This window comes from Euleptes europaea, chromosome 8, assembly GCF_029931775.1.
Source record: "Euleptes europaea isolate rEulEur1 chromosome 8, rEulEur1.hap1, whole genome shotgun sequence".
Classification (NCBI taxonomy): domain Eukaryota; kingdom Metazoa; phylum Chordata; class Lepidosauria; order Squamata; family Sphaerodactylidae; genus Euleptes; species Euleptes europaea.
The window spans coordinates 32,836,204-32,908,292 of record NC_079319.1 but is presented as its reverse complement, the minus strand read 5'-3'; the positions used below and the strand labels follow the sequence as shown (position 1 = coordinate 32,908,292).

General features: G+C 42.3%; 1 protein-coding gene across 1 annotated transcript; it reads left to right on the top strand.

Annotated features, from left to right (window-relative positions):
* The first annotated feature begins 24,486 nt into the window (after positions 1–24,486).
* Positions 24,487–56,916, top strand: ZBTB10 (zinc finger and BTB domain containing 10). The gene is made up of 5 exons (XM_056854842.1): positions 24,487–25,476; positions 36,133–37,003; positions 45,833–45,970; positions 47,385–47,557; positions 54,345–56,916. Exons 1-5 carry the CDS (start codon positions 24,514–24,516, stop codon positions 54,648–54,650), a joined length of 2,451 nt encoding a protein of 816 aa, XP_056710820.1. The 5' UTR covers positions 24,487–24,513; the 3' UTR covers positions 54,651–56,916.
* The last annotated feature ends 15,173 nt before the right edge of the window (positions 56,917–72,089 follow it).

Sequence of the window (72,089 nt, the reverse complement as noted above, 5' to 3'; positions counted from 1 at the left end):
GCTATCAAACAGTAAGCTCGTAACTTCTTTTTTAAGGGTGTTGCCAACTGTCATGACCCCCTCCGACCAGCCCAGCGAATCTGACTCAGAGTCCTCGGGGAGGAGCCTGAGCAGCCAAGGTTCATTGGCCAAAGAGGACCCTAAGGACCAGGGAGGGCCCAGCATGGCACAGGTGCCTGACAAATATACCAGCACCCGCCAGGAATGTACTAGCTGCACCAGAAGCCATACGGCCAGATCCTGCAAGGGAAGCCTTGCCACCAGCCCAAGTCAGCTGCTAGGTCTCGCCAGAGAGGCTAGGGTCAAGGCTGAGAGGGTGTGATTGGCCCAAGGTCACACAGGAAGTTTCCATGGCAGAGTGGGGACTTGAACTAGTCCAACACCTTAACCACCACACCACGCTGGCTCTCTAAGCCTGACCATATAGGTGAACCAGGCAATCTCCAAGAGCTTCCATCTTTAGGGGGCACCAAATCAGACAGAATATTTTTTTTTACCTCCTTTTAGGTGGATGGCAAGCCACTCTCCAGGCAGTCTAGAATCCTGTTACCTTCTTCCCTTCAGCAGCAACATCCCGCCCCATATCCTCCCTCATCCTCTCCGCTAGGAAGGGGCCTGACTTGGCATCCTGGAAGCTGAGTAGGTTAGAGAGTGCAGACAAAGGGGATGGGCACCCAGGAATTGTCGGGAGGAGGCCCCAGCAGGATGTGATCTGTGACTGAAAGCATTGGGAAGTCAGGGTGAGGCAAGCTGCAGCAACCGAGTGACATTTATGTCATATCCGGCCCTCGTAACAAATGAGTTTGACACCTGACACTCGACTAATTCTCTGGATCTGCCTATTGGACAAGCTGTCCCTATTCCAAAGATAGACCAGTTTATTGTGGAATATTCCTTCAGGTTTAGTACTGGTATGGGAGAATATACAATTATAAAATTTTAAAACTGCAAAACATTTTTTGAGTTGTGGTCTCTGAATCTTGCCAAGGAAAAGGCAGTGCTAAGGCATCTTGTGTGGCAACTGTAACATTTCTTATTTTTAAGTGTATATGGAAAGACTGCATTTTTTTCACATGGGAGGGAAAAGACATTGTAAAAAAAATTCCCCATAATGATTATACTTTACCAGTTTCTTTAAAGAAGGGTTGTGGACAAAACTGAGAGAGCCATTGTGGAATGGGTGTGATTAAAGTAGGGGGATGGTTATAGCCTGTGAGACATCTTTTCTACTTTTGCTGATGTCTCAGTCTTAAAACATCATCAGTAGGAGATCAGGCTTTTCTGATATCTTTCAAATGGTCTTGTTGCCTGTCCTTTACTCCCACTCAACTTGATTTTACCTTCCGTGCCCCAGAATGTCCCAATTGTTTGAACATTGTCTTGAAGCCATCAAAAAGCGGATGTAAATTTCCTTGACTAAATTCTGGGCTGCTGACTCTTTAAGCTATTTGCTGCCCCTTACTGGTTAATCTTGTATCTTGCTTCACTAGAGTTTGTGAATGTCTTGAAATTGAATTCACAGCAGAGATCTGTTCAGAGAACATCACAACAAATGTCAAGGGAAACAGGCTTCTTTAAACTCCACCACTCATTGGGGGACAAGGCCCATGTTAATATGTTACCATTGTAAAGTAACTTGTAAAGTGACTTCACACACACACACACACACACACACACACACACTGTAAAGTACTACAAAATAAACAGCCCTGTTTTCCTTCTACATACCTGTTTGTTTGTATTTATTTTTGCTGTCAAGTCACAGCTGACTCATGGTGATTCCATAGGGTTTTCAAGGCAAGAGATGTTCGGAGGTGGCTTGCCATTTACTGCCTTTGCATCACCCTGGTATTTCTTGGAGGTCTCCCATCCAAATACTAGCCAGGGTCAGGGCTGAGAGTGTGTGACTGGCCCAGGGTCACCTAGCAAGCTTCCTTGGCGTGAGTGGGAATCTGAGCCTGGTTTTCCCAGGTCCTAGTTCAACACCTTAACCACTATACCACGCTGGCTCTCAATGTACCTCTTTATCTGCTGCCACTGGATCAGATAAAAAAGAATTGAGCAAGAAGGCATGGCTGCTCCCTTTGGAACATGCATAGTCTGAGGCTGTGTTTCTGAGGGGAGGTCTTTTTGGCAAAACCCTGGCTTTCTGAATTGGCACAAAACCCATCAATGTGGTGCCCAAAGACCATAAAGAAGTCACTGCATTTCCTAGTGTCTCTGGCACCATGTACATTGGTGTGTTCACAGTCAAGATACCAAGGAGGAAGAGAGATCTTGTGGAGAGTTTCCCTGTCACCACAGTCAGCAAGTGAATTTTAAAAGGACAGAAAAGGGTTGCTGGAGTGGAAAGGACTCGTGATGATGTCAGCAAACCCATTATGAACTGAGTATGAAACTGGTTAGAGTGTAGTTTGGCAGATTCTTAAGTTTGCTGTTACAAATGCACCGCCATCCTGAATTTCTTTCCCTAATGACTTGTTATGGCATGCAAGAAGTTAATCCACACTGGCTTCTGTATGTAGCATTAATAGTTACCTAACTATTAATGCTACATTAATACACCCAGGCTACCCAGATCATTGTGTAGCAGCAGAGCTAAGGGTCAAAGTAGCTATGAAGGTGGCAGATGAGCTGTGTGTAAGGGTTGGCTTTTTGCCAAATTTATATAAAGTGTCTGCATGTGTGGGGATCAGGAGTCAGGCCATTTAAGTTGTAGGCTCAGGAGGAGGAGGAGACTGAACCCTTCTTTTTTGCTATGCTCTTCTCTAGAAACTGTTTCACCCTAGTGGATTTTGTACCAGAGAGGCTCCAAGATCAGAACAACTACCACTGGGAGAAGAACTGATGGGAGGAAATGGTTTCAGGGGTAACAAGGAAGATCCAGCACTGTCCTCCTGCCTTTCATTGCAGCTCTTTTACTTGTCCAACCCTTGTATTATGTGAATCCAGCACAAATTGAAGCAGGTCTTGCCACTGCAGTCTATTTTGTTAATGAAAGTCAGCAAACAAGGATAAAAAATTGTGCTGGTGGTGCTCAGAATAGGTCTAAAGAATGAAGAAAGACTGCTATTGTTCACTGTGTTTTGAGTCCTCCTATGATCACATAAATAATGGAAAGACACACAAAGGCAAAACATGCCTCTATTAGTGCTATGTTTGTTTTTTGCAAGATCTTACAATAGGCAGCCAGAAAGGGTAGCTCCCATAATTCTCCTTCAAGTGTACATCTTGTACACTTAGGCAGAAGAAGTCTTCATAGATTTCCAGTGCCATCCTAAGCAGAATCACACTCTAACTGAAGTGAAGTCAATGGACTTACAAAGATGCAACTCTGTTTAGGCCTGCACTATTAGTTAAAGAAAATTCCTAACTGGGCATTTCTTCTTCAGTACATGAGAGAAGTCTGAGACAAGGAAGGAGAAGGAAGGAAGGAAGGAAGGAAGGAAGGAAGGAAGGAAGGAAGGAAGGAAGGAAGGAAGGAAGGAAGGAAGGAAGGAAGGAAGGAAGGAAGGATCCTTTTAACTGGAGATGCCAGGGATTGAACCTGGGACCTTCTGCAGGCCAAGTAGATGCTCTACCACTGAACCATGGCCCCTCCCCAAATGAGATGGGCTGATTTGGAATGCATCACTGAAAACCAGGAGAAGTTTGCATAGCTCTGTCCAGCTGATGTAATATATAGCGTTACTTTGCACAAGACCTTTTTTTTTTTGCTGTCAAGTTGTAGCTAACTTATGGCAACCCCAAGGCAAGAGACGTTCAGAGGTGATTTGCCATTGCCTGCTTCTTTGTAGTGACCCTGGACTTCCTTGGTTCTCTCCCATCCAAGTACTCCCATCCAAGCCAACCCTGCTTAACTTCTGAGATCTGGCAAGATTGGGCTAGCATGGGCTACCCAGGCCAGACCTCACAAGACTTTGCTTACCATTTAATCTATCTGTCAGAGTCCAGTTCTCAGTGCATCTACTTGGACCATTGGAATCAGTGTGTTTTTCTGCCATCAAAAGTGTTTAGAAATGAGATGTGAAATAAGGAGACCGAAAATACCTGTAAACCCCAGATCTTGGTTTTATGACCAACCTATAGCTCTTCCACAGGTTCACTGAACTTGGTTTTCTGCAGTTCTCATCTTTGGCTAGTGTCACTATCTGTATGTGCGTCCAAACAGCTGTCGCTTTTCATTCAGAGAAGACTGCATCTCAGTGAGTTCTGATAAGTGTTTATATAGCTACTTCAAGTGGCTAAGATAATTTCAGACCTTTCAAGAACAAGATAATACTTGGAAGTGCAAGATTGCAATATAATTGCTAATACAGCTTGGGAGCCCCAGTTCTTTGATGTCTATCAGTGCTAGAAGGACAAGTGAAACATTGCCAAACAGTTAACAATTGCGCAGCAGCAACCAGCACAGCCTCTAGCTTTGAATATTTTACTAAAACCCGTTTGGCTACTTAGTATTTCAACTCAGACTCTGAGTTCATGGAGCTTTCTAAGGCTCTTTCACTACTGGACTTTAACTCTTAAGTTCTGGCCAAGTATATTATTAAGTAACAAAAAAAGGCGGGGGAACGATGCACACCTCTTCTGTACCCCATTCCCTTTGTCTTACTGTTGCTGCTTGCATATCAGGAGTAGAATGCTTCACGTAATGACGGGAGAGCCTAGACAGGGCACAGCACTACATGCAACAATTGTGTTGCTCATCTGTTACTGATTCACACACTCATATTCAAGTTACAGAGAGAGCAGTGATCTTCATGTATGAATCATATGAAAGGAAGCAGCTTGGGTGAAATCATCATGCCTCCTTGTATAATCTCAAAGATAGTAGAGTCTCTTCAACACACTCAGTTTGAGCATTCAGCCACTGGTCATTAAGTGTAGGCTATCATACTTGGCCCAGGCTAGCCTGATCTCGTCAGATCTCAGAAGCTAAGCAGGGTCAGCCCTGGTTAGTATTTGGAAGGATGGGAGACCACCAAGGAATACCAGGGTTGCTGTGCAGAGGAAGGCACTGGCAAACCACCTCTGTTAGTCTCTTGCCATGAAAACCCCAAAAGGGGTCGCCATAAGTCGGCTGCGACTTGACAGCACTTTACACACACACACACACACACACACACACCATACTTTAGTCACAATATGAGAAGAAAAGAGTCACTGGAAAAGACAATCATGCTTGGAAAAGTTGAAGGCAGCAGGAAAAGAGGAAAACCCAACAAGAGATGGATTGACTCTATAAAGAAAGCCACGGCTCTTAATTTGCAAGCTCTGAGCTGTTACTGATAGGACGTTTTGGAGGACATTGGTTCATAAGGTCGCCATGAGTCGGAAGCGACTTGACGGCCCTTAACACGTACACAGTGAAGTGTAGAGATCTCATGTGATGAGTATGCATGTGTGAAGCAGCCTGATACTTTTTCATAAGTAGTAGTGTATTGCAATCAAGGTAAGGGAGAATGGAAGCCTCCTGAGCCTATATCCACTCTGCAGTCCATTATCTAAGCTACCAATGGATAAGGAAGAAAAAGGGCCAGGCTTTGATAAGTGGCCCACCTCTATCTATCACTCTCCTTATCATGTGGGGCTGGACTATGCTGGAGAAAGACACCAGATTTCCCAAGTGTGGCATGCACCACACAAAGCAAACCTTCTTTTTCTCCTCTTCCCACAGAATCTCAACCGTCACCCAATTGCATTGGCTATTTGTGTTGCACATGCCCCCTCGAAAAGGAGAGATTGAGCATCACTAAATAATGTGGATGTACAGAACTAGGTCTAGTAATAAAATATGCTTAATGTGGCTTCCACATTTACAAAATATGCAAAATGAATGAAAAGGTACTAAACAAAATGTATGTTGGATTTAAATTTTTAAAAATCGCATTCCAGCTAAAAGGCATTCTTATCACTGATGATAATGATATGAGACTCTGGATGGGTTCTTCTGGTGCACAGGAGCAGCAGTAGCTCTGCTTGTTCCCTTCTAGGGCTGCCAGGTCCTTCTTCATCACTGGTGGGAGGTTTTGGGGTGGAGCCTTAGGAGGATGGGGTTTGGGGAGGGGAGGGACTTCAGTGCCACAGAGTCCAATTGCCAAAGTGGCCATTTTCTCCAGGTGAACTTATCTCTATTGGCTGGAGATCAGTTGTAATAGCAGATCTCCAGCTAGTACCTGGAGGTTGGCAACCCTATTCCTTCTCACACTTCCAGGTCTCAAGAGAAATCCAGACCATGCAGGTGGAGTCTGTCTGTACTGCAGGTCCTCCTCATCCAAGTATTTGCCAGAGAAGAAACTGCAACCTGGGCTGCCCCTGCGTGCTCTGGGGATTCTCAGGTTACTGAAGCAGTGTGGGAAGCAGCAACATAGCAACAGCTCCCATACCATTGGAGTAATGTCCGAGCCCATCCTCTAAAGAGCTGCTTCCTGTCAGAGTCGATTAGTGCAAGACTATACAATGTGAGGTGACATCATCCCATGGGTCAGTAATTACCCGGTGCTTGCACAGGGGACTACCGCTCCCTTTACCTTTACACAATGTGACTCAGCTGTGAGGTTAAAATGCTGCATTTAATTATACAGTATCTGTACCTTCCACTCGGTGCTGTGTTGCTCTGGTACATTTCTTTACCTCAAAAAAGCAGCACACAAATGAACCCAGTTTTCTGGTCTTATGTTCTCAAAAGAATAAAAGACTGGGGTATACCACCTTGCTTTTTACTATTTGCTTGTTTGTATTTTCTGTGCATGCAGGCAAGACCATAAAAATCGGAAAGCTAGGGCTGAAATTGCTTTCAAGGATGCCAAGCAGAAATGTAATCAGTAAAACTAAGAATGGACAGATGGCAGATTGTAAGGAAGATGTTCGTAAAATTAAAACTGACCTTGAAGAATACGTTCATGAACAACTCGGTGTAATAAAATGTAGATATTGCACAGCAATATGTTCGCCTCTGCCAAAGAACCCATTTGTATAATTTACACATTGAGCATGAAATTTTATCTCTTATAATGAAATAGATTTTCACCTTTCTGTCATTAACTCTTTGTCTACAACTACTGAGGAGCAGCTCAGAATGAAGATTCTGTAACATTTAATGTTGAATTGTATTCCCTCACTTCTTGTGTTTTTACCAATACAACAGGTCCAGTTCTCCTTCATGTAGACTGTTGCTTGTAATGACTGGTCTATATTTTTTCTGATTACGAAAAGATGAAATCACCACACTTATACTCTCATCAGCATTCAAGGCAGACGGCATGCAAGACAGTCATTCAATTGATTAATTTTGTGAGCACCTCCAAGCTATTCAGACTATTCTCAGCACAGTTTAGACCACTGTGTTACAGGGAGACTAGGCATACATTCACATAATAAAATTCATGTAATAATAAGATTTTTGAATATGCAATGAAATTTTATGATCTCTAAATATTTTATCTCTGTGGTTCTAATCAAATGTGCACATTCTTCAAAATTGTATGTGCATCTTTAAAAAAATGAATCTAAATAAATCAGGGAGATTTTCCTACTCTCTTGTTAATATAGTGTTTGCTTTCCTTCTCACAGAGGCATAGCCCTAATTGCAATGAGGAAGGAGCTAAACATTATCTTCCCAGCCTCCTTCCCATCATAATCCAGTGTGACAAACATATCTTTGTTATATCTATATTTGGTCCTTTGCTATTGCCCACTGACCTGACATTTCTTAATCTGAGCTTGTTTTCCAGGTCACTAATTTGTTTTCCTGGCCCTTTATATACTCAGCTGGAATAGGGTGAAGTCATCATCAATCATTATCATCCTGTCTCCATTTTACCCTCTCAGATACTTGGCTGGTGAACAACATAAAGATTTCAAAGCTCTTAACAAACACAGGCTCAGAGGTTTATCTTGTTTGAGATCTGTACTTTATATCACTTTTTTATAAAACCAATCAGGCTTCCTATCTTGTTAATAGCTACATCATACCAAAACAGAAGCTATAAACACACAAGCAAACAAATGCAACACTTAAAAAAATTCTAAAAGAAACAAATGAACAAAGGAGGATCCCAAAATTATTTGAGCAATTAACTGCCTCCCTGAGCAGAGTTATTATACCCTTTAAAGCCTATTGACAGAAACCTTAAGGTAAATACTGATCTGTAAAAAGAGAATCTGCTCACAAGGCTGCTTCTAAAAATCTGAATATTACCTATTCTGTACACATGCAGCTAGAAATGGAATGGCAGCTTAAATTTGCTTTTCAAGAAACATTTTATGCTATTGTTAGCTAGCACCCCAATGTTGATTCACATTCCAGCTGTTAGAATGGGGGCATTTGCTATTCTGACTTGTGATGGTCCTCAGTTTATGAATCTTCCTCCTCTGTTGACCACAACTGGCCAAAACTGAAGGTGGAGACACCAGCCTGCTCTTCAATGGGTCAAGCAAAAACAAAGCAAAATACACCCTTTGAGGTTTTATCGGCATTATCTAGTCATGTTGATAAATTTATATGTTAACATAATCCAAAAAGAAGGTGTTTCTTTCCCAAGGAGACAGCAATTTTAAATATATCTGCTGGGGAGAAATAAAATTTAAAAAAAATTAATCACGAAATGAAAGACAAAAGCAGCAATGAATGCAAACACAGTTACAGTTGATATTCGGCTCAACCTTGTACATATTCACTCAGAATTAAACCTCTTGGTGTTTAATGGGGCAACCTCCAGATTTGCATACAATTACAACTTTAAGGATCAGGACTTGGTGGTCCCCCCCCCCCCAGTACCCCTTATATTCCTGGAGCCTATCAGCCAAAGGTATAGGCATTAGAGAATTATAGAGTTGGAAGGGGGCATACATGCACTGAGCAGGCGGTTGGACTAGATGACCTGTATGGCCCCTTCCAACTCTATGATTCTATGACTACATCTTGGATCAAAGGAGAGAATCCTTATTGAATTAAGTGCAACAAAACGCCATTTCATGATGAGATAGTCAGGTCTCCCCACACCCAGACTAAATTAAGTTATCAGGACTTGTGAGACAATAACCTGACATTCCACTCCACTGAAGGAGCCTCCCAAAGAATACAGCACTGCCCAGTAAATTAATCAACTCCTCAATCAGCACAATAACTTAATCTCTTACCCCATTAACATGTCTTGCAAAGTAGCTCAATTTACAGTGGGTAGCCGTGTTAGTCTGTTTGCAGTAGTCAAAAAGGGCAAGAGTCCAGTAGCACCTTAAAGACTAACAAAAATATTTTCTGGTAGGGTATGAGCTTTCGTGAGCCACAGCTCACTTCTTCACGAAAGCTCATACCCTACCAGAAAATATTTTTGTTAGTCTTTAAGGTGCTACTGGACTCTTGCCCTTTTTGACTAAAGTAGCTTAAGTAAGGAGAAAACTGTGTTCTCACAACTGGCAGGAAAGGTTGCAAACTGTTGCCAATATTACTTTGTCAATGCCAAAAGTTACCCTGTACTAAGCTGCAACTGGGCAACCAGTTAAGGAAGAAATAGTGCACAGGGAAGGAGTCTAGCCAGGACAGGCATTTCTCATGGTCACAAAAATACATCACAAATACCTTTTTTGTTTTTGCTCAATAAAGAGTGAAAAAGAAGCAGATTTACAGTACAGACCTAAACAGGGTCATACCCTTCTAAACCCATTGACTCCAGTGGACTAATAATGGTGTAATTCTGCTTAGGTTTACACTGTTACAGTTCAATCCTATGCATGTTTTCTTAGAGATAACTTCCTCAAAGTGTATAGAATTACAGTCTGGCATTCATTTGATGCATATTTTGACTGGCTCCTACTGGTCTTCCTTGGGAAATCGTAATACCATCTTCATTAACAAGCTTTTACTGAATTGTCTTTCTATGGAGTATTTCTGCTGCTGTTGCTTGGAAAACCCTTCTGAGAGACTGATCATTTTTAACATAATCAAGAAAATTCAGTTATTTTGGAATTTGTCTACTGCCTGACTGTTCTTGCTCACAAAACCCTTTTAGTGAACTGAATAGATAAAATTGGACAATTTAAAGTGTAAAGAACAAACTTCTATATCACAGTCTTAGTATGTGTCCCTATACCCAGCCTGCAAATGCCCCATTAGAGAACTTATTGGTGTCCGAAGCTGCTTCCGTAGGGCAATAATTTTCCATGTTTCTTCACTGCAACAGAGTGTACACACACATTAGTTTTTTCTCTAGGGAAGCTGAAAATTTTGTAACAACTGTGTTCATGTTCATAGGCATTGGTCAGATGTGAGCTGATCACCCAGTCCGTTTGGTTTGTACTGAACTGCTGTTAAATAGGTTTACACTGGGTTTTTGCAAGACTGGTCATGTGCAAAGATGCTACCTGTTCAAACCAGTCAGGAGACATGAGCATCACTAGAAGCTACTTAGATGAACACTGAAGGTTTATATTGTATTAAAACACAGGATTTGTTTATGACTGATTTGTACAATTTGTACCGGATTTAATTGCATATTTAAACAATTGCCTACTGAAAGGAGCAGACATGCTCCAATGAGGATGGGGATGAAGGTAGTCTGTGTGAGAACATACAAGCACAAAAAGTCAATTGCGCTGTACTGCATGGTTAGGAGAGGATAAAGTAAAGCAGCCTTCGCAATAGCCACAAATGGGTCAACGAAAAGTTGAACCAATCATCAGAAATCAGTTCCCTGTTCAAGATCGGTGAACAGGATGCAAGGCAAACTGGTGAGTGTTCAAGCATCCCTGGTTTTCCTCGCCCTTTCCTTGCCTCAGTCCCCTGCAGCCATCATTCTTCCTGCTGCCACCAGAGGGCCTTAAAAATCAGTAATTGACATATGATAACCTTTTTAATATTATAGTGATGTGTCAATTACAATTTGTTTAAAGTCTGAAAAAGCCCTCCTGTGATGCATGTGTGGGTGTGGGGGGGGGGGAGGAATGGAAACTGTGAGGGACTGAGGCAAGAGAAATGGGGCTGATGTGGGCAGAAGTTGCAATAATACACACTTTACCCTTTCTCATGGGACTGTGACCTTTCCCAAAGGGGTGCATCATACTGGGTTTGAGAAAGATGAGAACAAAGCTAAAGATGACAAAAAGAGGATGAAAAGAGGATGGTGTTGTGTGGATGGTCCTGAAAACAGCGCTGCAGTAAGAAGGTGAGATGGAGCAAAACATCTGTGTGGAAGCAATCCCTAGATGGGAACTTCTGTTCTTTCTGGAAAGTAGTGCTTATATTGTGGGGGTAGGGGAGGGAGGTGTATATACCGTGGAATACTTTCCTATCCAAGTGATTAGCTTACAATGGCTTTGTTAGCTGACAGAGCACTGTTATGATCTTAGAAATGTAAATGAGTGCCAATTAAGAAAAGGAAATATCAGGGGAGAGTAGAGTGACAGGCAACTGCAGTGCCAAGGGAAAGTATAAAGGATAAAAGGAGCTTGTAGAAAATGAAGGCTGGCATTTTAGAAAACACACAATGAAGACAATGACTATTTTGTGCAATGAACCTGGGTAAAGAGGAAGTTGACTAGACTGGTCTTAGCAATGGGGATTGGCTCAGAGACCTTTGCTTTATGTCAATACAGGGAAATAGAATAAATATAATTTTAAAAATCTTAAGCAAATGGCAGAGGTTAGTTTTGCCACAGACATACCAGGTCAAAGTTTGGGACCTTAATGAAACCCACAAACCTCAGCCCTGACTCCCTCCCACAGATCCCCTGAAGCCACACAACCAAGTCTGATCCTGTAGAAGCTGTGCAGATTATTCATAGAGGATACATTCAGTTGTGGAGAAAAACAGGGAGGCATCTCCTTGCAGCAATAAGTGTCTTCCCTTGGGTCTCACGATGATGGTAGTAGATTGGAAATACCACTCAATTTTAGATGAACCCAATAGATACTCCTCAGGGAAGGGATAGCAATTGAAATACTAGGTGGGTGGCAGTGATGCACAGTGGATATTCCTTCCACTAATCCAGCTTCCTTTAGCCAGTGAAATCTCTGCACCAGCTTGTTTCCTCTCCACACAGTGACAAAATAACATTCACAGGGGCATAATCTCATTCAGGACTGGGAGCTATCTTTATGTCATTCTCTTAATACCAGAAGGATATTTTAAAAGATGTGTTCATTACTTTTCTTTCCTCATTCCTCACCAAGACTCCATATTTCTTCTGGGACAGCAGAAATTCTGTCCCTCCCTCCTGCAGCAGGGTTTCCAAGCCAAACAAGCAGAATCCTATTGTGTGGTTCCTGATGACCATTTGGGCTGGATTAGCCCAACCCTCTCCTACTAGTTCCTCTTCTGGACTGTGAACTGCTCCCCTTGGGGCCAGCCACTGTTCCTTTGGGTCTTGACATTGCCCCCAAGTAGAAGGTGCTATTAAAGCTGTTAGGGAAGTACTCCCCACTTGGTTGGGAAGTTTCTTCAGAATAATAATGCAATAGATAGACTTTAAGACAGATGAAGTCTTGCCAGATGGGAAGAGATTCAGTTACAGGAAAGAGTATTTGACCAAGAGTCTGGCAGGAGAGGGGCAGGCAGGCAGCCAGCTGACTTAAAAGAGATCCAGTCTAGAGTTATAAAATGGGTGACTCTGGATAGAATAAACAAAACAATGTAGAGCTGAAGACCAGATCGCTGTCCTTAGCCATGGACATAAACCACAAAGAGCTGGGGGGGGGATCACAAGAGGCAGGGAGCTGGAGAGCCCTGGTCTCTCTTAAACTCTGAGCATGATAAACCATAGAAGATCAATTTAGATAATTGCTAACTGACTTTATTTGAACTCCTAAATGTGTATGTGGCAAACTGGTCATGTGAACTGACTGGTTCAGCCACAAATTACCAGCATGTGTTCTGTGCTGTATGTGGAGGGGTGGTATACGCAGTGTGTCACACTGAAACATGGTGATGATATGTGCTCATTTACCACACACACATTCAATCCAAGCAGGAGGTTGTTACTACAACCTATCACAAGTATTCATATGTTAAATTTGAAAAAGTGATTTATCAGACCAACACTGAGCTCAAAAACTGGAATATTTTTATACTATCCCCCTCCGTCAGGCAAACCTTGAGGCTATGGCCGCAAAGTTGTTTACATTTCTAATAAAGGCTTTCTCTGTAAAGCAATTCACATGTGCATAGCCTTACCGGTGTTGAATTTTTAACTTTTGACAGTTTTCAAAATGTTGTTGTTAGACTTAAACTCCCACAGTTGGCTATGGTCTACATTAGACATGCATGGCATAAACAAACTGTAAAATAGAAATTAGCCACAAATAAGATGGATTTCAATGGGAAAATTAAGTAAATGCTTAACTCTCTTCCATAAAAATCTACAAGGGTTAGCCTTGATTAGTTTGCACTAATTCAAACCCTGATGTCCACTGAAAGATAATTTAACACAGGGGTGTCGAACTCATTTGTTATGAGGGCTGGATATGACATAAATGTCACTTGGTTGGGCCAGGCCATGCCTCACCAGCTCAGATTGGGACTGGAGGGGGTGGCTGCTTCGGCTGGCTTGTGGGCTGGATAAGAGCTCTCAAGGGGCCGGATCTGGCCCAAGGGCCTTATGTTTGACACCCCTGGTTTAACAGTTCTTTACAAAAGATTCAGTCTTGATTTTTATATTGTCTAATGATGAGCCTTATCTTATAAACCATATTCTTTTAAAATAATTTAATAGAAATATGATGAGAGTAAACAGGTGACAGGGGGTGTTAAATAAGAAAGACCTTTAAACATGCATTTTGCTAAAAGGAAATTCTTTCCCCAATGTGTAATCAGGCTGCATGAATCAGAGCTGCACGATTGCTGTTCCACATGATTTGCCATGTTTTGGTTCTCTGCAGTTAGATTGAGAAGACATTTTTGACAGTATCTCACAGAGAAATTTTAGCTACTTAAACACAATCCTGTTGGAAGGGAGGTATAGTCATTGTAGTGCCTCAAAATGTACCTTATTGGACACATGCCAGCTGCAGAGATCAAAACAGTATGGGTAAATGGGGGGAGCCAGAGTCTTTGCTGCCCCACTTGCCAGGACGAAAGGCTGTCCTACAAACTCTTGCATAAGGTTTCCAAATCTAAGCCAAGCCTTGGATTTATGATTTAGAAGAAATTTAGAAAAGTTAAATGCTACTTTCCATATGGATACTTAATTTGCTTCTAAACTTGTTGCAAAACCCTTTTTCTGATCTGTGATGTGTCTCAGAAGGGGTTATAATTATTATTTTTTGCCGTCAAGTCACAGCTGACTTATGGCAACCTCATAGGGTTTTCAAGGCAAGAGACCTTCAGAGGTGGTTTGCCATTGCCTGCCTCCGCGTCTCACCCTGGTATTCCTTGGAGGTCTCCCATTCAAATACTAGCCAGGGTCAGGGCTGAGAGTGTGTGACTGGCCCAAGGTCACCCAGCAAGTTTTCATGGCAGAGTGGGGATTCAAACTTGAGTTTCCCAGATCCTAGTTCGGCACTAACCACTACACCACACTGGCTCTCCATTATTTGTTTGTTTACCCTTGCAAAAAAAAAAAAAGGATGTAGAAAGTGTTGCTCACATAGCAAAGCTACCTTGCATCTACTCCACAAGGATAGGATATAACATTATTGCTGGCTGGATCAGGGCTAGGGAAAGTACAGAACAGCACTAAAGGGGAAACCCAGCATTTCATTATCTGGTAAAGCAGTAGTTCTGTGGCCTTTCCATTGTTCTCTATCACGTTTCTCTGCTAATTAGGTACATCTGGTCAGCCACTCCCTATCACATTAGAACCCAGCCTATTGTGAAGTACTTGTTAGGAGATCCCTTTACCAACATAAAATGTCAACATTCCATACTCATTTACAAGACTCAGCGGCAATCCTATATATACATTACTGGGAGCCGTTGAATAAAATAGGACTTACTTATAAGTAAATATATGGTAAACCGGGCTTAGAAGGGTGTAATCATTTAGGATGGTATTGTATGTCTCTCCTGAGCTGTTCAGCTACCCAAAAGAAAAGCACCAGGGAAACTGTGGCAAGTAAAAGGAAATCTAAAAGGTAAATTTAGCAAAAACAAACAAACTAGAGAAAAATGGGTCTGATTTGTCTGGTTCTGAGATAGGGGTGGCTGCTGTCTTATTTTGACAAAAACAAACAAAACCTTCTTAATCTACACATGCAAAAAGTGAAATATACAATCAATGTTTTTATTTTAACAAAACTCAGGATTATCATTTTACAAAACCAACATTTTCTTCGTGTTTTATTATGACCTAGCAGATATGTTGACACCCATGTCATTGTTGTAAAATTATAAACAGGAAGTAACTGCTGTGGGTGTATATATACTAATGTAGGATGAACACATGTACATTATCTATATTGGTGACAGATACTATGAAAGACTCCACAGTTTACAATTCAATGGGCTTCACCTGAATATGTTCTTTTTAAAATAGGTACTTTTCTTTGGGGTACAGATAAAGCCAAAAATGTTCCCAACGAGGAAAAAAAAACAAAGTCTGTGAGGAAAACTGAAGGATACAAGAAGGGGGAAATCGGGTGAATCAATATTTATATGAGCTTCTCATTTGCATCTAATCCTGAATTTGGAATTGAGTATTTGGCTGAATATGTGCTGAAAGGAAGGCTCTCCTAACACAATATAGTATTCCTGTATATGGAGTGCATCTAAGAAGCCAATGTAAACAGTGCTGTAACACAGATTAATGTATTGTGTTATACTGACCAAAATGTGTGGTTAATCCTTTTCCAGATAGCTAGCCCATCCTTACGAAAGGGTGCACAAGGTATTTTCCTCACATAGAGTGTGTTCATAGAGAAAAACAGGGAAAGGAAGAATCCTTTCAGCACTTGGTGGGCACCAGTGCTTGGGGACCCATGTTATAGACTTAGAATGTTTTGCAAGTGTTGGACATGCCATGAAGGGACAGTGGCACACACAAATGCAATTCCTGCTAATCTGAATAACTCCATGCCAGGTTAAACAATCAGCAAAATCATAGTAAAGCTTTCTCTGGATCATACCACTTTGCGCTGTAGATTAGGAATGGAATGGTAAAATAGCCCACTACAGCAACGGAGGGGGACGGACGGACCTGTATTTACAAGAAAAGTAGCATACCCAGGACATGGACTAGCCTTCCTTCTAACCTGCTGTTTCTTCTGTATGTGGGATTTCCCCTTCATGCTGGAACACTGAAAAAATATATCCTACACTTAGGGTTGCCAACCTCCAGGTACTAGCTGGAGATCTCCTGCTATGACAACAGATCTCCAGCCGATAGAGATCAGTTCACCTGGAGACAATGGCTTCTTTGGCAATTGGACTCTATGGCCTTGAAGTCCCTGCCCTCCCCAAACCCCGCCCTCCTCAGGCTCTGCCCTAAAAACCTCCCGCCAGTGGCAAAGAGGGACTTGGCAACCCTACCTACACTACTACCACTTGCAGTTTGAAATGGTACAGTTCTGGGGAAAAATGGTTTTACTACTACATTCTGCTGATTGTATTAACTAACCTTAGCAGATGCCAGCCCAATAGAGCAATGAGTAAGGAAGGAATAATTATAGGGCTTGATCCCTTTTTTCCATGCTAGTATTTAAATATCTATAGTCTATTTATACCATGCTTTTCCTACTGTCAGTATCACCTTTTTGGTCACTGAAGAACTACTATCTGAAAGTACAAAAGGAAAACTGTTGTTGAGTAAACCATGTCAAGAAGCAGTAAATGAATCAGCATTCTTTTAGAAGATTGAGATCACATCTCGATAAATGAAAGTACAAAACAGATAGAGATGAACACATGCTGAATGGAAAAGGATTTTTTATCAAGTCTAGAACCTGGGGTGGGGGGAAAGAGCTTTAAACTGTGCTTGTGAATCTGTTTGGAAAAGGAAAAATGTTTCATCATAACTATTTTTTTTTGGCCATCAAGTCACAGCTGACTTATGGTGATCCCATAGTGTTTTCAAGGCAAGAGCGATTCAGAGGTGGTTTGCCATTGCCTGCCTCCACATCATGCCCCTGGTATTCCTTAGAGGTCTCCCATCCAAATATTTGCCAGTGTGAGGCTGAGAGTGTGCAACTGGCCCAAGGTCACCTAGCAAGTTTCCATGGCAGAGTTCAAACCTGGATTTCCCAGATCCTAGTCCGATACTTTAACCACTACATCATGCTTGCTAGATATTAATTACTACATTGGATTAGTCTGATAATTACATTAGAGAAGAGGAAAATGAATATCTATGTTGTTTTGGTACCTAAACATTTAGAGAAGGTGACCTTTATAATAAGGTGAAATTGGAAACATATCATGAACCAGGCAACAGTTAAATGTTATATTTGTTGCCTGACCTCCACAATGCAAATCATTTTGATGAGCATGATCAGTTAGAAATGGATTTACATTTACTGTGCAATCCTAAACAGAGTTGTGTGTGTGTTAAGTGCCGTCAAGTCACTTCCGACTCATGGCGACCCTATGAATGAAAGTCCTCCAAAATGTCCTATCTTTGACAGCCTTGCTCAGGTCTTGCAAATTGAAGGCTGTGGCTTCCTTTATTGAGTCAACCCATCTCTTGTTGGGTCTTCCTCTTTTCCTGCTGCCCTCAACTTTTCCTAGCATGACTGTCTTTTCCAGTGACTCTTGTCATCTCATGACGAGACCAAAATATGATAGCCTCAGTTTAGTCATTTTAGCTTCCAGGGTCAGTAACAGAGTTACACCCTTCTAAATTCAGTGAAGTCATTGGGTTTAGAAAATGTACATTTGCTTAGGATTGCATTGTTATTGCATATCTATAGTGTTGTTATAGTGTATCCCAAGTTCAGAAAAACTTGACTCCTGGGGAAAAAACTAGGCATGTGAATAAAAAAAGAGCAGAGTTTATTTTAGGTGATACCAGGGTTATGAATTTTATGCACATTAAGTGAAATGGCTTTGAAATATTTCCATCAGAACATGCTTTTTTGCAAGGCAAAGTACTAAATAGTTATTAGATAAGGGAGAGACACATATAGTGTCTAAACATCTAATAGATGAAAAAATGAGTGATCTTGTTTAATGTATGTGTATGTGACAATGGACGGAACATTTAGGTTCTAGCTGAATATATGGAAGTTTATATTGTTCCCATTACCTTCATTTCCCTCTTTTTCCTTTCCACTATTACCTCACACTGTGGGAGAATTTTAGATTCTAACAGTACAGTCCTAAACAGAGTTACACTTCTCTAAGTTCGCTGACTTCCGCAAGGGAGGGATTGCCTTATTGTTTATTACCCCTTTAAAAGCATTACACACAATGATGATGATGTAGGAAATGCATAATAGGCTTTTGTGAACTATACTTACCAGATCTACATTTTTTATATAAGAAAAAATATATTTCATTGTAACCCATTTCATATGATGCTGCTCCCAAAAAAGGTTATGATGATCTGCCATTTACAGAAATCTTGAAGTACAAGTAGACAAAAAATACTCTATATGATAGTGTGGACATATATTCAATATTTTTTATTTTATATGTTCCCCTTATGAAAGTGGTATTATTCTTTTTCATAGAAGGAATCCTAAATCTGCTTGCCTGGCTATACCACTGGAATGAGCTAAAACACTGTGCCTAGCACTGGAATGTGCTACAAAGTAAATGTGTTAAAACTCATTGCCAACTTTCTGAAATAGCTGGAAGCAGGAATTCTAGAACACAGGTGAGACTTCTAACATCTGGAAAATGATATGAGAAATTTTGAAGAAAGTGCATGAAATGCATATTTCTATTTGAAATTGCCAGTAAATAAAATAAATTCCAGAGGGGCAGTCCTAAAAGCTGCTGCAACCAAAACAGTACAGAGCATTATAGCTCTTTAAAAACTTAACATTTTTGTGCGGCAGGGTTCACTTCTTTAGATGCATTAAGAGTTACACTGTTTCATAAAAACTGAGTAAAACCATAAGAAAGGGTGAGAATTGTGGTATTAAAAAAGGGGAAGTCCAGTAATCCAAGACATAGATGTGTTCCATTATGATGCAAATGAAAACAAGACACCACCAAAAGATAATTCCAGATAGGTAGCAATATTAGTTTGTAGCAACAAATTAAAACAGGAGACCAGTAGCATGGGCAGTCCATTCCTGGGGGGCGTTCAGTGGTGGCCCAAGGGGGTGCAGCAGTGACAGTGGCCCGAGGTAGTGCAACTGCGCCACCTCCAGAGAGGCTTGCTGCCAGCACAGCAAGCCAAAGATAGAATAAAAAAGCATTTTTCATTAAAAAAAAAAAACACCCATGGAACTCCCCATAGAGTTCCATGGGGCTGTGCCACAATTTGGCAGGCATATTTTGACACCTGCAAAATGGTATGTTTCTGGCAGCTCCAGCTAAAGGCAGCTCCGCCCCCGGCAACACCCCCCCAGGATGCCGGCACGAACAATCGCCCTGCACATACGCCACCGGAAAGGCAGTGCCAGCACAGGAGGCTTGCACTACTGCATGGCTCCCCATGGCCAACATAGGTCACCCTGCAGCTGCACCAGCATGAGTGCCACTTTGCATGGCACAAGTGGCACGAATGCCGGCATAGGGGTCACACTGGCTTCTATGTGGCTCCATTGCACGGTTAGAGACTAACAGAATTATTCTGTCATAAACTTTCATGACCTCTGATGAAAGCTTAAAGTGGAATAAATTGTTAGTCTCTAAAGTGCCATTGGATTCCATTCGAAAGGGTAATGTATCCCATTAGAATTGAAGTGGACCACTTCCAAGAGATGATGAACTGGCAAAACACGATGAATAATGTACATAAACCTGTAATGAGGGCATTACTTCCTGTAGTGAGCTAACCAAGCCCCATCTCTACTGAGCCCACACCCGATCATCTTGAATTTGCATATGAATACACATGCAGCACTGGAGTCTTCTATTTGCAGCTTTTTTGCTGAACGATGGCATCTTTTAATTTTGTTCCTGAATGCCTGAAGAGGTTGAAATTCTTTCCTGCTGGTTTCTGAATGGTTCAGTTTTGATGTCCAATTTGTATCCATTGATTCTTTTGCTTGAGACAGTTTAGTTCAGCCACTATTAATGACAGAAAAACATTGGTGACATGATAGCATATCTCATGTTAGAAGACATACAGATGAATGAGCCTTGGATTGTATGGTTGCTCTTACTGGATCTAGTAGTAGTGTTGCTTGAACAGATATGGAGACATAGTGGGCTCTGGGGTGTGCCAAAGGGATTAGCCAGTGTGGTGTAGTGATTAAGAGTGGCACTCTTATCTGGAGAACCAGGTTGGATTCTCCACTCCTCCACATGCAGCCTGCTGGGTGACCTTGGGCTAGTCATAGTTCTCTCAGAACTCTCAGCCTCACCTACCTCATAAGGTGCCTGTTGCGAGAGAGGAAGGGAAGGTGATTATAAGCCGCTTTGAGTCACCTTGTGGTAGAGAACCAACTCTTCTTCTTCTTGTTTTTGGGACAACTGTTGCTAATAAGTAGTTGATTCAGTTTGGGGGTATCAGTAAACAATGTCAGGAATATTTACATATGAATGCCCACTGTGTAGGATACCTAACATTCCATTAAAATGAATGGGCCAGCTGCTATCCTAGGCTACAGATAAGAGTTCAGAGAATCAGCTGACTTTTTAGCCCATTTATTCATGATTGTAGTGAACATCGGAAGCATGAAACAAAAGTTTAAATTCTGTTGTGATAAATGACCTTCATTCCTGTGTACTCAGCAGAACTATAATCGGATTTACATTAACAACCCCTTTTCCCAAATTTTCAAATAATTTACCATAGATAGTTTCAGTCTGGGTGCTACAAAGCCTCCTAGGATATTTACAGTGGGGATATTTACAACAAATTATATTCCATGTAGCTGTTGCCTGCTAAAGCTTATGCAACATAAATCTGTGGTTTTGAAGGATGGATATGCAACCCATCCATAAATAATCTCTCAAGCCTGCACACAGGTCTTTGTATCCTTTCCACCTCTGTCAGGCCACACTACAAGCAACAGCTACTGTAGTCTCAGTTAAGACAACCATGTGAGCCCATACTTTGTGCCCATAAAAACAGTACATTCACCCCCAATTTGCCTGCTGCTTGTTTAGTATATCTATGTTCCCCATTTTGGACTTGGTAGGCCTCCAAGATGGCTAACACTTTAGAAATGTTGAAACCAAAAAGTCAAAAGCCTATTTACACACAATAAAATTAATGAATATCAAATTAAAACAACCAGTACCCATATCTTGTACAACTTATTTGCATAGAATTTATCATTTGGTTGTGCTCTTAAGGCATTTTTTTTAATGAACAAAGAACTAAACTCATATAAAATCCCATGTACCCTTATCTGGGAGCAAACATTATTGAATTCAATGGGACATACTTCCAAGTAAAAATGTATTAAATCAGGTTGCACTTGTGAGTCCATGTGCACTTATATGGCAATAAATCCTATTGAACAAAATGGAACACCCATAGGACTAGTCTGTACGACTGTGTCTAGGCTATTTATAACGGGATATGCCAGGGTGGGAGTGTGGGGGGGCTTTTCATCTGGAACGCAACATTTAATCAATTCACTGGTCAGATTAATTGATTAAAAACCATTTGGTTAATGAACAAATATCTGTATTAGGCTGGGGTTTTTTAAAAAAAAATTACAATATTTGCAAAAATTGTAGGTGTAGGACACCATCTCAGAAAAGGAATTCTCCTTTCTGAAGCACGAGCCATGTCTGAAGCGAAAGAGGTGAACCTGCTGCAGCACGGTGCAATGCCTAGAAACAAAAGTACATTTTTTGCTTCGGAAGCATGATTAATAATCAACCAAATACATACAATTAATTTATTCCTCTTTCTTTAATTAGATAAAAGTTCTAGGAATAAGTCATTTCAGTAAAATTGATGAAGTGGTATGAAAAATTACATTTAATGCACATTCTATTCATTTTAAAAATGAGTCCCTGGTTTAGTCAGAGTAGCCTTTGCATTGCATTTGGAAATTTTTCAAGGGGGGGGGGGAGATTTATTGCATAATTTCCTATGTTACCTAACAGTAACCATGTTTGTTACTATGCAAAGTGGTACCCGTCCACAGTACCTGCCAGATCTGCATTTTTGGGTCGTGTATTATTTTACTGAGAAAATAATAGAAAAAGAGCGATGAAAAGGGATGATTTACAGTCCTAGGGCAAGCACAAAGCAAAGGTCCGGAGGAATTACAACGCCATGTAAACTGTGCTTTGTCGCTTTTTTTGGAGCGCTTGTCATAACGACAGAAGGCTCGGGGGTGGGAGGGAGAGCAAAGTTGTGTGTGTAAAGTGCCTTCAAGTCGCAGCCGACTTATGGCGACCCCTTTTGGGGTTTTCATGACAAGAGACTATCAGAGGTGGTTTGCCAGGGCCTTCCTCTGCACAGCAACCCTGGCCTTCCTTGGTGGTCTCCCATCCAAATACTAACCAGGGCCGACCCTGCTTAGCAGCTGAGATCTGACGAGATCAGGCTAGCCTGGGCCACCCAGGTCAGGACAAGAGCAAAGTTAGCCAAACTTTATTGGTACGGAAACACGCAGTTCAACCGCGGGGCTTAAGCTCGCCCGATTTAGCGCAGGCGCTGGGCCGCCCCCCCCGCCCGATTTCCCTCCGTTTGCCTTCTCCTCCGCCGTCCCCCACCCCACCCCACCCCACGCGCTTAGCAACCTTTTCAGGTAAACCGCGCGGCGAGTGCAGGTAGCAACACGTCCGGAGCGGCGGAAGAGCCGGCCGCGCCCGGGGAGTGCCGCAAGGGCCGTGTCAGCAACGCGAGCCGAGCTCGGCGCAGCACGTGCCGTAGCCTTTCTGTTTAAATTTCCCCCGTTGCACAACGAGAGAGTAATAAAGGCACTCGGGGCAGTGCATTTCCAGAGTCATTACTGGGGCCTGGCGCAGCTCTTCGCGCGGAGGCGGCGAGCGCGACGCCAGGAGAGCCCCGCGGGCGGCGGCTGCTTCTCCTCCTCCTATTAAACCCCTGAATTAATCCGCGCCGAGGGGGGCAACTTGAGGAAGGGAGGGGGGGACAGAGAAGAACTCCCCCGCCGCGGGCAGCGGCGGCTCAAGGACACACTTCCGGGCGCTGGAAGGAGCCGGTGGTGTGCTCAGAAATTAGTCGGATGGGAGGCGTGGAGAATTTATTGTGAAAATCAATTTTTGATGGGACCATTCAAAGGATAATCTTTGATTTAATCTCTCACATATATATATTGTGTCACGGTTACATTAGGGTATTGAATGAATAATATTAGATAAGATAAATATATATTCATTAAATAATACGGGGATTAGTTCAGTCGGCGAAAGTATATACAATTTATTTTCAGATGGAAGAGAGTGGGGGGAAGTCACTATGTGCTTACTATAGATTTCTTATTATTCTTATTAACTTTTAGTGTTAAATGTTGATTTGTGCATGGATGTATTCAATGAAGGAAAAAACAATAAAAAAAATTTATTAAAAGAAAAATTTGTACAGTCGGCTCGTCCCCTCGTGTGTTTGCGAGGCAAAAGGGGGAGGGGGGGTGTTTTGTTATCAGGAGTCTACAGGGGCGGCGGTGGGAGGTTTTGAGCGATCTGTTTATGTTCCAGGGCGAGGCGTTTGGAAAGGGTTTCGGTATCCGGGAAGCGGGGGCTGTGGGCGTGGCCAGAAAGGGGGCAGGCGCCCTCCTTTAAGACGTCCGCTTTCCAGGGCGATGATGTCAAAGAGGGGGGGGGAGGGAATGACTTCGTGCGCCTGAGAGGCTCCTTAATGAGGGGCGGGGACAGCGTGTTGTGCTTTCTGGGTCTGAAGGGGAGAGGAGTGGCGTGCGCGCGCCCCCGAGAGAGTGGCGGCGGCGGGGGGGGGATCGCGCACAGAAAGTCCTGCCAAGTCGTGGCGAGGCGGTGTCGTCCAATGGGCGCTCTCTGCCGTGAGCGCGCACTAAAACCTGACACTCGCCGGCTGTTCGGACTCCTCCTCGGCCCCCCTTCCCTTCCCTCACTCGCTCTCTCTTTCCCCCCTCCCTCCTCCCCCGCGGCGTCGGCTGCTGCTGCTGCTGCCCTGGTGCATTGTGGGTGCAGTCCGTTGTTCATTTGCCATTCGACCTGGGCCCGGGGCCTGTTGGGGCGGAAGGGCTGCTGCTGTTGCCTGAGCCGGATCCATTGTAGGGGAGGAGGGGGGGAACAGCCGGAGGCAGCAGCGACGTACGAGCTCGAAACCAGAAGACAGGGTTTGCCCCCCCCTCCCCCAAGACTTGGCGGCTGACTAGAGCTGCCTACCTGGTCGGGTGGGTCTGGTCGGCTCTCTTTGCCTCCGCACCTTTACCCGTCACACAGCGGACGGTTGGGAGGAGAGCGGGAGGGGGAGGGGGAGGGGGAGGGGACCGTTGGGCGCGAGGCAGGAAGGGGGGGGCGAGGGGAGCCGGGCGGGGGGCGCGCGCGCTTGCCCGCCATGTTCGCCGAGATGAACCGCAGGACCTTGGCGTTCCGGGGGGGCGGCCTGGTCAGCGCCACCGCCGCAGGGGGGGGAGGAGGCGGCGGCCAGACAGCTAACGGCAGCGGCGACCCGGGCGAGGCCTGGGTCCGCCAGGAGGCAGAACAGCTGAACGGGCAGGGGGTGGAGGAGGAAGTGGAGCTGGGGACGGTGGAGCTGGAGGTGGCCGCGCTGGAGGCCCCGGACGCCGCCGGGAAGGAGCTCTTGCTCTTGCCCGCCGCTCCCGCCGACTCGGTGGCCGCCGCCGCCGCCGCCGCCCCGGTGGGGCCCATGTTCGCCGAGAGGAACCGCCGGACCTTGGCGTTCCGCGGCGGCGGGGGCTCGTCGTCGGCGAACAATGGCTGCGAGGTGGCGGGGGCGGCCTGGCCGCGGCGGCCGCTGAACGGGCGGGGGGGCGGCGGCGGCGGCTGCGGGGCCGAGGAGGAGGAGCTGGAGCTGGAGGGCTTGCTGGAGGGGAAGGAGCTGGTGCAGGACGGGGGGTCGCTGAGCGACAGCACCGAGGACGAGGAGGACGGCGAGGGGGGCAGCCTGGGCGATGGCAGCGGCGCCGAGGGCGGCAGCTGCAGCAGCAGCAGGCGATCCGGGGGGGACGAGGCGGAGGTCAGCAGCGTGGGCGCGGGGGAGGGGGAGAGCCTCCCGCACTTCCCGCTGGCCGCCCGGCCCAAGTCCCTGCTGCAGAAGCTGCACGTCTCCTTCCAGGGCGCCTGGCTCAGACAGTTCCCCTGGCTGCAATACTGCCAGCAGACGGGGCTTATGTCCTGCGCCTGGTGCGCCTCCGCGGACGGCGGCAGCAGCAACAGCAGCAATGGCGGGGGCCACGACGAGCTTTGCAAGGGCACCCGCAACTACAAACGAACCCTCCTTCTCAGGCATCACGTTTCGGAGGAGCACCGGCTCAAAGAACCTGTCAGCGCCGAGCAGGTAAGTGGAGGGGGGCCAGCGCTGGTAGAAGGGGAGCAGACCGGGAGGAGGGGGATGCTTTGCTTCCCGGGGGGAGAGTCTTGTCAGGCAGCGTGCCCACCTATCTGAGCTGCTTTAAATGGATTCTTCTCTCTCTCTCTCCCACCGCTGGGTTTGAGGCCACGGTATGCTCCCGGTTCACCTCCTGTCTCCAATAAGCAGATTACTCTGCCTTCTGTTTCAGGCTGAGTTGTCCTACAGTTTTGTCTGGAAAGCTTTAGGTGGCTACATTACCTTTCAACGGTTTTTGCTTCCATAATGGTTCCATTGTAGTATCACTACTTCCTTTATGGTAATTATTACTTTCACTGCTCTGTTTCTTTGGAGGGAGCAAGTGAAACTTTCCAGGTGTACAATAGCTACTGTGGCTGATAATTGTGACTGTACATTTGTCTGATACTCTTTTTTTGTACCAAACTGTAATATTCTGGTTGTGGAAACCTATAACAGTGTGTGGTAGTGAGATGACTTGCATGCATGACACCTTCAGTCATTAGATCCTATGCCTTGAAAGCATATGAATATGCAGAGAAGAACTTAACATTCTTCAAAGTCAGGAAAAGTGAAATCTCTAGAAACTTTCTCTTCTCCCGTGATAGTATAGCTGGTCAATACATGTGGAAGTAACTTAATTTAGGATTTTTGAAGCTGTTGCAGTGCCTTCGGTAGGGCTGTTTATGTGGGATAGCACTGAAACCAGAGTAACTGCATTTGGAAACCTTTGGACATGGCATTTTATGTTGTACACAAAGTTTGATTTAGGAAAAAGTTTTTAATCCTTGGTGCTTTCAAGTTGTCAAAAATTCCTTCTGTGAGTTATCAAGATTTGCCTGTTATGCTGGCTTTTGTTTATCTAATTCCATAAACTTAAGCACCATGGTTTCAATATAGAAATGATATTGAAGCTAGTCACACGTGACACTTCCACATTTGAAAATTGTAAGTAGATGATTAACTTTCTACATAATGTTTTTATTCTTCACTGATTATAGTAGTATGGTTAAGGTTCTTAAATTCCAAGGGCTGCATATGTAGCTCACAAGATTTTGAGGTAGGCTAGGTTAAAACATGAGTGAACCTTGCCTAGCAACTGACATGTGAGTTAAATTGGTACAGATAAGCATTTGCATCTCAGTGCCCTTATGGTCTCATTGAATGTAATGATTATATCTGTGGATGGAGATGCATAATTTCAACTGTGGTCACATTCAATACTGAGATGGTTTATAGTCAGTGACATGTTCATAAATTTAAACTATGAACATGAAAGGACAAATTATACCATACTGCCCCTGCGTCTTGCAACTGTAGCTCAAGTCCAGTGTATGAAAAGTGCTACTCTGATGCATACTATAGTACATTTACACACTTCCATACAAACTTTTTCTGCCAGCCCATTCCAAAGTATACCGTTGTATCTAATCTCCTGAATTAGGCAGCACTAGAAAGACTGAATGTATAGGTCATACTCTCTGCCATAGACACTGGCTCTTTTGACCTTGTGCCACAAACATCCACTATTTTGTACTACAGTTGGCCACCCAATCACTAGACATAGCAAGGCATGTTAATAATAGGGTTTCTATTCTGTAGTGTTGGCTTTCCTGGTTAAAATATATTGCCCTTTTAGTGAAGACAATTTCATAGAGTTTATGCTGGTTAAGCTTGCTTTATCTCGTGCGTACATTTTTAAAGCCCTTCTGTGTAAAACTCCTTCCTGATTCACTAGTTGCTTCCCTCCCCATGACCTTGTTGAAAGAATGAACTAAAAACCTGCTTGTCTGACCTATAGCAATACCAAGCGTAACAGTTTAGGTACTACAGATTAATAAAAGCAGTGTATCATGCAGACTATCCCCAGGCATTAACATTTAGATAGGTGGAGTTGGTGTTTTATTTTATGTTCTAATTTCCTTGTAATGTTTTATGGTTGCTACATTTCAGTGCAGAGGTAGCCACATGGGGGAGGACCGGTAGAGGACAGATGTTTTCAAGTTACTTGGTGAAGATATTGCAGATGATATGAAACGTCATTTTGTATTATGCTCTTCACTGTGCTTTACTCTGATTTGTTTTTAAACAAGTTTTTTGTTTCCCTGAGGGTGATGTCCTTATTTAAATTGATATTCTATGTGCATATAGCACATATTGTGTTTTTTGAGATTATCTTGCAGATTGCCTGCTTAAATACTTTTCCCCTCAGGCTGAGAAAGTGGTTGCTATTAATTTTAGATACTATTGTTCTCGGCCATGCTAAGTAGTGAAAATATTGCTGGTGTTTAAATGTCTATAGCAGGGGTCGGCAAACCGCGGCTTTTTGGCCCGTTGAGTGTGGCTCTCCAAACTTGGTTCAGAGCCCCTGCTCTCGCGCCCGCTCGCGCCGGCAGCCGGGTTGCGGAGCCGGCGCGCCTGAGAGAGAGCAAGCGAGCGCGAGAGAGCAGGCGAGCGGGCGTGCTGTCTCTCCCCCCCCCCCCCGCCGTGGAGAATGGCCGGGTCCCCCTTTCCCTTGCCCTCAATGGTTGGGAGGCTAAAGCCTCCCCTCCCGCCGCACGATTGCTGGACGGGCGGCTCGGCGGTTCCTGGCCCGCCCCACCCGCCTATCAGCTGTTGGGCGGGGTGGGCTTCCTTTGGCAGTGCGTCCCCGGTAGTGGCACTGGGCCGCGGCGCCCCGTCTTCTGCGGCGCCGACTCCGTTCCCCCGTCATCTTCTGGGCCTGCGGGTCCCTGTAGGGAAGAGGCACACTTTGGAGCCAGCAGAGGCTTGCTTAGTAAGTGGAGGGTGGCGGGAAAGCCCCAGGGCGCGGGGTGGGGCCCCCGACCCTGGACACACGTAATGGTACAACTCGGGGTTGTACCTCCTCAGAGGCCATGTCTACCCACTGGCTTTCTTGGTGGTAGACTTGGACTCCGAGGAGGGGAAAAAGTCCCCCTTCAGAGGCCAGGTCTACCAATTGGCTTCTATGGGCCTCCGGAGGCCAGGTCTACTATCAAGGAAGCCAGTGGGTAGACCTGGCCTCCCAATGGGACTCAGCCGGAGGCCAGGTCTACCAATAGGCTTTTATGGCGATAGACCAGGCCTCCAGACGGGGAGGGGGAAATGGCAGGGACTTACAATTTAATTTTTATCAATAAATAAGATCACTATTAAGTATGATATCAAGTTTTATTCAGTGTACCTATGTACCTACCTATATAGTTTAAGAAATTTGGCTCTCAAAAGAAATCTCAATCGTTGTACTGTTGATATTTGGCTCTTTTGACTAATGAGTTTGCCGACCCCTAGTCTATAGTATCTTAGTGTTGTTTGGGTTCATGGAGGTAAGCATATGAAATATAATATTTTGAACCGATACAAGAGGTTGATCTTGAGTTTCTGTTTAAGGATCCCTAAAATAGATGGAAGGGTTTAGTCTCCAGTTTTACAGGCTTTTGTTTGAAGATTGTTTTGTGGATTAGGTTATTGAGCTCATTAATAGCCCAGTTTTCACATTGGTATTTTGGTACTTTAGGAGTCAATCTGCTTTTTTACAGAATGGATGGCTTCTGTGTATTTTGTTCTTTTATGCCATATATGAACGTGTAGAAACCTAGAAGGGCAGCATACTGACAGCCAATGTGGTATAGTGGTTAGAGTGCCATATAATGAAAGATACTGCATCGGCAGTTGATGAAGATAGATCTGTGGCTCTGAGATTTCCCTCTGTTTATGTTGTTTTGGTTGATGAGCTCTTTGTAGTCATCTAATTTTGCCAATAATTTTGTTGGTTATAAATTAGCTTGGGGGTCTTGGTTTTATTTAAACTTTTTATTTTTTGTATAGACCTCTGTCCAGACTAAAAACCTTATATAGATATACCTGCTTATAAATGGAAATGAAGAGTGTTGGGCTAGGATCTGGTAGACCCAGGTTTGAAGCCCCACTCTACCACAGAAGCCTTCTGAGTGACTTTGGCTGTTACCTCACTAGGTATTCCCAGCGATGTATTAAGAGTTTGAAACGTTATAAAAAATACTGTTCGCACTTTCTATGTATTCCCACCGATCTATTAAGAGTTTGAAACTGTTAAAAATACTGTTCACACTTTGTTTGGCCCTTTTGGCTATGAACACATCTTCCAACCATTTTTTAGCCGTAGTATCCAAAAACCCTTTTAAAGCGATGTTTTTTATAACATTTCCAAACTCTTGCTACATCGCTGGGAATACCTAGTGTGGTAACAGCCTTTGTTAGGATTGGTAGGGTATAATGAAGGAGAGAATGATATAAGCTATTTTTGGTACCCCTTGCAGAGAAAGATGGGCTACAATTGAAGTAAATAAATACCTTTCTGGAAAGGAAGGGCATTGATAGTGCACAAAGTTTATTTCATTACACCAAGTTAAACCAATAGTAGTACTGATTATGATAACTTAACTAGGCAAGGGGGGTAATGTAGCAGGTGAAAAAGAACATTTGGCACATCTGTGTCTGAATATGTAGCTTTGAACCATACTTGGAGCTAGTGACAGCCAAACAAGTAAATGATGCCTGCATCAAAGAATTGGAATTATGTGTATGCATGTAGGGTTTAAATTAGTTGTGTAAGGGTAGGAAAGTTCTCTAGCTAGGTAAAACTTTGCTGGCATCTGCACACTTTAGCACCTTTAAAATAAATGGCTTTTGTATTTTGCTACCTGCGGTTCAAGTAACCGAAGAGCAGGGTTTTTTGGGCATAGTTTTATAGCTTCTTAAGGACAAAGATTATGTCCTACAAACACTTATTTTGCAGGGAACCCTATTGAACACTTATATTTTCTTCTAGATAAATATGCAACAGATTGGGCTAAACAGCTGCAATCCACAAAGCTACTTCATGTATGCCCAACAGCTTGAGCATGCCCAGTGGGATTAGTGACTTTGAATAGCAAACCCCTCCATGCCATATTGTAAAGCACTTCTGAAAGTCCCTTCAGCTCAGATGCTATGTCCTATGTAGCAAGGATAGCGCTGTTTTGGAAACATAAGCATGAAGTATACCCTTTGGTGTACAAAAATAGTTTGGCTCACTGAATCCAGTCCTAACTAGTTTATTTTTTAAAAAGGAAATAGCCTATTTCAGCCAACTCCACCCATCTGTGTGGGGTGAAGTTGAAAAGAAGGGTACTGCTTGAAAGGTATGAAGTCAGTGAGATATGGAGACGTTCAAATAACAGTGAATCTGTCTTTAAAATGACTACTTGTACATCTGCAGACAAGCAGTGCACTGTGGTCAACTCAGTGTGTATTAGTTCAGCAAAAAATACAAATAATACTCAGATAAACCCAACAAATTGGCAAACTATCTCATTGAGAGTTAAGATTACACAAATTTTAACGATGCAACTCTGAGAAACCAAAAGTACAAGAAAGGTGTAGAAGTATTTGTGAAATTATCGTAGTCATTGGGCATTGCTTCTATTTAGAAAAAGAGTTGGTTTTTATAAGTTGATTTTCTCCTTCCCTTCCTCTCCCCACAACAGACATCTTGTGAGTTAGGTGAGGCTAAGAGCTCTAAGAGACCTGTGACTAGCCCCAGGTCACCCAGCTGGTGTCATTTGTAGGAGTGGTGAAACCAACCCAGTTCACCAGATTAGAATCCGCCACTCATGTGGAGGAGTGGGGAATCAAACTTGGTTCTCCAGATTAGAGTCCATCACTCTTAACCACTACACCAGTGTTATAATGCAGTGTTGTAATGCACACATCCATGTTTAAGGCCTAGACTAGATAAAAGACATATGATCTGTGACTTGAATCTGAATTTTTTTATTGACTTGGTAGTTCCAGTCAACTTTGATCAGGGAAGGTTTGTGGGGGTGGGGACAGAGAAGATTCCATGCTGTGACTTGAATAGCTCCTCTAAAACAGCAGTTAGCACTGAGTTATTGGAAAAGATGTATTCCATGTGTCATTGGGATGGCTATAGTTAATGCTGGACTTGAACAAAACAACTACAAATCCCTGCTTGCCATGAACCTTGATGGGTGTTGGCCTAACCTAGTTAACAGGATAGTTGTGTGGATAAACTGGAGAATAGGAGCAATGTGAATGCTGCCCTGACCTCTTTAGAGCAAGGGCAGGGTTAAAATGTGATCAATATCCCATGGAAGAGCCTAATCACAGAACTTCTGCATGTGATTTTTGGTCCCATCTTTCTTTGCATAACCCCCTAGAGAGTGTACCATGTTTTATAATGAATATGTTTGAACAGTGCTGTGTAGAAGATTGAATTTGTATGAAAGCTAATAAGAATGGTTCCATGATTGTGTGGAGAGATTAGTTCAAGAGACTGATGTGAAAAGATTTGTGTGAACTTAATATTTTATATAGTTACTTACAGCTGGGTCTAGAAAAAAATTAAAATATCTACTTCCAGAATTTTAAGTGTTAAGGCTAGTGAGTTAAAAATGAGTAAAATTTAGGTGGTTGACTAAAAAAGATGTACATATCCTAATTGTTTGATAATTCTGGATTAAAGGGGCATTTTGCCCCCTTGAATTTTAGTTTAGCCCTTCATAGAATCATGGAATCATAGAGGTGGAAGGGATCACCTGGGTCATCTAGACCAACCCCCTGCACAATGCAGGAAATTCACAACTACCTTCCCCCCACACCCCCAGTGACCCCTTCTAATATTCTGGTTTTCATACCTTGGGATATTCCTAATTATAGTTATATACTCCATTATACATTTTTTTTTGTTTATATATTGTTATCAGTTGAAAATTGCTTAAACAGTGAACAGATTTAAGCTTTGCTAGATCTCTCTCCTGTACAGGTTGTGTTGCTTGTTCATTTCCCTGACCATCCTCAGCTATGACAAATGTTAGATTTGCTCTGGCACAACCATAGTTATCTAACTATAACTAATCTCAGTGCAGTTAGATTTTAACTCAGAGGCTTGGTTCAAACATAATAGGAAACTTTGGTTTATTTTAACTATGGATAGTTTGTAAAACCAGAGTTGGCTTGCAGATAGTGATCCAGGTACTGAATGGCTTGATAAATACTGGTTTCATCACATTTGCTGTTTTCCCTGCAGACACCCAGCTGGTATCCTGGCCTGCATTGCAATGTACTGCACTGAGGCTCCAGCCAGGATGTCTGTTACTAGAAGCCATAGTTAAGAATTGCAATTAAGAAACCAACTTCCAACGATGGTTTCGGATTATGGTTTGTCATCCTTAACCAGCCGTGTGTGTGTGTTAAGTGCCGTTAAGTCGCTTCCGACTCATGGCGACCCTATGAATGAAAGTCCTCCAAAATGTCCTGTCTTTGACAGCCTTTTAACTGGCCATAGTCAATGGAATGTTTTGAGTTTCAATAACCACATTATAGTTTCACAACGTATCTAAACCAAGCAATGACTTAAGCATCTTCTGATCCATGGTTAACAGTTGGGCAGTGCTGCATCTGACCTGGGCCTCTGCTACTGAAGAAAATAGTTTGCTTTTTAGGAAGCAGCTATTATCTGTAAGTTTCAAATACAAATAGAAAGAAAATGCTACATGTGAGGTTTTTTTGTTCCATTTCATTTCAATTGAGGAGGGACCCTATGTCTACAGAAGTAATAGTCAGCCCTTAAATCATTCCTTTGCTGATTTTTATTTCCGCTATAAACAAAATACCGTAGATTTTCAGGGGGGGGGATGGGTGAATCTGTTGTTATAGCTTTAATTAAAATCTTTGGGTCCCAATCCTTTAGGAATCTGAGTTTTAAACAGCTATGTATTATGAGATCTGTTAAAGGGTTTCCATGTTACAAAGTGGTTTTTCTGATATCAGTTTAAACTTTCTTTTGCAGTAACTGAATTATGCTCTTGTTGTGTGATCTTTAATATGTAACATGAAAACATTTCCAATTAAATCAGATGGTAATGATCCTTACGTTAATGTTTAATGAGTAATGCAGTAGAGCTAGAAGGAAACCTGCAAGGACTTGCAGGAAAGGGGAATTCAATTTCTCCTTTCTGCAGGCTCTGGGTCCCCTCTCTACTCTTTGCCTGGTGGCGGTGGCTGCCTCCTGCTCCTGTCTGTGCTTTTGCTCATCATGTTAGGTTGCTCTGGTAACTCTATTTTTTTCTTTGCCACAAGGTCTCTGCAGGCACTGGTATTCACTTTATGAGATTTTTAACCCCCAACTTCTAAAAAGTTTGTCCTCCAAATCTATTGCAGAAGAGGCCAGTCTAGTTTATTAAGGGGTTGAAACATTTTCCTTTGCAGAAAGGCTAATGTTTAGAATGTTTTTGGTTTATTAAAAGAACATTAAGGGGAGGGTATATGACAGAAGTTTATAAAAATATGGAAGGGGTGGAGAAAGGGGTACAACTTTTTTACCTCCTATAATGCTAGAACCTGGGAGCACCCAATGAAGTTGATCAGCAATGGATTGTAATGGACAAAATAAAATGTTTCTTCACTCAATGAGCTTTCGTGAGCCACAGCTCACTTCTTCAGATACAGCTAGAATGTGAATGTGTCTTTAAGTAGAGGAGAGTGAATTCAGACAAGCATTAGTATGTAAATGTTAACGGTATGTAAATGTGAATAGCAGGCGTGATGGGATTAGGTGTGGTATGCAGAAGAGTCTGTGATGTCCAGGAAGAGATGGGTGTGGAGAAATCAGCATTGGTAATGAGCCATGAATGCAAGGTCTTTATTCAGCCCAGGTAAATGCATTGTCTTTAGTTTGAATATCAACTGTAATTCAGCAGTTTCTCTTTCCAATCTTCCTTTGAAATTCACTCTCCTCTACTTAAAGACAGATGGATTCACATTCTAGCTGTATCTGTAGAAGTGAGCTGTGGTCTCGCGATAGCTCATACCCTGCCAGAAAATATTTTTGTTAGTCTTTAAGGTGCTACTGGACTCTTGCTCTTTTCTACTACTACAGACAGACTAACCCGGCTACCCACTGTGAATTATCTTCACTCAATGAGTAAATAAACTGCCAGAGGATGGCCACTAACTTAAATTATTTAAAAAGAGGGTTAGACAGGCTAATGGAGGATAGGTCTTTAAGTGACTACTAGCCATAGCTACTAAAAGGAACCTCCATGTTAAGAGGCAGTAAATACTACTGCTAGAAAGCAACTTCAGGCAACACCTTTCCCTTTATGCCATTACCCCTCCAGGATATCTGGTTGACCATTGTGTGAAACCAGATGATGCAATAAATGTTTCTGTATCTGGTCTGATAAAGAAGGGCTTTTATGTTCTACTGGTTCCCCTAAGTTTGCAGAACCCCAAGTAGTAGCTGTAGTTATCCATGTTGCACAGATTTCCCTATCTACATGGAGGCCAGACCTTAGCTATTGGATTTAGTGATAATTATCCAAACCTTCATTGCAGAAATACAATGGCTTAGATCTAAAGAAGTACATCCAACTTTCTAAATGTGTAGTAGTGTTGTCCCCCTCCCCCCACAGCTAGGGGGGATTGTGTACAACAAAAAAGCCTTCCACTTGTTCAAGGAGCACTTTAGATCCAAGTCAAAGTTGGGTTTTAGTTGCTGTGGTGTGAATTTAACAACCCTTGAACTATTGTTATTGAGCAAGATGTAAATATTGTGAATAATATATGCTATAATTAGTAAAGGTAGAAATTGTCAAGGAATTGTTTGTGTGTACGTTGTTACCAGCTGCATCAAATTATTGGATGGGGAAATGACAGTGATTATATGACTGGGATGTGCAACATCCCAGCATGTGGTCAGTACTGCCACACTAGCCACCAACACACAGTGGTAAGAGTGCTAGCCTATGAGAGTGTATGGATTTAAAGAAATATGGCCAATAATGTGTGAACAGCTCAGGCAGTTAATTCTAGAATGATGGTTTAAAATCTAAAGCTATCAGTTTTGTGGAAAAGCCTCTAGAACAGAAAGGTGAATACAGAGTATATATTACTGTATGGGTGGGGGAGGCAAGAGACTGGAAAGTAATGGAGAAATCAAGTCATGCATGAGGCAGGCATATTTTCTGTTAAATTATCTTTCCAGTGCTGTCAGGATTGACTGTTGACAATGGTAGTATATGGACAGTTACACTTTAACATCAGAAATTCCATACAAATATACCCTAGTACACTGTGGTCCAGTTGGTGGCAAATAACCCAATAACTTTAGAACAGGTTCCCAATAACCTTAGGACAGTTGATACATAGATTTATGGTATGGTTTTGGTGTACAGGAGGAAATGTTAATACTTCTCTCTTAATGCATATTTTGTCTATGTATATGTGAGAGAGTCCTGTGTGTATGTGAGCCCTGACCTGGATAGCCCAGGCTAGCCTGATCTTGTCAGATCGCAGAAGCTAAGCAGAGTTGACTCTGGCAAGTATTTGGACGGAAGACCTCTAAGGAATACCAGGGTCGTGACGCAGATACAGGCAATGGCAAACCAACTCTGAACGTGCCTTGAAAACCCACCAGGGGTCTTGACGGCAAAAAAAAAAGTGAGAGAGATTATGTGGTGACCCTAAATGTTCAGCTGTAATGCTCAACCGTTTTTGAATTGGGGTGTTGGGAATAACTTCATTCACCTAGATTTTGAAACAAGCAAGCAGTTTTACATTCTGTTTTTTTCTCGCTTATTACAGGAATCAGAAAGACCATCAGAACTGGCTAATGAAAGGCCAAATGAGAACTCTTACTGCTATCAACTGTTGCAAGAATTAAATGAGCAGAGAAAGAAGGGCATTCTCTGTGATGTCAATATTGTAGTGAGTGGAAGAGTCTTCAGAGCCCACAAAAATATCCTGGTTGCTGGCAGCCGTTTCTTTAAAACTCTGTATTGCTTTACAAACAAAGAAAGCCGTAACCAAACCACTGTTACCTACTTAGATGTTGTTGCTGTTCAAGGATTCTCTGTCATCTTGGACTTCTTATATTCTGGTAATCTTGTGCTTACAAGCCAGAACGCTATTGAGGTAATGTCAGTTGCCAGCTACCTTCAGATGACAGAGGTTGTCCAATCCTGTCGCAATTTTATCAAAGATGCCTTAAATATAAGCATAAAATCAGAAGCGCCAGAAGCTGTTGTTGTGGATTACAATAGAAGGTCTGTTAATAGGGATGGATTGTCATCAAGGGATCAGAAAGTTGCTACTTTCTGGGCAACAAGAAATCTTACTAACTTGGCAAGCAGCATAAAAACTGAGAATGATGGCTATTGCATCGATGAGGGCCAGTCTGAAAACTACCAAATCAATGATTGGGTCCAGGACAGCTCTCCTGAAATGGCTGAAAATGAGTCTCAGGGAGAAGGGAAAGTCTTTGTATGGAATGATATGAGTTCACAAGGACAGTTATTTCAAGAACCTGGGAAAACAAGAAGGAAAAACCAAACTACAAAAAGGTTTATTTACAATGTACCACCCAATAATGAAGAAATGTTAGAAGAACATTCAGCTACTGAAGCATCAGTACAATATCCGGAAGACCACCTGCAGTATATTAAAGAAGAAGCAGGTAAATATTAGTATAATCTACAGTGCCTGTATTCTGTTGTAGCCCAAATAAGTCTTGTGGCACAAATTCTTGGAAGCTGAAACCCATTGTGTCAAACTGTCAACTCAATTGTCAGAAATGTGTGTGTATGAGAAGAAAGGTAGAAGTCCTCCTGGCCTTCAGTTGTAATATCTTCCACACACACACCCTCTTTCTCTTGTTTCTATCCTCTGAGCGTAATACCTCATGCAGTTAAAGAAATGAGCTTTGGCTCACGAAAGCTTATAGCACAGTACATGTTGGTCTTTATGGTGCAGTGAAATTCTGTTTTGACAAAGCACAAGTGTGACAAGTGTGATTTTCTCAGTTACCCTTTGCTTTGCATTATCTATAAGTGAGACAAAGTTTAGGCAATTAGATTTGAAATGTGACTTAAATTTATATTATCTCATAGGTGGATGATAAAATATTCTGTTACCAAAAGTTGTAGAATAGCAAAGGAGATAGAACCTCACTTTCTTAAAAATATATGGTCATCTGCTTGGCTTTCTGTGTCTTCCCTCCCACCTTTGGGGAAAAAAGTTTTATCTGTGTGCGTCCCCCCAGCATAGCCACTTGCCTGCCATCAGCACCCCCCACCCCCTTCAGAAGTTCCCAACAAAAGCAAAGAAGAGCCGGCAGCCATTGAGATCTGTTTGCAGCAGAACTTCTAGCAAGGAATTAGCGGTGTGCTAGAGGTTTTGCAAGGCATTTGTTTTAAGGGCTAACATCCCCTTTCCCTCCTTCTTTTAAATTCTAACAGAGTTTACAGGCTAAGGGCTGCTGGAGCTTTAGTTGGCAGGAGCAGACTTAAGGTTGCTATGGTGCCCTGGCATGGGGATTTTTTGAAACCTGGGATACATAGATAATCTTTTTGTGTGTTGGAAGGTTAATTTTGTTTTGTACTTTAGAATCACCTATTTGTGATGAAATGGCTTGTTGGGTTTCTTTAACTCGTGTTTCAAGTGAAATTCACTGGTGAAGTTTGACACAAAGGACCACCTTTTCCCTCCCTCCCTCCCTCCCTCCCTTTCCCTTCCTCCCTCCCTTTCCCTTCCTTTATTTGCTTGTTTCCTTCCTGTTCCTGGTTTCCTTCCGTTTTACCCGTGGATCTGTGGCATCTCAGCTGCTGTCGATCACCCTATTATCTTTTTGGACTTTTTTACATATTAAGGTCAGTTCAGCCTACAGGAAGACATGTAGTTCTGGATGCCATCTAGAAATTAGCAGAAATAAGACTAGGACTTTAAGTTATGTTTTAATTTTTTAATGTAAAAACCATGTTGTATATTTATTATGTTGTGAAACTGCCCTGAGCCAGGCTCTGCATAGGGAGAGCAGGGTATAAACTAAACACCTGTTGAAGTCCTTTAGCTTTCCACTTGTTTAGGTGCTGGAAATAGTAGCATATTCACAAAGGAGCAGTTTGGTGAGTCTTGATGTTATAACAGAGCTTACATTATCACCAAAGTCTGTCTTATTTCCTGTTCCCTTCTTTTAAGCATTCTCATTTGCTTTGATATGGCCTTTCTCTCTAGGAAATACTGAAATCAGTGTTGTAGTGATTTCTGAGCAGTCGTTAGCATATATAAGGGCACATGGTACAATTTTTAAATACCTTATGTTTTCATAAAATTCTGTGTGTGGGAGGGAATACAAATATTAATAACTAAAATCTGATGTGAAGAAACTGGCATATTGGATACAAATTAGTTACCATCTTCCATTGCAAGTACTAGTTCAAAAGACTTAATATTTCACAAAATACTGCTTAGGAGCTTGATTTTTGACACTTAGTGTTATTATATCTTGAGTACTGCACCATCTTCAGTTCCTTTTCATATAATATGGGAGAAAAAACAAGAAATTACTAGACATTGGTTTGGAGAAGTGCTACAATCCAAAATATAAAAAAAAACCTGTTCACACCTTGTAAATGCATACAGGAGCAAGTGTGGACAACAAATGGAATGGAGGCAAAGACTAATGCGCTTTCTGGTATCATTCAGTCTGCTTGAATTAGATGGTGATTCACATCTGAGTATTCTCTTTATGTGTGTGTGTGAAAAGTGCCGTCAAGTCGCAGCTGACTTATGGCGACCCCTTTTGGGGGGTTTTCATGGTAAGAGACTAACAGAGGTGGTTTGCCAGTGCCTTCCTCTGCACAGCAACCCTGGTATTCCTTGGTGGTCTCCCATCCAAATACTAACCAGGGCAGACCCTGCTTAGCTTCTGAGATCTGATGAGATCAGGCTAGCCTGGGCCATCCCTGACTTGATACTGCTATCTTGCATCAGTTCTTGTCCCCTTATCACAGGGGTGGGGAACCTTTTTCCTGCCAAGGGCCATTCGCACATTTATAACATCTTTCGGGGGCCATACCAGGTGTAGATCTCCGGTGGGGGGGGGAGGCTAGGGTTGCCAGGTCTCCAGCCACCACCTGGAGGTTGGCAACCCCAGGGGAGGCCACCCAGAGAAGGCCTGCAGGGCGCCCCCCTCCCCCCTCCCAGGTGGGAGGGCAGCCAGCGGTGGGCCCCAGAAAACGAGGCGCCAGGGGGGCGCAGCCCACAGCCGATTGGCAAGGGAGGAAGGAAGAAAGAGGAAAAGGGAGGGAGGGAGAAAGAGAGAGAAAGGAAGAAAGAAATGGAGAGAGGGGAAAAAAGAAAGAAAGAAAAGGACGGAGGAAAAGAAAAAAAAGGACAGAGGGAGACAAAGAAAGACAGAAAAAGAGGGAGGAAGAGAAGGAGAGAAAGGAGAAAGAGTGACAGAAAAAGAGGAAGAGAGAAAAGCCTCCCTCCCCCCCACACACACACACCCACGCATGCCGGCCTGCGCGACCGGGCCCCAGCCCCCCTACCTCCCTACCCACACACACACACCCGGCGGCGCACGGAGCACCAAGCAACCAGGCCCCAGTTTCCGTGCACTCCCCCCCCCAGAGTCCATAAAAGCCCCCCCTAAGCCCAATCGGCTCCTGCATGCATGCTCTGCCGCCGGGAGCCTCCGGCCTCTCTCCCCCCCCCCTGCTCAACAGTCGACAGGCAGCGAGAGGGGCTTACAATGTGCCGCAGCGTTCCTGCACGCCGCAGCTGTAGGGGGCATCCTTGGGGGAAGAGCCCCTCCCCCCCCTCTCGTCGACCAACAACCAACAGTCGGTGAGAGGAGGTCCAAAGGGCGCTGTAAGCCGTGGCCCCAGGAACACCCTTGGGGAGGGCCGCCCTGCGCCCTGCCTCCGCGGCAGGGTTCCCGGAGCTCCTGAGGGCCACAAAAAATGTCCTCGGGGGCCGCATACGGCCCCCGGGCCTGAGGTTCCCCACCCCTGCCTTATCAAGACTCTGACCCCACGGCTGTACTTTCCCTGGCAGCAGCATTGTCATTGTTGCTGCCTTTCCAAACTTGCTTGGGTTACTTCTGTGGTCAGTAATTTTAGAATGTTTAATGTGCCAAGTCTCAGAGTTTAATTTTGGCTTCAGTAGAACTAATCTGGGCTATTTTATACTTCTGTAGTGTTGTTGGAAGTGTAGTTGGTTTACTGTTGCGACTTACTAATACAATTCCTAATGCCATCCACTCCCTAATACAAGTATATTGCTGATGCAGTTTTGTGACCGTGTAGCCTTTCTTCTACTCTTTCCTTTGGCTCCAGACTCCTTGGTCCTTCACTTCTCCTGTTAGCTTTTTGTGCTGCTGCCAAATTTAAAAAGCCTGGAAGAGTGTGCCAAATATTTCTTTAGAGTGGCACCATCATGATCGATCCCTTAATGGATTTAAACAGTTTCTCTGGGCAGCTGTATTGAAGGAAGAAGAGAGAAAACCTGTGATGTAGGGAGGTTTTCCCAGCAGTACATTCATACTTTGTGCTGTTTTCTCCATAAACTGGTCTAATCACACATGTTCATAGTGTAGCTGAGTGGTTCTGACTGTTCATGGGTATGCATACACTGTTCATGGGTATGCATATAAGTTCTGAGACTGTTAAGTAGGGGAGGTGGCATGGGTGTCATTCATAGGGACACTATTTCACCCTTCAGATACTTCATGAAGAATCTAACGTATATCAAGGGTGTTTATTTGTCTCCTGGGCTTGAATCATTAGTGTGCTCTATAGCCCCTGCCTAACAAGCTTTCTAATTGAGCTGACCTCTGAGGCAGCATTGAGGTCCCCCTGATTTTCGTCCTAGGGAATTTTAACTTCTGCACAGAGGTTGCTTTAACTGGGCAGCCAAAGAATTCATGGCGGTCATGACAATAAAAACTATATGTGTCTGGGGCAGTGTGAATAAAAATCAATGACTTGTGTTTTTTTTTTAAATTAAAAATCAGATTAAAAATTTAAAAATCCAATCTGAAGATGACTTTTAATTATTATACATTGTAGCTCAAAAGTATGGAATAGGGGTTATTAATTTGTAGTTCTATAGTATGAAACTAAATGAATATATTATGCTTAAGAAAATTTTGTGAACGAGTTCCAGTAATTAATGGATTAGGAGCCCAGTTTCATGATGTTCCGGAGCCTTCTGTAAAAAAAATTTAGGAACTGGTACATCATTTCTCCCCATGAGGGAAGTGTTCAATCTGGAGGATACCAGCACAGGTGCTTAGTTTTGTAGTTCTCAAAATGAAAAGTTACAAAATAATTGCTATGTAGAAATGTATAGCATGCACTTCTAAAAATGAAATCTGCATCTGTCTCTTGAGTTGTCAATATATTTTAAGATTACAAAACCCGGCAAGAATGGATTTCTGTCTAGAACACCAGGAAAATTGAGTCTTCCAAACTAGAGGTTTGCCTTGGTCTGGTGCCATGTATACAATGGATTTGGACTTTAATTTCAATGAGACTAGGGCTGCCGTTTGATTTTTATCCCAGAGAACTATTCCATTGGCATGAATAGATGACTGTCTGGTGAAAATTGGGCTTTTGGTCACTATTTTCACTTGGAGATAGAAGATATCGTGGTTGAGATGAATCACCCATTTGATATTGAGGTGGCACTATCTTCTTGCGTCTTGTTCTTGTGGAGGGAAATCTCCACTCAGATTGTCTCCTGTCTCTGGTGAAGAGTGCAAGGTTTGGAAGGTGCTCCAAGATACTCTCAGCCTTTCCTTCTGTATCTTGCTTCATTTTTTTCTTTTCTATCTGCTGGGACATGGGTGCCCTGTAAAAAAAAAACCAACGCTGTACTTTATTCTTGCTACCTGGGACTGCTGATGAATGACAGGGCAAACTGAAGTAGAGCTCTTAGAATTTTTAATCTGGGAGGACTTGAAGGTGATGGGGAAACACAGATGAATAAGAGGCATGCCTCACTGATGGATTTTTGGAATTGAGTCCCCTCAGGGGGACGTTAATCTGCCCCAGTGTCTGATGAGAAAAAATGGTTGCCAGCTGCATAGGGTCCCAAGATGAGGAAAGTGGTCATCTTAAATGTTTATGGGTCCAGTTGGTTTTTGGACAGCCTTTGGCAAGGCTGGGCCTGGCTACACTGCTAAAGTCCTAATATGCTTCAGGAATAGCAAGTGGACTTTAGCAGTACCAGTGAGTCAAAGGCATCCTCATTCTGTCACAAAGTCTTATGTATTACCATAGTTCAGTGAGCTGCAGGGTAAGATGGCAAGGATAAATGAGCAACTGAACAAATCTGACCAAATGCGGACTAGAGTATATTTGAAGCCCAATTTCAGAGTCGTTATGGCAGCAAAGAAATTATTTGCCCTCACTGCATCTGCCCTGTCCACCTGAACTACCTCTAGAGGTTCAGATTACTATATCTTGATCCCTTACAATCTGACTCAGAACCTTCAGTAGGTTGCTTTAAATCTGTTAATGTCATGACTTCTGTTTTTGACCTATGACCATTGTGGTGGTCCTGGTCATTGAGAAGAAATTAGTACTCTAGATTGTAACTAACCTAGTTGAGGGATGGTGTAATCTCACTCAGTTTAAAAGAAGCCAAGGCCTTTTATGAAAGAACCTTCCCTCAATATGGACAGCTAATCTTTCATTTCTAGTTTCTAATCTTGCACTTGTTGGGTGGGCATTGGCTAAGCTTTAGGTATTTCTGTATGACACAGACAACCTAGATCCAATCTGGTTTCAACCCTGAGTTTGGTATTGTAATTTCCTCTGTTCTGTTGCATTAGGTCAGTGGGTGAATTGTGTTCTTGTTGATCCTGATAGATCTCTCAGTGGTTTTTGATACCACTTACGTTGATTGTTTCTCTTTTACTGGGGTGGGGTCCAGAAGGTGATTTTAAGGTTCCTCTATGTAAGAGCTCACTTGTAAAGTCACCTTGGGTTTGATACACTCCCTATACCTGCTGACATCTATATGAAGTTAAATCTATATCTAGGCCATCCTCTGCTCCTGAGAAGCTGAGGTGGCCATGGCATAAATTGCATCTTTGCAGAATGAAAAGTTGGAATTTGCTTATGTGTTTTGTTTTGTTTACTATTTTAGCATTAAGTACATTGTTTAGAACTTAGCATACAAAAATATATTACTTTGGTTTTCTACATAACTGAATTGTGACTATACCAATAAATACCTGCAAACTGAGGCAGCTATGCTATCTTACAACATACATATTAATTCTTGTCACCTGAGAGGTGTGTGTGTGTGTTGAAAATAGAAAATATAAATTTTATAGTAAACGAGAGTTGTTTGGATGCCAGCAGTCTCATACAGCCACAATAAGAACAGTGGTATATTTCATTACTAAGTGAATGTCATGAAACTGAAAACATTGAATTCTTCAGTAGTCTATTATTATACATATTATAGTATTTTGTGAACAAAATTAGTCATTGGTTCTTGTAGGTTATCCGGGCTGTGTAACCGTGGTCTTGGAATTTTCTTTCCTGACGTTTCGCCAGCAGCTGTGGCAGGCATCTTCAGAGTAGTAACACTGTCCTTCAGTGTTACTACTCTGAAGATGCCTGCCACAGCTGCTGGCGAAACATCAGGAAAGAAAATTCCAAGACCACGGTTACACAGCCCGGATAACCTACAAGAACCAATGAACTCTGACCGTGAAAGCCTTCGACAAAATTAGTCATGTTCAAGCAATAAATATATTCTTGACTAAATTTCAGCCAGACTAAACTGGCAGCTTCCACCAATCACCCCTTCCTGCAGCAGATCCCTCAAACCCATTCCTCAGGGTCCCCATATGCCCAGGAGCAGGATTTTGTGGATGTCAGTGGGCTATAGTAGGAGGGGAGAAACAGGGAAGTTCTCTCCATTCTGTCATTAGAAAATTTAGTCTGGATTCAACCTTGTGCCCACAATATACACTGGAGTCCTCATTTTGTAATGTTGTGGATTGTTTTGCATTAAAATCTTCATATTACCGGTACTCATTATGAGTGAGTAAAACTGTACTGAAAAGCATTTCACTCATACCAGAAGCCAATACATTTTGTAGTAATTCTTCTTAGGGCACAGTTTATTCTTGGTCTTAAATATCTACATTTTCTTACTCATGTAATAGGTCAGCTTTGCTACTTTTCTGTGCCGTGCTTAACCCAATCCTGTATTAGTGCCACCTCTCTTTTCCTGGCTCCCTGCCTATAGCTCAGATGTAGAAGGGGGAAGGTCCAGTAATGGGGGTAGGTGGGAGAATGACAACTGGTCAGCATCCACTCATTCCTCTGTAGCCCATAGCCACAAAACCCATTTTGTGGGTTCAGGCCTCATCTGTAGAGATAAGAAGCAATCAAATCCTGTTCATTCCTATATATGTATTTTCGCTGAAGCACTTTTAAGTCTACTGCTGCAAGTGCATATTTTGCTGTACTATTAAAATATTGTCTTTGAGATAAGTGTAGGATTTATGTGCCATTGGTAATCTAAATTTTGGGGAGGAAGGGAAATGGAAGGAACACCTTTGAGTAAGCACCCTCTTGGAATCCACATGTTTGGTCACCGTTGGGTTGATGCTACCATGGCAAGAAGGAGAAGGAAATTAGCTAAGCCTTGCCTAGAAAATATTGCTTGACCCTGGCTTCAGTTTCCAGAGAAAAATGGGAATTAAACCCAGGTGCATGAACATAGGCAGCAACTCAGTTACATAGAGCGTGTGCTGTGTTCAAGATTTCACCCACAGTAGGCGATGTATTAAGCATGTGTAGTTCTGCATCAGTTGAAGCTTTTGACAGTACTGCTAATGGCATGTTTGCTAGGGCAGCAATAAACAAGCCAGCTTGTGCTCCACAAATATAGCCTGCTGCTTCCTACATAGTTTCAGTTGATGTGACTTTCTGTCTCCAGGGAGCTTTGGGAGATGGACCTGTGGTGACAGCAGGTATTTCTAATAATATTGATGAGCTCTGGGATGTAGTTAGAGTAGTTGGGTCTTAAGAGAATTCACTAGGGTTTTTCCAGTGAGTTCAGGTACTGTAATTTGATTGGCAGGTCATTATTCTTGTCAAAGTACCCAGTGCGCACTCCTACACTGTCTCAGTTCATCTGCCATACTTCCAGCAAAGGTTTTTCGGTATAAGTGTGGCTGTATGGATCCTATTTCACCTGTGGAGAGAATGGTTTCAGTAGTTATGTTCACCTTTCTGAGGATCATGTCAGCAGGTACCAGACTCCAGTCACTGACGTGCTATTGCTTGTATGAATTTCTTCTTAGGCATGCTGAATGGGTATGTATGTGTTAACCAGCATTGACAGTGGGATAGAGTACCTTTAGCCTGAAGCCATGGCTTAATTCCTAATCATATCTATCTCACATGGAAATAGGTCACTTGTTTGGCTTCAGTAGATAACTTTTTATATGTAACTATTCCTTAACAAACAGGTACTTCTAATGATTTCAAGTTTGGAGTGTTTCCTGCTATCTCAAATGATTTCAAGTATGGATTGTTGCCAGGTACTTCTAACGATTTCAAGTATGGATTGTTACCTGAATCCTGGCCAAAGGAAACATGGGAAAATGGTAAGTAACTTTTATAAACATTTATAGTTGCTTGTTTTCATAATTTATGTATTCTGACTTTTGTGTGCAAGGGTAATGACTGATAGAATTCTTTATTAAAAATCAGCTGCTCAAAGTTGATCTAAGAAATTATTTTAATTGCCACATAAGAGCAAAGCCCTTGTCTAAGTTTCCTAATAAACTGCAGTTTACATAATGTACTTCTTAAAGTGATATGGCTAAGTGTCACTTGATTTACCAAATAGTAAAGTTCTATCTCCAGGATATATTTAGTTGAATAGTATATTGTAGAGTTGAAGAGGTTAAGAAATATGAAGACAGTACTAAAATACTGCTTTTCTAATGCCATTAATTTGTTGAATTGGATCTCAGTTCTTTTTGCCGACACCATCATGTTCCTCCAATGTGTAGGAGGCTGTTTGCACCACAGGTAAGTATCAGAGGAACAGAGTAGTAGGATGCAACTTCTTCCATGAATGTGATAAATGTAGGTTTTGTGGGGAAGTTACTTGTACAGTACTAGTTGTGTCTGTGCAGATAAATATAAATTACATACAGCAGCAGCAACTCATCCTGGCAAAACAGGCATACAAATTTTTTTTCCTGTAAGTGTTTGTGTTGGAGTATGTTTGCTACATATGGGAACATTGAGATTTTTGCTTGGTTCAGACCAGCTGAATTTAGTCATGAACAATCTCATATGTTGCTGAAACCCAAAGCATCCTTCATGTGTGGATGTAAATAACATGTGATGCTACTCTTACATAGTAGACACCTACTCCAGGTCGCTTGCTCTCTACCCTCTGTGTCTAAAGCAAACAGTTTGTTTCTTTAATGGCTTCCAGCCAGTCAAGTATAAAAAACCAACTTGCATCAGCTCTTGGAAGCTGAATACATCTTCATAGAGTAGTTGAGCAAGTGAGCTTACCTTTACTTGCTTAAGACATTCATAACCAATCTCTTAAAGGTACATGCTCCTAGCAAGACAAAGAACCAAATGGAGATTTATACTCTTAAGTATGCATACCCCTAATTGTGTGTGTGTGTGTTAAGTGCTGTCAAGTCACTTCCAATTCATGGTGACACTATGAATCAGTGTCCTCCAAAACATCCTATAATTAACAGCCTTGCTCAGGTCTTGCAAACTGAGGGCCATGGCTTCCTTTATGGAGTCAATCCCTCTCATGTTGAGTCTTTCATTTTTCCTAGCATTATTGTATTTCCAGTGAGTCCTGCCTTCTCATGATGTGACCAAAGTACAATAGCCTCAGTTAATTCATTTTAGCTTCTAGGGACAGTTCAGGCTTGATTTGCTAAACTAATAATAATTGAGTATAATATTTATGAATGACAAAATCCTTCAGAATTGATGATATTGACTTCCTCTTCATACTAAACTGTGTTTTGGTTTTAGGTGACTCATCCTTAATCATGAACAAACTGAAGTGTCCACACTGTAACTATGTAGCCAAATACAGAAGAACACTAAAGAGGCACTTGCTCATTCATACAGGAGTGAGATCTTTCAGCTGTGACATTTGTGGAAAGCTGTTTACTCGTAGAGAACATGTAAAGAGACATTCCTTGGTATGTAACATCCTACAATTGCTACGCTGATGAGTAGAAAAGAGTTTGGTATGGATAGTGAACTGATATACAATGTTGAACTACTGTCAAATTATTTTGTGGACTATGGCAACTTTGATTTTTAAAGATCATATTAGCTTTCATCTAGAATGTCTGTGGGTAGCCTCAATGGTCGAACCAGTTACTACCCACTTCAGAAATACAGAATTATCTGTGTCTTAACATGTACATGCCTGTGTTGTAACATCCCTAGAAATGTAAATGGAAGAAAACCAAAAATTAGGGGGGGAAATTGAAATATGTGCAATACCATACCACATACAATTGGAAGAGTGGGGGGGAAACTGCAGGCTCACCCTGCGGGGCCAGTAAAGCCCCAACAAAGCAGGGAAGGAACGGGGGAGGCTGCAGGAGGCGGCAGGCTCACCCCACGGGCCGGTAAAGCCACGACGAGGCTGGGAAGAGTGGGGTGGGGGAGGCGGCAGGCACACCTCACGGGGCCGGTAAAGCCCCGAGGAGGCCGGGAAGAATGGGGGGGGGAGGCGGCAGGAAGCAGCAGGCTTACCCCACGAGCTGGTGAAGCCCCGACGAGGCCAGGAAGCAGGGGGAGGCGGCAGGAGGCGGCAGGCTTACCCCACGGGCCAGTAAAGCCCCGACAAGGCCGGGAAGAAGGGGGAGGAAGCAGTAGGCTCACCCCGTGGGGCCGGAAAGGCCCTGACGAGGCCGGGAAGAGTGGGGGGGAGGCGGCAGCTTGCCTCGCTTGGCCAGAGAGGGATGTGTGGAGGAGGCAGGCTCGGCCCGCAGGGCAGGAGCCACCCCAGCGAGCCGGGAAATGGACGGGGAGGCTTCGTGGGCCGGAGAAAAGCCTTCCGCGGGCTGCATGTTTGACACCCCTGCTGTAAGTGACTGTAGGGTTGACCTGGGCAACTTCTCTAAGAGACCAGATTATATGAGGGGGTCTGGAGATTAAATATGGAACAGCTGCAATCAAGGCTGCTACCTGTCTGCGCAGCATATTTGCCTTCAATTTTTGGTCAACACCATCTTGCAAAAACTCTGGAAATTGGTGTAATGTTGGGCCAAACACATCTAGATGTTTTTCTTTGCACCACTTAGCATATGCCTTCCAAGAGGAAGAGTTATAAATTCTAGAAGTGGAATTCTTTTAGAGGCTAGCATGGTGTTTGTGACTTGTAGAATATATTGTTGAAGGCTTTCACGGTCAGAGTTCATCGGTTCTTGTAGGCTATCCGGGCTGTGTGACCGTGGTCTTGGTATTTTCTTTCCTGACGTTTCAACACCCTCTGAAGATGCCTGCCACAGCTGCTGGTGAAACGTCAGGAAAGAAAATAGCAAGACCACGGTCACACAGCCCGGATAGCCTACAAGAACCGATATTGTAGAATAGTCTTTCCCTTTCAGTTTCCATGAAGTTGGTGTAGCTATGCTGCGTCTGGGTGCCATGGTGGCCCATGTTGAAGCATGCCCAGACAGGTTAGAATCTTCCAAGGGTCCTCTATTGATAATTCAACTGATGCTGAAAACCAGGGTCTGTGTAGCCAGTTGGGGGCTATGCAGATCAGGGTAGCTTTTCTTACCCGTTTCTTTGGGATCAGCAGAATAGGCAGGAAAGCATAGAGGTGGCCCAGTGGTCAGGGCATCTGTTTGCTCTGCTCCTGCTGTCTGTAATCTGGAGAAAAACCTGGGCAAATGGTGATTGATATGTGAGGCAAATAAGTCCACTCCTGGGTTTCCAAAGCTTTTTGTAATCTGAAGAAAGATTTCAGTCTTATTTATAACATTTGAGAGAGACCATTTTGTTGTCTATTTAGCCAATCCTGTAGCATGTTCTGTTGGCCCTTCATGTGTTCTGCTGATACAGTTTTGAGGTTCTTTTCTGCCTAAGACGTGATCTGTGCTGTAGATGACTTGGACCTGCCCACTTTGCTTATGCAGGCGTTCACCAAGATACTTTATGTTCTTATCAATATATGATTGTTTCTGATAACGTTTCGGAACCTGAGTAATGCTAGTCTTATTGCTCTGATCTCGAGAAGGTTGATCATCTTGACAGGTTGCTACCTAGCCTGTCAGGCTCACATCTGTAAACACCTGGATTATGCTGGGCTTTATATATTAATTGCCCTTGGCACCAGACGATGCCCTGTTGTAGCAGGTAGTTGAGATCTTCTCCACTCACACAGAATGCCTACCATCCTCTCTACCTCTCTCTCTCAGGTTCAAAGTTACAAGTAGGTCAGGCCGTCACACATTTCACCTCTCAGGTCCTCTTGTCTTACTCACAGAGACATCAGCAGACAGGGCAGCCCACCCCCTTTAATAACAGGCCCTCACCCAAACACTTCAGAGTTATTGGGGTTGGGGGTTCAAACACTGTTCCACTCACATGCTGCCACCTTTTATTTATATCCTAAAACATATAGACTTTCACTGGTATGTGTGTATGTTTCTTTCACTGAGACATACAGCCAATAGGGTTAAACAAACAAGGAGTTAACTTTTATTTATGGTTTGAACATAGCACTGAAGAAAGTCAGGTAGATGTTACATTGTTTCTGTTCCCTTAAACTTTTGAACTGTTTCCCTATTCCAACATTTGGGATCTTTTGTTACAAAATTACCTTTCTTTCCATTTAGCTTTAAGCTGATCTTCGCCTCTGCTTCTCTCAGGCAGACATGTCCTTTTCCCTCTTAACTCCCTAGCTGCCAACTCCCAACCGCTCTCGTCACTGCCGTTTTCTGTCTCTCTCTAACATTCTGTCAGCTCTCATTGGTCGCTCTTAGGGAGAGGTGGAACCTAACCTGTCCATCACACTGCTCTTGGATGAGGTGATAAGAAACACATGGTAGGTTAAGCCTTGAGAGATGGCTAGAGTGTTCGTGTGCATTTGTTCCAGGCTCAAAGATCTGATCAGGAGGTCATCACGATGTGGATGAAAACAGATTATTTTATTACAAAGAAGTGCTGCTGTTGTGGCTAACCCAAAGGGAAGTGCTTTGAACTGGAAGTTTATGTTGTTGTATGCAAATCTCAGAAACCTGCGGTGAGCTGGGAGAATGAGAATGTGGAGAAATTCCTGGGTGAGGCCTTTGCGATCAGAGATGATGTGGCTGATACCCTCACTGCAAGGACTGTAGCCGCACAAGATTCTTCTGAGAGCGTAATCTAAGTTATGGTCTGGTTGGTTGTGTAGAGATCCTTCCCCATCTTTGGTAACCAGGCCCCCTGCGAAAAGGGCTACAGCAGGGGGCATCTATTCATGGTACCTGTAAAAATCCATACTATTAGTAGGCAGAGAAAAAACCCTTTTTGCTAGATTTTGTTTATTGGAAAGAGCATTAGCCCATTCCTCATTTCAGTCTCAAATTCTAGAAATATTACCTTTTCCACACCAGGTAACCTGAGGGGGAATTCTTTATTCTCTTGGGGTTGCCTTTAGAATTTGTCTCTTCTTTGCCAGTTTCTGGGGGTTCTGAGAGATTCCAGTGCTATCACAGCCTTGGATAACAGCCCCTATAGTCCTCTTGGTTATTTCCTCCTAAGACATTTCCCCTTATTCCTTATAAGAAGAATTGTCTGGGTTGTCTTGAATCCCAGGAGAAAGGGCCTGGGTTTTTGAGAGATGGGTGGGGGACTATGCACTGCTGTAGATTTCTAGGGCTTCCTGTCTCTTGGACAGTGACACCCATTTCCTCAGTTTGTTTCCTGCAGGCTTTTAGTAGGAGCTGCTCAACAAGGCTCCTACAACTCAGCAAAAGACTCCTAATATCTCTATTCCTACCTTTCTTTTCTTCTGTACCTCTCCTTTTCTCCTATTTACTTTTCTCCCTCCTCTCTGAGGCCAGCGCAGCTGAGACAATGGAGGATGCAGAGAATTTCAACAGAACCTTGGATGGCTTCATCTCCAAGGAGGATGGGGACCCTTATCTACTCCCAAAAAACAAGATGAAGGGACTACTCCCCAGTGTGGTCAAGCAGGCACACTCACAGATTAGTTAACAGCAGCAGATAAGCAGAGGTGGAGAGAAGAATACATTACACAATTGACCGTGCCTTGGAGAATGCCTCTTTAGCAGCTGCTGATTTTGCTAATAAAAACCTCTGTACCAATAAAAACAGTGGACATTGGGGCTCAGTGCTTATGGCCACAGTGAAGCAGTCAAGGAGTCAGAGCACCACCATGAATCAAAGTAGAGACTCTTCCCCTCCCTCCCAGGCCACATTTTCTGGATGCCTCCCAAAGATAGCAAGCTGTCTATGGTGAGAAGTTTAAGTCCCTGTAAGATCCTCCTCCAGATCATGTTCTCCTCTCTTGTATAATTTGGATGGCGGAGCAGTGAGGATTCTTCACATATGGGGCAGGTTGTGGGGCACTGGTCCAGGTAAGACAGGAAGCCTAGAAGACTCCTTGATGGACAGATGGGAATTACCCATGTCAAGATGCAGAGCCGCCTCCTCAGAGTGAGAAAGAATGTGTTTCAGTTATGGTAGTGAGAGGTGGTATGAACATTGTTTTACAGCTAAAATTTCACTGGTTCAGGAATTACCAACATTTTCTTTAATGAGAGTTCCTGAGTAATGAAAAACATCCCAGGCTACTTTCCCCTCCCTGGCATGTTACCATGTTTTATTCTGAGTAGGAAATGCACCAGAAATGAAGCTATCTTCTGAGCAGCACACAGCAAGATCCTTGTGAAATTAAAGGTTTTTTTTTAAAAGGCCACAGCAGATCTTTTTGGAACCTTTCCTGGGTTTTCTAAGGACTACAAAAGCTACCTGTTGGAGACTCTTGCTGGGAAAAAAGTTAAACTGAAATAAGGAGTTGCTTAGAAACAAGAATCTGAAAGTGTGAGAACTGATGGCCTTTTGCTACTTAAAAAAGAGGACAAAACCTCAGAGGTGTGCTAAAACAAGTTTACTATGGCCCAACACAAGTCTGCATGCACCAAAGTAATTGCTTGAAAGTGAGTTGGTATTAGATCAAGTTTTTTGGGCTCTGAAGGTGATCCTTTTCAGATGAAAATGCACTGGGCCCTAAAATTTATTTTGGGGTACATTTGAGAGTTTTGCCTCTTTTGTTCTGCAACTGGTGTTTTGTTTGTTGTGGCTTCTTTCTGCTCTATATTAATTGCAAGTGTTCAGCTTAGCTTGCAATTTGTGCCAGTTTTATACAGCAAGTATATTTACATTTTGATTTAGGATCTCCATGTATATCTTTATCACACAAATGTGAAATAAAATCATACAGACATTTTCTTATATTCTACTAGGCAGAGAAGCTCGTGAAGCTTGTCCTTGGCATGGAGGTGAACGTTGTCTCTCCCAAAATATCACCTGTGCTCCAGGTGTAGAACAGTGTAGTTGTTCCTTGTCTTTACTTCACTTTTGAGCTATAAAGAATTTCTCTTGCATTGTCTACAGCAGAAGAGATTTATTCACTATAAACCTATCTGGAATGTTGCTGTTTCCATAGGAATACTCCTTTGGTCAAATAGCCAATTTAACTTGCTGAGGGTAATCTCTTTGAACAGCTTACACCAAATGCACAATCAAAATATTAAACATATATTGAATAGGTACATTTATTGGGAGGCAATGACAAGCTGGAAATCCTCATTGAGTGTACATTCAGTTGCTATCTAATTTACCCATGGTGATATTTGAAATAGGTCATAGATATATATTATCTCTTCCCACTGAAGTCTGCATTGATGGGCACAACACTTGTCATGCTCTTCTCAAAAGTTCCATAATGAGAAATGTTGCTGCACTGCTCACATTGGATGTAAGATGAATGCTGATTCAGCTTCCAGTGTAGTATCCTTATCCTGTTAGAAGAGTTGGTTTTTATATGCTGACTTTCTCTACCACTTAAGGGAGACTCAAACCGGCTTAAAACCTTCCCTTCCCACAACAGACACCCTGTGAGGTAGGTGGGGCTGAGAGAGAGTGACTTGCCCAAGGTCACCCAGCTGGCTTCATATGTAGGAGTGGGGAAACCAATCCAGTTCACCAGATTAGCCTCCGCCACTCGTGTAGGAATGGGGAATCAAACCTGGTTCTCCAGATCAGAGTCCACTGCTCCAAACCACCACTCTTAACCACTACACCACGCTGGCTCTTGTTAACCAAATTATTGTGATATGGATCATGTTTCAGGTTCTCTAGCTATTAGGATTAGAAACATGTAGGTAGTAGCATCTCTGGTAGCTTTAGGACAGTGCTGGTATTTCAGTGCTTTCAGTAGCTATAAAGACATACTTTCCATGCTTAATATTTCAGTACCTCTGAAAGAACCTTTTATCAATTAATTCCATTAGTTTTATTGCTTCCTTCTACTGTACTATTGTGAGACCTGGTTAACTAAGCTAATATCTATTTCTCTGCTAAGCTGTGTTAGCATTTATCCCTAATAAACTTGTATTTATTCAATGACACTTTGTTTTATAGCAAAGCAAAAAAAAATAAGCTGGGTTTAAAAACCAAAGTCTAAGAGTGCTATACAAGTCAGCATATTAAAAAACTAGGCCTGTATAAGTGCTGCAAAGGCTTTTCTTGCTAAGACCAGGACTTTCATCCAACATAGCCAGTCACTTAATCTATTTCTAGAACTTGGTAAAAGAAGGAAACAAAGTTCCAAGATAAACAGCATAGATCAGGGACTATTGATAGAATGTTCTAGATTACTAGCAGTTGTCAAAGCAAATTTACTAAGCAATGGAGCTGGAAAAAGGTGTTCTGATTTATTGTCCCTTCTTTTTTTAGGTCCACAAAAAGGATAAAAAGTACAAATGTATGGTATGCAAGAAGATATTCATGCTAGCAGCCAGTGTTGGAATAAGACATGGATCTCGACGTTACGGTGTTTGTGTTGACTGTGCAGATAAATCTCAATCAGGAGGGCAAGAGGGAGTAGACCAGGTTCAGGACACAGATTTTCCAAGAGATGAAGAGTTTGAGGAAAATGAAGTGGGAGAGGCTGACGAAGAACTTCCTGATGACGTGGAAGAACAGAATGACCAGACACGATGGGATGAATCTGGGGAAATCTGTGTGCCTTTAGAAGACTGACAGGGCATAATGGCCTTCCAGATACTTTATTTGGACGTCATGTGGATTGACCATGTAGATTTCTTGACTGAAGGCTTGGAAAACATGGTACAGCCTGAATGGAAGTTATGTTGCTGTGAAAATTGTAGGGTCAAAGCCTTATAGCAAAAAAGGATTATTAATTTTTTAAAGATATTTGCACAGGACTGTATAGCATACAGCCATTTGGTTGAATTATAGAGTCCTCACATCTACAGTCAATTATCAAAAGAAAAATGTATTTTTATTATTTATAGGATATAGCTATTTGGTTCCTATTCAAGTATAGTAAGAACTATGCTTGCGTTACACATTCATGTGTCCCTTAACATGAATGAAGCAAATTGCAATCTTGTTTAGAAATACAGATATGGCTCCCTCAGATCCAATCATGGTTTATGAACAAATGTGGCTAATTTGGGCTAGTGACTTCTGTTTCCTGAAAGTGGGCTTTGCCCCACATCCCTTGCCTTCCCCTCAAAATATCAGAATCTTGATTAAATTGATCTACGTTGCTTGGCTGTTGGTCAAGATGTGGTTTATCTTCCAGCTCCTGGAGAACTTAATCAATGATATTTAATTTAGTAATTTCCTTGGTTTTGATTTTGTGAGTTTGCGAAAAGCTAATTTTTCACCAAATACACAATAATGACTTAAATTACAAGGAGGGCTGTGATTGGAATAAACTTTTCTCCTTGCCACTTAAATATTTTATATTAAGACACTTTCTGGCATGGCTGCCCATGTTATTAATTTATATTATGTTAGCACTATTCCTATTGGCTTCTTTTTATTCACTACTGTATACCTCAGTCCATCACAAAGCTTAGAGTCCTAGATTCTGAGGAAGAGTGTCATAGAAACAGTAAATGTCATTGGACTTTTACAGTTTGATTTAAATAGTTCAACCCAATTTGTTTGCCTTTGCCTAGTTCTGTTATGTGGAAAAAAATGGACAAGGTTGTCTCTTTTTTTTTCTTGTGCCCCATTGCTCTTCATTAAAGTGAACACACAAAATAAGTCTTTGCTTCTCTCCTACTTTGGGGGTTCTTTTATATACCAAACAGATTACATTAACTTGGCAGCTTTATTTGCTGGAACCTTTTTAAAAATAATCTTGGTATTTGTTAGTATAATTGATAGAGCTATTTATCCCCAGTGCTCTTTGCTTGTTTTTGGATGAGATGTTGAAACTTGAATTTTTGTAGCCATAAATCTTTTCTAAACTTGTTATATTGTACCAATGATTTCAGGCCTTTTTTCTGAGGGAAGGGAGGGTATTGCACCTTTTTATGCTTAGAATTCTCAACTTCATCTAGTCTGAATGCAAGTGAACTACTTGAACTTGAGTCATTGCATTCAATTTATTGCTATGTCACAATGAATAAATATGCACAGCATTTATCATAACACACAGCTAGGCCAGTGTGACAGTACTGTATAATAATTTGAGGGGGCACCATATTTGAGTTTTAACTTTAAAATGAGTATATTTTCCTATTTTATATCGGTAACTAAATTATGGTAGTTGTGTGGTAAACTTAATTGCTTTGACGGATAGAATCTTAATGGTGCTCATCTGATCAAAGTTGATATTATATATATATATATATATATTATATTTAAAGAGACAGCTTTATTATCCCTTATTTCATTACAACAATGGCTTAATGTTAGACACTGTTTCTGCAGGATGAAACAGATATTGAATTATATGGGTATTAAATTGTAACCTTTTCTATCCAAATGCTTCATTGGTAGATTCCACATCACTGTAAACTTGACAGCTGGGTAGTTCTTGGGTCTTTAAAAAAAACTGAAAACATCTTATTCTCGTTCTAGAATGAAAAGAGTAATGTGTAATTCTGGTGGGGTCCAAAGTAGAAAATAGTGGGGAAAGATAATATGAATGGGAAGTATTTTAAACGTTAAATGTTCTGCTCTGTGAATATGTAAGTTATAGTATAAAGGTTCTTCCACCCCATTTCCCCCCCTTAAAATAGTTTACAATTGCTAGATCTGCCTATGAAAAAAACCTGAAATTCACCTAAATCTGCTTTATTAGAATATACTACTCTGACGCTTAAACTGGACCTGGCTTTACATTCTTAATGTATTTTACTTTTTCTCTTGAAACCGAATCTCCTTTTGCTACTTAAATCATTTATGTATATCTGGTAAATTATGACCAAATTTGTTGTTAGATTGCATACAGTAAATTGAAATATACACTTGGTACACTACAGAATTGTTGTGCTTTTTGTTCGGGCTATATTTTTTGCAAATAATTCTAATATGCATCAACTTCCTTCAGTTGACCTTGGATATTGGTAAGTCTGCATTTTGAGAGTTTCCAGTTTCATCTGACTTGTCAAACAAGTTTCTAATAGCTGTAGTTGTGGGATTTTTATTCATAGTTGTGGGATTTTGACCTATTTCAAACATAATGTTGAGTCACCTAGATTGTTTTATTGGGATATAGCAAAATCTTGAGCAATTGGCATTCTGTGTGTACTGTAGAGTTTTTCCTCCTAGTCAAGTTAACTATCTGAGAGACCACAAAAGACCTCAATCATTTTAAAATTTGAAAAAAAGTTATTGATGCTAGCTATTTTTTTAAGAAAAGGTAGGAATTTATTTCAGAAAAATCTCTCCTTTGAGATTCAGTGCATGCTTAAATTATGCATTCTAGTATTCTTACACATGCACTTGTATTTTATTATTCTTGCATTTGTTGGTCTACCAGGCAACAGGTTGAAGGAACTACCTGATGGCCATTTAGTATCAGATACCTCATATCCCATTCTTAAGCAGAAAGAACAGTGCAGAAAATACTGGCCAGTGGATTCCCTCATTGAAGAGGCTATGATTCAGTGGCAGAATTACATACTTTGTATACAGCAAGTGCCAGGGTCAGTCCTTGACTCTTTGAGTTGATACACATTGGGTAGCAGAGAGCCAACCTAGAATCATGGAGAGTTGCATGAAATGCATTATTTATAACTTCGTACAAACTATTTGATATATTTATGGAATTAAAATATTAGTATCTTCATTTTCTATTTAAAAAGCTGCAAATATACGTAATACAAAGGAGAATGGCAGGCTGCTGCATCTTATGCTACCATAGCATGTGTATCTTTAATTTTTGCCCTAAGAGATGTAGGAAGAAATAAAAGTTGAAGGTAGAAAACAAGTTCTGTAGGTAAGGAAAAGTGCATTAATTGGACTGAAACTATGTCATAGTCACAATGCTACCTACTGGACTGGACTGAAAACATCAAACTCTTTAATAATGTATTATTATTAAACACATAGCACACTAACTGTTGCCAAAATTATTTACATTTAACCAAAAAAATCTTGAAAATATTGTCTCTGCCTACAGTATGAGGTTTTTTAAGTGCTTCCCAAAATTTCCATTGGAGAAACTGAGAAAGTTCTTGGTCTTTTTCATGCTATACATTTTGAATGTGAAAAATCTTGCCTTAAGAAGCTTTTTTGTGCATTCTAAAAGATAAACTATTTCATATGTGTTTCTCTTCAGTGTTCCCCCCAAAATTTCCATGTTTTCTTCTTGGGCTTTCACATCTCTAGGTATAAGGCATCATCCCCCTTCTTTTAGGTTTGTCATATCCAATGGCCTTTCCTGAATATTTAAAACATTTAACTGTACCATGTTATAGAAGAGTGCTTGTTACCCAGATTAAACGCGATACCTTCTCAGGTAATGGATGGTTACAATAAGAAGCTTCCTTACTCAAATAGATTATGTTTGTGTCAATTGGGGAAAATTGATACATTGGAGCATTGCCTTTTGGGATGTGTGTTTCACTGTTATATGACAGAATTATGGATTTTGCCACTTCTTCAAGGGAAGACAAATATACCTACTGGAGAGAAACCGAGAGTGTTCCTAGCAGACATTGAGCACAAGGCCACTATAGCTGTTGCAAAGTTTTCCCCCCAAGTTATAGTAAGATATAATAATATGAATAAATAAATTAGTCAGAGTCTAGATATTAGGATTTTTTAAACTTTATCAGTGTGATACTGCTCAAGGCCATTGGGTCAAATGAGTAGTTTCATTTAAGTAGGAACTATTTTAGAAAGATGGCTTAATTTCTTCTAGCAAGCCAGCAGACTTTAATAACTGCTTTGCAAAGTTAACTCATTGCTGTTAAAGTACTGGAGAACTTTTCTTCTTTTCCTGCAGATGAGGTGCTGTATCGACATGAGACTTCAAATTACTGAGGTCACTGGAGGAGCTAGTAGCATGACTGTAGAGACAATGGATTTCTCTTTCCTTTTCAGCAATCTAGGTAATGGAAAAAGAAGTTAACTTAGTGTGCTACAATAAAGCTACTAAAAAGAAAAATGAAATCTACAGTTTTGAGGGACTTGAACCTTGGTAAAAAGCTTCCAAGAGGATGCAGTGGTTCAGGTACAACAAAGATGTGGACAACAAAGATGGAGATAACTCTTAAAATCTGTAATAGGAGGGGGGCTTCATTGACCATCATAGCTCCTGGCTTTTCATATTGTTTTGCCCATATTACACAGGCCTTTGAAAGTGGCCCTATCCCATGTAAGGCAAGTATGCCTCCACCCTCATCCTTTTGCTGCAGTGGTTATGGTGTCAAGGTGGGAGGGAGAAGAGAGTCACTTAATGTATTGCATAACTGGGACTTTACAATTGAACTTCCTGCCATCAAGCCCAATATTAGCTGCTGTACACACCGGCCACTACAGAGTATAGCCACAAAAAGTTGCCTGTGGGTAAGCAAGTCAAGGAACCTTCTTGTTGAGTCTTGATGGCCATATCAATAAATAAGATCACTATTAATTATGATATCAAGTTTTATTCAGTGTACCTATAGTTTAATTAAGACTTAAAACTTTAATTGACGTTTATTAAGTTTATAAACAGTGTACCTACCTATATAGTTTAAGTTTAAGAAATTTGGCTCTCAAAAGAAATCTCAATCATTGTACTGTTGATACTTGGCTCTTTTGACTAATGAGTTTGCCGACCCCTGGGCTAGAGCCACAAAGTTCTGCACCATAGAAAACTGAATTTTTGTGACATGTAAACTGTTACGTAAAAATGTTTAAGCTTTTGCTGTTAGTGGGGAAAGAGGTTACATTCAGGGCTGGTTTTATAGCCCTGATCGCTAGTAATGTGGTAGCCCCCTGAGCTCCTATCTGGTGTTCCTTAAGCATTTTCAAACCCTCCTCAGTCTTTAAAAGCTAAACACAGCCCCCTTTAAAATAAAAGCTTCATAGGGTTCTGAATTTAGCACTTAACTGTTTTTATGATTGCATGCTTAGACTGTAGAAATGCAGTCTCAACAACTCTAAAAGAATGTGGGTTGCAGGTAGATCTCTGACTTTTATGTACATCATCCAGTTACATTATACATCTATTTTTTAAAAAGCCTTTTGGTATTCATTAGCAAAAGATTTTGGCAAAATAAAGTACATCTCTCAGATCAGTAGTGGTTTTGTACATTTAATAAACATTTGTTCAAGCAATGATAATTTCTCTAGGAGTAAAACTATCATGTATAGAATCCAAAAAGCTTTATTTAGCACAGAAGGGGGATCTTTTTGAACAATTGCCCTCTCTTGAAAAGCCAAAAACTGCTTTTAAGGTATTTGAGTTTTAAAAGTTGTTGGTCATCCAACATGAAGGGGTTGGCAGGCTGGGGGACTGCTGTTAAGCCAATACATATCTGAATGCTTGATAGGCATACAGAATTCAAGTCTTTGAAGCATGGAGCAAATTAAATGGAAAGATGAGTTATTAAGCATTATAGAGACTGTTGTAAAACTAGCACTTGGATCCACTGGAAAAGCTCATGGAAGAAATTGGCAGAACAGGTCTTTCCCCTCCCCAAAGAGCTTGTTTGTCCCAAAAATCCTGAGAAGCAAGAAAGCCTTGCTAACAAAATGCATCATGGTACAGGGTACTGCAGTGATGAGGGGGTACAGTGTAAAATAGCCTCCTTCTCCCTCTTCTGTTGGCAGTTTATGGAATAAGGAGAAGGAGGCTATTTTATGTTATACCCTTTTATTACTACCGTACTCTTGTCATGGCCAAGTACTCAGGATTTTTAGGACAAACAGCAAGCTGTTTGTGAAAGGTGGCAAACTCTGAACTCCTCTGCCTCTAATACAAGCTAATGTACTTCATTTACTACATTGAGTAAACGTACAGGCTTGCTTATATTGGGAATGTACAAAGGAGGGACGGAAAACATACGTATATACTTACCTGTTTATGCAAGTGAGAAACATATTCTACCAAGTGAGTTTTTTCTGTCTGCAGCTTGGAATTCTCCAGTTGAATGCTGGAGTATCTACTTTTTAAATCTCTTAGTTGTGACTGAAGGGAGTGCTCACTTTGGTCTACAGATTCTTTTCGTTGCTGGAGAGACATTACCTGTTGCCAATAGCTTCTGTTAGCACTTATTAATATTTAACCTTAACACACTGCATGGAACATAGGCTGTTTACTATCATCATTATCGTATCATTTTATATTCCAATAGCAAAGTCAGGCTAATCTGAGGATACTCAAATCTGGTGTCTTGAGCTTTGAACAGGCAAGATGGATCTTTCTATAAACCTGAAAAGGTCCCTAGCTTTGCAGAAAAACATGAAATCTTTAAAAAAAAAATTAGGGGTTTAAAACCCCTGAAAATGATAAAAAGAATGCCTGTAGCTTTAAGCAAGGATTCCCTAAATGGCCACTGCTAGTGACCACAGCATTCCAGGCTTCAGTTTCTGTTAGTAAAAAGCAGGGGGAGGGTGCTTTCCAGGCCTATTTTGGCCTTTAAGGAAGGACTCTGGCCAGGCCTGACTAGGGTTGCCAGCTCCAGGTTGGGAAATTCCTGGAGACTTTGTGGAGGAATCTAAGAGCGAGCAAGGTTTGGGGAGGGGAGAGGCCTCAGCTGCATATAATGCCATAGATTCCACTCTCCAAAGCAGCCATTTTCTCCAGAGGAACAGATCTCTGTTGTCTAGAATTCAGTAGTCATTCTTGGAGATCTCCAGGTTCCACCTAGAGGTTGGCAAACCTAGGCCTGGAAGCAACTTCTGCATGACTTGATACCACCCAGTTTGCATGACAACTAGGTGTGGCTGCTTGTTAATCTTCAAGAGCAGCCACTCTGTGAAAGCCAGTGTGGTGTAGCAGTTAGGAGTTCCAGAGTAGGGTCTGGGAGACCCAGATTAAAATCCCCATTTTACTGTGGAAGCTCACTGGGTGATTATGGACCAGTCACATACTTTCAGCCTAACCTACTTCACAGAGTTGTGTGGATAAAAAGGAGAAGAGAATAATGTAAATTGCTTTGGTCCCCACTGTGGAAAAATGTGGGGTATAAATGAGGTAAATAAATACAGCTGAAGATGGGAGGCAGATAAAAGGTAGGTTGGTGAATGGCTGAGGAGAGAATGAGGCAGGGAAAGAGGAGAGGATATGTGAGTTGCCAGGAGGGAAAGAGGAAATGGTGTGGGGAGGGAGATAGAGGGGAGTGGTGCCCCCCCCCAGGCCTTGAGGGCTCCCCACCATGCAAGTGGGCCTGGTCTTGTGGCCAACACCACACAACTAAGCCACAGTTTTCCTAGTTAGAGGCTGCTGTGGAGGAGGGAAATCTTAAGACAGAGGGGCAGATAAAGGTAGGTTGGCTGTTGGGTGGGAAGGAGACAGGGCTGCCAACTCCAGGTTAGGAAATTCCTTGAGATTTGGGTGGTGGAACCTGTGGATGGTGGGGTTTGAGGAGGGAAGGAATCTTAGAGGGGGTATAATGCCATGGACTCCACCCTCCAAGGCAGCCATTTCCTCCAGGGGAATTATGGTTGCCAACCTCCAGGTTTGAGTCCCCATTGTGGAGAAAGGGTATAAATGAAATAATAGACCTGAAGATGGGCAAATAAAAGGTGGGTGGGAAGGAGAGAAGGAAGCTGTGAAAGGCTGCCAGGAGGAGGAGATGGGGGGGGAGTGAGGTGCCCCCTGCAAATCTTTGCTGATTCCTCACTGTACAACCAGACCTGGTCCAGGGGGTATTCTGCCAGGGAATGGGAAGGAGGGAAAGCTGAAGATGGGGCGATAAAGCTAGATTGGCTGGTGAGTGGGAAGGAGAGAAGGAAGCTTGAAAAGGGCAAATACTGTGGAAGCTTTCAGGGAAGGGAAAGAGAAAATATTGAGGGGGACATTTGATGCTCCTTGCATGTCCTCTGCTTTTTACTGCATAACAAAAGCTCACTTAGAAGTGATATCAAGCCATACTAGCAGTAGCTGTAATATTGTGAACTTTTTTGGCAATGGGGCATAACTTCAGATAGTAGGGTTGGATTCAGCAAGGTTTAAAGGCCTGTTTTTGAGTATGTTCAAAATTAAATTGCAAAAAACGTGCTGTATCTTACTGTGATTTTTTTAAAACATAACTAGCAGCCATCTCAACAAGTGGTCACCATAATTAGGGCATTTTTTTCCACTTTAAAAATTAATTGTGTAAAGCCATTCTACCTAGTGAGTGGAATGATGAGCTGGACATGTAAATGCCCTGAGAGAAATAACTGCATGTGGTCTGAAGCACAGGTGTGTTGGGTGGGGTATGATTCCTTATATGGCATCCTTGTAATTAGGGGAAATTATCATAATTAACTAGAGGGATGAAAAACAGAATAGGCAGCAGTGAAAGGGATCAGACAGTTGTATGCAGAGACAAAGTTAGGCTTATGGGAAGACTGACTTTGATGGACAGGTGGCAAAGTACTAGTGTATGATTCATCACAACTTTCATGCCACGCACAATACTCACTATTTAGTAAGCATATGGTGAATGTGCTCTTAGTGGCTGTGCCCAATCAAATTCTATTCAAGTTACTAATTTGGAAGGTTGTAGCTAAATAAACTTATTCATTAAGAACTTGATAGTTGAGTGCTCTCCTTTTTATTTTCATCCACCAAATTTGAAGTGTGCTGTCACAGCAGTTATGATCTACCAAATGGTAATTTAATGCAATGACCTGATCCTGTGCTTTAAAAACCCTCTGTCTGCTGTCCCAGAGTAGTGCTGTCAAGTAGGTAAGCTCCCTTTCAAGATGCCATTCTTCCTCTTTCGCTGATGCAAGCTCAGACACCCGTCTTGAATGGGAGGTATTTTCTTCTTCTCTCAGCTGCTTCTCCTATAGCATTTGCATGAGTTAGAGTATACGCTAGTAAAACCAGTTTTGCACAGGATGGTCAAGGGCACAATGCTCACCCAGATGACTATTCTACTTGTCTTTCCTCATGTTTGTAGCGTCATTCTAGTTTTTTTCAAGATAGAACACCATGGGTGCAGCCACCACAGCGCAGTCTTGATCACACATGGGGTAGCTCCATGTACAGATTACACATACAGTTCTGCCTTCTAGTCTTAAAAGTGTTCATTTTTCTCAAAACTGGACAGTGTATGTGCAGCTGAATAGTACTGTGTGCAGTGCTGTGGACAGCTGCATGTGTACTTTTTCTGGGGGTGTGGAGATGGCATACTGTACATAGTATAAACAGCAGCCTGCCAGTTTACTCAGTTGGGTCCAATGGAACAGCAAATTGGAAAGAACTATCCTATGAGGGGAAGGGCCATGTTCTTATGGCAGCTTACAATGCTTCCACTTTCATGTAACAGTATGAAGCCAGAACTGTAAGCAGCAGTACCTGAAAAATCAAAATGTCATGCTTCTATGCATTAGCTATATCAGGGATGGGGAACCTCAGGCCCGGGGGCCGTATGCGGCCCCCGAGGACGTTTTTGTGGCCATCGGGAGCTCCGGGGCCCTGCGTGGAGGCGTGGTGCAGGGTGGCCCTCCCTAAGGGTGTTCCTGGGGCCACAGCTTGCAGGGGCGCTGCGACACCCTTTGGACCTCCTCTCGCCGACTGACGGCTGTTGGTCGGCAAGAGGAGGGGGAGGGATGCTGCCCCCTATAGCCGCAGCGTGCAGGAACGCTGGGGCACACTGTAAGTCCCTCTCATTGCCTGTCGGCTGTTGAGCAGCGAGAGGGAGGGGGGAAAGAGGCCAGTGGCTCCCGGTGGCAGAGCATGCACGCAGGAGCCGATTGGGCTTCGAGGGGCCTTTTGTGGACTCTGGGGGGGAAGGCATGGAGCCTGGGGCCAGGTTGTGTGGGGCCGGCAGGTGTGTGTGTGGGGGGGGAAGGCTTTTCTCTCTCCCTCTCTTTCTGTCTCTGTCTCACTCTGTCCTTTTCTTTCTCCCCCTCTTTCCATTTCTTTCTCCCTCTCTCCCTTTTCCTCTTTCTGTTTTCCTTCCTTCCTCCCTTGCCGATCGACCGTGGGCTGCGCCCCCCGGCGCCTCGTTTGCTCGGGCCCACCGCTGGCTGCCCTCCTGCCTGGGAGGGGGGGAGCAGGGGCGCCCTCCAGGCCTTCTCTGCATGGCCTCCCCTGGGGTTGCCAACCTCCAGGTAGTGGCTGGAGACCTGGCAACCCTAGCCTCTCTTCCCCCACCAGGAGATCTACACCTGGAATGGCCCCCGAATGATGTTATAAATGTGCAAATGGCCCTTGGCAGGAAAAAGGTTCCCCACCCCTGAGCTATATAGACTTCTCCACCCATGTTATTTCCTGGCAATTTATCTCTGCCACTTGTTGGGAAATATATGCAGACTGTGTGTACATATTGATTGGCCTACAGAGATCAAATGCAGTTAATGCTTCAGAGCTGGAGGTGGAAAAAATTCTCTGCAGATATGCCCTTGGAGAGATTACCTGAGCTCCTATTCCTATGGCTCTTTCACATCTTGGAGATATGGGCTGCTATTGTGATTCAGAATGCTGAGTATTCCCAAGGACTTCACCTCTTGATGCACGCTCATGCTTCTGCTTAGGAAACAAATAGTGATTCTGAATTTCCAAGATGAAAATCCAGCTACTTTTGGCGTCATCTCATTGCATTCAACAAGTCTGTTGTAATGTTGTTGCTCTGTAAACTAATGGTTCTGCCTTAAATACGTCTAGCTGCGGCTACCATACAGCCAATATTTTGTTTCGTGGCTGCTACAAAAGAATAAATTAGTTGCCAATTCATGCTCTAGCCCATTTCCCATAAAAATCTGTAAACAGGAGGTGGCTTAGGGTTGTATTGCAAACATTAGCCAATAGACATCCGTATAATGCAATGAAGGAGGTGGTGGTTTTTATAACAATCCTTAGAATACTGTAGCATTCCATTTATAGTGCTGCTGACCCTGGAACTTATACATTTGATTCAGTAAGCTACTGCTTTACCCTTAATTGGTTTTACTGTTAATACTTTGCTGTATTAGCTGCAGTAAAACCTATCGTAGTGTGCTTCAAATATATGCATGCATGCATTTCCAGCTAATTAATAACCATGCCATAACATATTGTTATAAATTCTACATGGTTTTGGAAGGGAACTAGCAGGTGATCTTTTCTAATAATTTTCAAAGAAAGACACTGAAGATAAAAAAACTAACTTCCTAGGGAGAAGATGGAAACTTACCCTGTTTAGCTGCCTGGTTGCTTCCAGCACTCGGGTTTGTAAGAGGCCATTTTTCCTTATCAGATGTCTACAATCTTCTGCCATCTTGTTATATAAGTATTTATCCTCATCAGCTGACAGTTCTCTCTCTTTGAGCATTTGCCTTAATTTTTCAGCCTCCTTTCTAGGTGTAAATAAATGTTTAAATACCAATTCATACACAGATCTGCTAAAAGGTATATTTAGAAGGGGGGGATAGCAAAACGTGACAGTGTTCATAACCAAGCAAAAGTAGGGTAGTTCTAAATGTGCTTTCAATGAGTTTGACACAGTTAGCAAGTCCTAATTTTCAAAAATTCCTAGCTTCTTTCATGTATGACGGCCACCAACTTTAGGATGTGAATTTCAGTCAACAACCCAATCCATGTTCCTTTCCATTATCTAATATTAAAAGGTATGTGACCTCTGAATATGGATGTTGCATGGAAACATGGAAATCATGCATGGTGGCTTTCTCCACTTCCTCCCCCCTTGCTTAATAATAATGCAAGTTTTTTGTGCATTTTTATACATGCAATCCAATGGTCATATAGTGTGAAAATTAGATGTTCAGTTGTTCTGCAAGTGTCAAAGGACTGACAATGTTCTTACGTGTACCTACTGGAGTTCCTGAGCAATATGCTGTTGAGTGGATTGGCCAGCAGTTAGGTGTTCCTCCTCAAGGTGCTGGAGTAATGCCTGCAGCCGTATGCACTCTGATCTGCTTTCTGTAAGTTTTCCTTCTGTATCCTGGAGCTTCTGAACCTGCTGCTGAAGCTGAATAAAGAACACTATAGAAGTGCAAGCTTGAAAGCAGTTATTCACATCTGCTGAAGGGTTATTGCACTGCAAAGCATTTAGATCTGTTTTAGCAATGTGGGAGGCTTTCATGTGAGGATCTCTTGCTGGATCAGGTTATGTACACCTGTTGATGCATACCCATTCTGTACATTACCTGTGATGTCATCAGCAACACCACATTCCACTCTATCAATACAGATTTAGGCATTTTCCATACGGGAACAGGCTTGTGTGATTTTCGTGTGTTTGCTGATACAGTATAATGGCAATGAGGCTTCCACATGGCAAGTTTCCCTGCCACCCCCACCCCCACCACTGGGTTTTTTCCAGTTCTTAAAAAAAATCATGGGGGAGGAGAAATGGTCACTGCAGGACAGAAGCAGAGAAAACAGCTGCCATGTGGGTTGGGTGAGGAATATCCAAACTTTCCCACTCACGCAGCAGCTATCCAAGCTTTGCCACGATCTTTCCCAAAAGTTTGCATCAAAGCAGGTTTGGGAAAGACGGGAGAAACACTGGGAGGGAAACAATGCACCGTGATGCTGGGCCAAAGGAAGAAGAAACCCACTCTCCAACAGCGTCGAACCCCGGGCAAATAACATGTGAGAAAGGTCTTGGTCACTGAATTTTTTTTAAGACCTTAGTGTTTCCCCATTATCTGCTACAGCAATGCTGAAATGCTCATGTTGTATTTTTAAAAAGTAGTCAAGCAGTTAATCTTTATTTCAACTGTATTTTGGTTTCCATGTTGGCTTGTATGTGCAAAACCAGTGTGGGCACACCTACAGAACTCTGTTTACATGTTTAAAAGAATGCTGCTGTCTGTAAGCAGAACAGGTAGTTAGGAGTTACTCTCCCAGGAAAAACTGTGAGGAGAAATCCCAAGTCTCTTCACAGAGCTAAAGCTTCCAGTGTATCTTGGGAAGTTCTTTAAAAACAAAAAACCATAGAATCAAGTTTATCAGAACAATTTTGTGTTAAACGTTTGATTTAAAAATGGAATGACTTTAATCTGGTGATCTAAAACTGATTTATGTCAAGCACGTACATTTAGGTTGAGCAGTAAAGATACTTTGAGTAACACATAAACATTATCTGGATAGCTGAAATTTAGTTCCGTTCCCTGTTGCAATATTAGTCAGAAGCCTGCCTCTTTTCACCAAAAGCTGGTCCAAAGTTCAGTGACTCAGAATAATATAGCAACAATCTTCTACATCAAATGCATTTTTGAAAAAGATTTATTTATGACCAAATTCAAATGGCCTACCTGAGTTTCTAGAAGATGGATATTATATTCTTTTTCCTTCACTGTGTTTACAGTTTGCCCTAGCTGTCTCTGGACGTTCAGGAGTTCTGCTTCTTTGTGTAAGACATCCTGGGTGGAGAGGGCAGCCAATTTCTTCAAATTTGTGGCATCCTCCATTAATACCAGTTTTTCTTGAGCATTTGTATCTGCAGGAAATCATGTTTCACTCCACACATTAAAATCTTGACAAACCACTCAATAGGGTTTAATCACAGGAAAGTGTTCTTAGGATTCCACTGTAAGGTACTCTGCTTTTTCTAAGGCTACAGTTTTGATCATACATACCAGGAAAATTGTCCCACTGAACACAACATTTCCTTGGGACTGGAATGTAAGATTGTTTGTTGTGCAGTTCAATCTTCACTCATTGGTTAATGTGGGAACAAATAGGATTTTGAGCTGCCATAGATAAAGCAGCACCTCACTGCTGTTAATTGGCCCTTTATAGCTAAGAAACCACACCCAGCCACAAAGTGGTTTGTGTTATCTGGCCAGAAGAATGGCGCTGCCACAAAGGGTCATGGAGGCAAAAGTATTTCTTCTAGTAAACAGGTCCCAGGTTGTGAAAGCCCATAGGAGTCAACTCTGAGAGTTTGAACTGTACCTGGAAATCTACCGGCAACCAATGCAAAGGTCTTAAAATAGGAAAACTGAACCTACTGCCAAACCCCAGATTTCAAGGGTACTGTGATACCACAATGCAGCCTAGATAAAAATGTCAGATATCAGACATGGCAACCTGAATATTAGTACAGAAAGTATTAAAGCCAATGGTAAATCTAGCCATGAACAGGTAAGCAGAGAGTACCAGGGAACCATCATAGAGTCCTGGAAAACTAATTATACCACTGTTCATCACTGGGTTTGGAGTACTACTAGAAGAAAAATAATTTGTATTCTGACCTAACTTTAGTTTATCAAAAAAAGGTATAGTTGGGACAGAGTGTGAATGGACTTGCACAATAAAATTAAATTGAAAGTAAGGCCATGCCGATAAACAGCATCTGCCTCAAATTTATGTCTGTGCTTCTTAATCTGGCAAGGGATACATGCATAGTAATCTGCTTACACATGTGGATCTCCTTTGCTATATCCAAGTGGTAATTTACTGCTCTAAGAGTTGTCACATGAAACTATAGTGCTCACAGCTGGCTGCTTCCCCCTGCTTGTGTCTGAGGGCAGTCGCAGCCTTGCTTGGAAACTGAAGCTGTTCCAGCAAGAGTTATGTCATGCAAAATTGTGGGTAGTGGATGACTGGTACAATGTGTTCTCTACAGAAATAATTAGATTTGGCTAGGGAGAGAAACGACATATTTATATGTATCTGCTTCTTGCACAAGAAAAATGTCAGTTACGTGCCAAAGCAAGCCTTACATTGTTCCATATTTCAAGAATGTGATAACTTGGAAAAGGGGCAGTGGGCCAGTATCATCAGTCAGAAGAGCGACCCTTGATGGGACTGCTTCTTGGCTCCACCCCTTCCAGAACAGTCTCTTGCATTAGCTGCTCCACCTGGTCATAATTCATCATATAAAAAGGTTAGTGTGTATGTGTGTGTGTGTAAAGTGCCATCAAGTCGCTTCCGAATCATGGCGACCCTATGAATGAAAGTCTTCCAAAATATCCTATCTTTGACAACCTAGCTCAGATCTTGCAAACTGAGGGCTGTGGCTTCCTTTGAGTCAATTCACAGTGGGTAGCCGTGTTAGTCTGTCTGCAGTAGTAGTAGTGGCTCACGAAAGCTCATACCCTGCCAGAAAATATTTTTGTTAGTCTTTAAGGTGCTACTGGACTCTTGCTCTTTATTGAGTCAGTCCATCTCTTGTTAGGTCTTCCACTTTTCCTGCTGCCCTCAACTTTTCTTAGCATGACTGTCTTTTCCAGTGACACTTGTCATCTCATGACGTGACCAAAATACGATAGCCTAAGTTTAGTCATTTTAGCTTCTAGGGTCAGTTCGGGCGTGATTTGATCTAAAACCCACTGATTTGTTTTTTTGGCAGTCCACGGTATCCGTAACACTCTCCTCCAACACCACATTTCAAAGGAATCTATTTTCTTCCTATCAGCTTTCTTCACTTTGGTAGTACTTTGCTGATTTTCTTCTTCTCTCTCCATCCCTTTGGTGCCACATTTCTTAGACTGTAAACCATTATTTTAATTTGAAAACCTACCTTCAGTGCATTGGCAGAAACTATTGGCAGATATTGAAAATTGAAATGCCTGTAAGGATATCAAACTATGAAAGAGTTCTTTATTACCAGAGAGTGTCTGAAGATGCCTCTGCCTCTCTTGCGTTTCAGTCTCAAATATCTTGCAGCTGTTTTCTTTCTTAGCAATTTCCATTTGAACTGTGTTGATTGTAGCCTCTAGTTCCTTTGTATCAAAAGATAGAGATCAACCCCTTAACATGTACTTGGAATGCGGGGCTTTAAGCAAGTATCCACACTAAGAGAATCTGATAGTGTAAGCCAGAACTGAAATGCCCCCGAGGTGGTGGTTTTCACTCTGAGTGGGCAGAGCTATAGTGAAAGTGTGTATTACTTTGTGCTCTACCACTAATAAACACCTCCTTTTTCCCATTCCATTGATCAGAAATTGCCTTCAGCAGATTTGTCCTTCCAAGTGGCTTGCGGCACCTGTGCCTTCAAGTGAAATATTTTGCTTTTTTTTCCTGAGAGGTAGCTAAACTGCGTGGCCCAACTGATAACAAGAGTGAGCAAGTGCTGGTTACACCCTTCTAAGCCTACTGATTTCCATGGATTTAGAAGGGTGGAATTCTGTTTAGCATTACACTGCTTGTCTATTCCATTGAGTTTACTGCAGCTATAGATCATTTAAACACCTTCTGAAATGGATTCATTCACCCAGGCAACTATGACCAGACTACTGTTACTGTCCTATTCCTATTTCTCCAAACAGAATTGTAAATGTCATAAGTTAAATTATTAATTTTATGGTATTAGTTCAATAAAATAAACAATTTGTCAACATGCACAATTAATGTTTACAGGTCATGAAAGTGGGGCAAAAACGAAAGAGCCCTGTGTGTGCAGAAGTTTGTTTCTGCACATGCACATACACTAGGGTTGCCAGGTCCCTCTTTGCCACAGGCGGGAGGTTTTTGGGGCAGAGCCTGGGGAGGGCAGGGTTTGGAGAGGGGAGGGACTTCAATGCCATAGAGTCCAATTACCAAAGCGGCCATTTTCTCCGGGTGAACTGATCTCTATTGGCTGGAGATCAGTTTTAATAGCAGGAGATCTCCAGCTAGTACCTAGAGGTTGGCCACCCTAATGTACACTTCTCCCGACCATTCTTTCCCAAACCACAGGCCTTCATAGAATATCATAGGCTATTCCAAAAGGACCTCAACTTTATGAATCATTTGGAGAAGGGGCTGCTAGAGGAGAAGGTCCCAAAATTCCTGATAAACATGGGAAAACGTGTGTGCAAGTCCAGTATTTAAGAGAATTAACAAATTTCAAACTAGAATTAATATGGAAACGTATGAGAACATTGTGAACGCTTAGGTTGTTACCTTCATTTTCTGCAGCATTTTTTCAGCTTCTCTAGTAATCTTTGGTTGGATACTTGTAGCTTGTTTAGCCTTCTCTCTAGTATATGATGCATGATTAAGGAACAGCTGTGATTTCTGGAAGGACAATTCACTATTTTCATATTAATTCATGGATCGTTTTTCTTTCTAGTGATCTTTGCTCTTTCCTTTAAAATCCTTTTAATTTCTACATCACTAATGCTCTTAAA

Bases quoted from the DNA above. Each gene is read 5' to 3' on its own strand.
- ZBTB10 (XM_056854842.1), top strand. From the start codon at position 24,514: ATGTTCGCCGAGATGAACCGCAGGACCTTGGCGTTCCGGGGGGGCGGC. The intron at 25,477-36,132 runs GTAAGTGGAGGG...CGCTTATTACAG, and splicing joins AACCTGTCAGCGCCGAGCAG to GAATCAGAAAGACCATCAGA. The intron at 47,558-54,344 runs GTATGTAACATC...TTCTTTTTTTAG, and splicing joins ATGTAAAGAGACATTCCTTG to GTCCACAAAAAGGATAAAAA.